The 72,089-nt window shown below is 34.2% G+C and overlaps 2 protein-coding genes across 3 annotated transcripts; one reads left to right on the top strand and one right to left on the bottom strand.

Annotated features, from left to right (window-relative positions):
* The first annotated feature begins 25,574 nt into the window (after positions 1 to 25,574).
* Positions 25,575 to 28,662, top strand: LOC113062445 (transcription factor Sp8-like). The gene is made up of 2 exons (XM_026232296.1): positions 25,575 to 25,711; positions 26,415 to 28,662. The coding sequence occupies exons 1-2, from the start codon at positions 25,691 to 25,693 to the stop codon at positions 27,621 to 27,623; spliced, it is 1,230 nt and encodes a 409-aa protein (XP_026088081.1). The 5' UTR covers positions 25,575 to 25,690; the 3' UTR covers positions 27,624 to 28,662.
* Positions 28,663 to 31,805: 3,143 nt separating this feature from the next.
* On the bottom strand, positions 31,806 to 59,835 carry LOC113062444 (integrin beta-8). Of its 2 annotated transcripts, XM_026232295.1 has the most exons (15): positions 57,962 to 59,834; positions 57,074 to 57,159; positions 55,182 to 55,353; positions 54,825 to 55,071; positions 51,743 to 51,908; positions 48,193 to 48,351; positions 46,049 to 46,144; positions 44,540 to 44,629; positions 44,001 to 44,144; positions 41,493 to 41,850; positions 39,727 to 39,949; positions 37,755 to 37,861; positions 37,568 to 37,678; positions 33,719 to 33,879; positions 31,809 to 32,483 (listed from the first exon to the last, which is right to left on the bottom strand). In XM_026232295.1, the coding sequence occupies exons 1-15, from the start codon at positions 58,050 to 58,052 to the stop codon at positions 32,358 to 32,360; spliced, it is 2,337 nt and encodes a 778-aa protein (XP_026088080.1). In that variant the 5' UTR covers positions 58,053 to 59,834; the 3' UTR covers positions 31,809 to 32,357. The 2 variants fall into 2 exon arrangements, with proteins under 2 accessions (XP_026088079.1, XP_026088080.1); XM_026232294.1 differs by having other exon boundaries at positions 31,806 to 32,483; positions 57,074 to 59,835.
* Positions 59,836 to 72,089: the final 12,254 nt, after the last annotated feature.

Genomic DNA, 72,089 nt, shown 5'->3' with positions numbered 1-72,089 from the left:
AGGCTGGGTAATGAAGCTTTGTCACAATGAGTGACATCTGTGGCCACCTGTAGAATTAAGCCTGTGCAAAATATTGTGCTATGTTCAGAAATGTAACATTTGGCCTCTTTTTAGTTCAACTTAATTGGCCACACCCACTTTCCACATTTGTATGGATGGCATTTAAAATATAAGACACAAAATATATCTATATCCTAACTTAATTTTGTATTTTACGAATTCAAATAAACACAAATTCAAAAAAAGCATCTTAGTTCAGTTCTGAAACAGTGCACGACGCTGCAATTTCACTTTCAAAAAGAATAGAAAAAAATAAAAATAAAGTTTGGAGTCGGTATGAATCTCTTCTGCTCACCAAGGCTGCATTTATTTGATCAAAAATGAATTAAAAACAGTTAAATATTATTACAATTTAAAACAACTGTTTTCCATGTGAATATCTGTTCAAATGTAATTTATTTCTGTGATGCACAGCTGTATTTTCAGCATCATTCCTCCAGTCATCAGAGTCACATGATCTTCAGAAATCATTCTGATTTGCTGAAACATTTCTGATTATTATCAATGTTGAAAACAGTCAATATTTTTGTGGAAATCGTGATTCAATTAGTTTTTTTGGATACACAGATCTATAGAAAGTTCAAAAGAGCAGCATTTATTTGATATCATACAGTAAATGTCAGAAATGTAAGTGTGATGCTGATCTCCTGAATGTGAAGCGTTTGATTCAGATGAACACGTCTCTGTGTGTGAGTTGTGTTGGTGTTGGTCTGGTGTTGTGTTGTGGTGAAGGATGGACCATGACCTCCGCTCCAGTCTCTCATCTGTCTCTCATCCGCTCCGCTCCGGCTGATTTATCACGGGAGAAACGTTGCAGGCCAATGGGCTTTTGATGAAACTGTTGGAGGGATCCGGAGCGATAAATCCACATCTATACATGCAGGTCACCAGCGACTCTCCCATTCATTCTGCCATCAATAACCTCCACGACACAGAGAAAACCATAACCTCTGAGAAATACTGCAGAGAGACAGGACATGGATTTAAAGTCTTTTTCCACTTCCACCCAAGTTTGTATGAAATGTACATTTACATTTAATCATTTAGCAGACGCTTTTATCCAAAGCGACTTACAGATGAGAACAACAGAAGCAATCAGATCAACAAGAGAGCAACAACATGTTGTAGGATCACATGGATGCTCTGTAGTGAATGGGTGCCGTCAGAATGAGAGCTGATAAAAACATCACAATAATCCACAGCACTCCAGTCCATCAGTTCACATCTGGAGAAGACACAAGCTGTGTGTTGTAAGAAACACATCCATGAGTGGTGAGGATTTTTGTGATGTTTTTATCAGCTGTTTGGACTCTTATTCTGACGGCACCCATTCACTGCAGAGCATGTGATGCAATGCTGCATTTCTCCAAATCTGATGAAGAAACAAACTCATCTACGTAAATGAATAGTACTTTTTTTAGAATTTAGTTTCAAATATTGCATGCATCCGTGGAATTCTCAGATGACCTGCTACATTTTACAAAACGCTGCATGAAAAATTATGGAAAACTGTATCCCACAATGCAATGCAGCTAACTTTCCATTTCCATTGCAACAAATGAACCAGGATGAAAATCAGCTGGTTTCATGATTTGGTCAGACTGCTAAAAGTACATTAACCATAGGCTAAAATTAAAATTAAAAGTTTGGGGTTGGAGCAATTTTTTTAATGTGTCACTTTTGCAGAATATATATGTGGAATATATTTATATTTATTTTTACTTAAATTAAATAATTGTTACATTTTTTATTTATTTTTTTATATTTAATGCTTTACACATTGTCATTGTACTTTCTGTTCAATCCTGACATTTGATTTATTTTTAAATAAGGTTTTATTCTTTTTTAAATTGTTCTTAAGTTCTTTTTTTATATTCCCCAAGGCTGCATTTATTAGACCAGAAATGCAGTAAAAACAATAAAATTGTGAAATATTAGTACTATTCAAAATAACTATTTTCTGTACGGATATCTGTTAAACTGTAATTTATTTCTGTGATGCACAGCTGTATTTTCAGCATCATTCCTCCAGTCTTCAGTGTCACATGATCTTCAGAAATCAGTCTGGTAACTTGATTTGCTGCTCAAGAAACATTTCTGCTTAATTTCTGCATTTTTCTGCTTAATATTTTTATGGAAACTGTGATTCTATGACAATCAGAAAAATAAATCTAAAGAGCAGCATTCATTTGAAATGTAAGTTATCTGTGATATTATAAATGTCTTTACTGTCACCTTCTGACCACAAACTTTTGAACAGTAGTGCATCTTTAAATGTTTTGAATAAAGCAGATTGTCTATGCACAAAAGGAATTATGCATAAACACAATGCAGCACTCTGAGCAGCAAAAATGTTTAGTTTCTCCCGCTTGGCTTCCTTCCTGGGAGTGCACTGTAGATTCAGACACACAAAGCCTGCGGGCCCCCGGTGGGGCGGATCGGCTGTCATTAACCCCTCACAGCTGGCCTGACGGGGGGCTGCTGTCTCAGTGTGAGGACGGCACACAGCCACACAAATTTACACCATTGTGCTGGAGCGCTGGTGACAGAGCAAAGGCAGTCATGTCCTGCGCCTCATGCTGACATCTCAATCCAACACGCTAACTTCTCCAGGAACCACACACATCTTCTCTGTCCTTCACTACTCATACGCAGCATCTCTTCACCTGCTGCTAAACGAGGCCACAGTTTAGTGCACATGCATTTTTAAAGTCTGTAGGAAGCAGCATAAGAAGAGAATCGATCTAAAACTGAAATCTGCAAAAATAATGATTCTTACTTGATGCTTTCTGCAATCTATTAACAATTAGCCGACTTCTAATTAGCATAAAATCGCTGTAGCATTTTTCTGGTCCATTTAACAAATTTGCAGAGGCATCTATTAGCTCGAATCTATTTGAAAATGGGGTGCATCGGATGAAAACTCATGCATGGTTTGTAACAAGCTCTGAAAATAAAGAGAATTTTTATTAAGGACACTTTGGTTTTATTTTGAATTTGATTTGTGTAATCTATGTTGTTTAAGAGTGAAAATATCACTTGTAAATCTTAAGAGACACTGTAAATCAACAGGCTTTATACAGTAAACTATCATTCAAAAGCTGGAGGTTGGTTACACATTTATTTATTTTTTTCATGTTTTTAAAAGAAGACACATCTGCTCACCAATTGATTAAAAAATAAAGTAAAATTGTGACATATTATTACAATTCAAACTTCTGTTTTTCTATGTAAATATATGTTAAAATATAATTTATTTCTGTGATGCGCAGCTGTATTTCCAGCATCATTCCTCCAGTCTTCAGTGTCATTCAGAAATCATGAAAATATTCTGATTTGTTGTTCGAGAATCATTACAATCTTGATCAGTTTTTTTAATATCAGCATAAAATCTCTGTAAATACTGAAGCTAAATAGAGACCCGAACACCCGCGCAGATTACTTTTTGGATGTTACACAATTAACATCCAAACCTCTAGAGACAAAGCTCAAGCGTCATGAACAAGTACATTTGAAACACATCAACTGATAAGCAGCTAATACGTTCCTCAGAAAACCTGATTATATTCAGGACGACTGACAGACACGGTCTCTCACAGCTCTCTCTGCTGTTGATTAACATACATATCCATCTGAAGAGTCAGAGTGCTCTGAACAGCTGTCCTGTCCTGTCCTGTCTCAGAGCGTGCAGTGATAGACTCACATTAAACACACAGACACGGGGGGCCGGGGTGAGCACTGACCCCTACAAACACTTACAGGGTAACTACAGTTTCTGACAAAATACCATTCTTACTACAGTAAAATTAATTCATATGGGATTGATTTTAAATTGCCCTTCGGAAGTTTAGAGTCAGCAAGTGCATCAGAATTCCGTGAAGACATTTAGAATGTTACAAAAGATTCTATTTTAAATAAACGCTGTTCTTTTGAACATTCTATTCATCAAAGAATCCTGAAAAATAAAATGTATCATGGCTTCCACAAAAATATGAAGCAGCATGTGTTCAACATTGATAATAATCAGAAATGTTTCTTGTGCAGTAAATCAGAATATTTTCATGATTTCTGAAGATCATGTGACTCTGAAGACTGGAGGAATGATGCTGAAAATACAGCGGAGCATCACAGAAATAAATTACAGCTTAATAGATATTCATGCAGAAAACAGCTATTTTAAATTGTAATAATATTTCAGAATTTTCCTGTATTTTTAATTTTAATTAATATTTAACTCATCATTTGTTTGACGCATGAACTCACTTCTGTTCAGTTTTTCGAGACTTCACATCTCCACTTTGATTCTCAAGTAAATATCTCCTCTGTTTAGATATTTCTAAGTGAAAACAAGACAAAAATCATAAGTCATGGCATCATTTAATGCCATGACTTATGAGACTTTCTCCTCTGAAGTCCTTCTAATGAATGGAAAAGCGAATTCAGACCTGGAGCAAATGTAGAAGTTTATTCAACTATGATGACTTCCGCTTCTGAGAAACCCAGATTTTTGAAAAGCATTACAAGTCTCTTTCTAATCACCGAAGCACACTGGTGTCAAGTATCTTTAATGAACAAACATGAGGGCTGGGTTTTGGCGATAATCGGATTCGGTGGTTTGGTTTCAGCCCTTGTTCTGGCCCCTCACCCCCGTCGCTGGTGATGAATGGATGCACTCGGCACGAAGGAAAGATTTTCATTCATCGAATGCAGGAGATAAAGAGAGAAGAGTGATTGATAAATTCTCTTCCCTGGCTTCTTTTACAACAACCCCCTCCTTGGATTTATTGACCCCTTGAGGGCTTTTGACTCATTACTGCCCCTGAACAAAAGCCTCCATACGGCTCTAAACTCCAGCGTTTAGTCACACAGCGCAGGAACAATTTGTGCCCATTACGAGCTCTACGGTTCATTCAGGCTTCACCCTATGAGCCCAGCGCCGGCCGTTAGCGCTCCTTGGCTTCTCCGTCCCGTCCATCAATCCATCTGGCCTCCTCATAAACGGCGAAGCATCAAAACAACGTCCTAATCCTTCACAGTCCCTCCCTGCTGTCTTTGTGTCCATTTCCTACTCTTGTCTTTCAGTTTAAACCAGCACATCACTTCCTGTGCCGCACTGGCACGCATCACAGAGAGACTCTGATACGATGCAAAAGACAAATAAAGTGAGCTAGAGGAGAGGAGGTGACTTCTGGAGAGCCTTTGAAAGACACCAATGGAGGAAGGTGGTGTTTAAAGAGAAAAACCTTCAGATTGAAGAGAGAAGCTCACTCAATGAGCCGGTTTCCCAAGTTATTTGCCACGAGTGCCCCAGCAGCCTGACCCTCCAGCCATGGAAACTGCAGTGAGGTGGAACATTCACCGTCACGCCTCCCTCTCCACGAGCAAGAGCCTTCACCACCGCAAACCACTGAGAAACACATTCAAAAATGCATTCAAAAACTGATCAATGTCATTGCATTGAAAAAAAAAAGAAATCAAAAGCACACTTTAACAATAATATTTCAAAAACATTTAATAAAAACATATTTTACATTTATATTTTATGCATAATATATATAATATATAAAACATGTATATTTATGTATGTATATATATATATATATATATATATATATATATATATATATATATATATATATATATATATATATATATATATATATGTGTGTGTATATATGTGTGTGTGTGTGTGTGTGTGTCAAAATATTTTTTCAGTAATATTTCTGTTTTTGTAATAATATTTGTATTCATATTTATGTTATAATTACTATTTTAGAGAGTGTATACACTTTAAGCAAAAATATTAATGAAAATCTATATATATACACACACACACACAGACACATACATATATATATTTAAATAATTATTAATACAATTAAAATTATTTCTTTATTTCTTTATTTTTTTTATTATTTTACTATATATATATATATATATATATATATATATATATATATATATATATATATATATATATATATATATATATATATATATATATATATATATAAGATGCCACAAAAAGTCATTGCATTAGATAAAATATTAGGAAACCATAAATTGTATACACACACACACAAACAAACACACACACACACACACACATATAAATAAATATAATATATAGTATAGTATAGTATATAGTGTCTATACATAATATATATATATATATATATATATATATATATATATATATATATATATATATATATATATATATATATATATATATATATATATATATATATATATATATATACATTTTCATTAATATTTTTGCTTAAAGTGTATACACTCTCTAAGCATAAAATGGTAATTATAACAAATATGAATACTAATATTATTACAAAAACAGAAATATTAATGAAAAAATATTTTATACATATTTTAGCCAGATTCTAATGGGGATGCAGATTTAAATGCAGCTACATGCAATTACACAAAACACAACTAGTAGATAAAGGAAAGCTGCTGTCAGCAATTTTTCTGCAATACTACATAAAAACTGTCTGACAGCCGTCGGTGAAGTCAGAGCTAGTGTAGCATAGCATCATCTATCCTCTGCTAGTTCAGTGCTAGATGACTTCTTAGTGGACAGTCAAACACCTGCAAACTGCACAGTAACATTGACATCAGCATCATCTCTGAGCTTCGAACAATGCAGCACACTGATGGCTGAATTATGGGATGTCAGGTTGAATTTCTTTTCAGCTGACGTCACAAAGACCTCTTATTTTTTTAAAACTTCCCTAAACATTATGTCTAATCAATTCATAAGGGCAGAAATTACAAACAAATCAATATCAATACAATCATGTTTACATTTATCAGATGCTTTTATCCAAAAGTGACTTAATAACGAGGAACTTCTTGACTTTTGGAAAATAACTAGAAAACACAAAAAAGTAACTGAAAGATGTTTTTTTAGAATTTAGAATTTATAGAAAAATAGTCCAAATAACTAAAAACTCTTAAATCAAGATACACTGTAAAAAATAATTCAGTGGCTTAGTAAATTTCACAAAAATAAAGAGCTATATTAACTTAATAAAATCTTTTGAAATCATTTAAGTGATATTTTGAGTGGGTCAGATTAAAAAGAATAATTAAAAATCCAACAAATAATTTCTATAAAATTTACATATATTATTTAAGTTTATGTAATGAAAATAAATAAGTATTTAACTAACTAATTATATTTTTAATATACCTTCAATATTTCTGGTGAATTCTAATAGAAATATTTGATAATTATTTACTTGTACTGATCTGTTTTAGAAACTAAAATTATTAAGTATTTCCAACCAATTTTCCTAAATAAAGTTCCAGCTTAATAAATGACAGTTTAAATAAATTGAGTAAATTTCGCGGCTAAAGTGATCACGTGTGCAGCTCCGCAGGAAAAAAAAAATCTGCTTTCCTTAGCAGCGACGTCGACTGGCCATACACCTCACAGCTCCTGGTAAGTAAGGTTAGTCAGCTAATCCTACTTACGTTTGTAACACTTTATTAAAAAGTTAATAATTATTAAGCATTTTCTAACAATTGTCTTTGTATTTTACGTCATATTCAACAAGTTTCGTAGCTTAATCGAAGTCACCTGAAGGACGGCTTTCCTCAGCAACGGCAAGACCCGCACTCCTCTCATTTCGTGGTACGTTATGTAATTTAGCCAGCTAATACTAATTATGTTTGTAATGTTTAATTCAGAAGTTAATTATTAAGGATTTCCTAACAATTGTGTTTGTATTTTGCGTTATCTTAAGAAGTTTAACAAGTTTCGCGGCTCAAACAAGAGGCACCTGTCACTGAAGGACTGCTTTTCTCAGCAACGACGTGAACAGCATTACTCGAATTTCCTGTAAGTAACGTAGTCCTTTTATAACTATGTATATTTGCAAAAATGTTTTCAAAAGTTGATTAAACATTGACCGTGTGTACGTGTACATAACAGTGTAGTTTTCGAAGTTAGTGGGGCAGCCATATGTATGTTAGTTTTTTTTTGGAGTGGGTTAACGTTCGTACTATTTGGATCACCGTTTATTTCAACCGCCATTTGAAAGTATAACGATAAGTGTACTGTGGTCAAGCAACTGTAACTATACATGCCCAATGGAAAACGATTTTGTACAGGTTACCCTTTGGGGTCAGTGGCTTGTCAAAAGGGAACACTTCATTTATGAACTTTCAAATGACAAAAGCTGTCACGTTGTTGTAAAACATCATAATTACTACACGAACTCAAGTATGAGCTCTTAAATCACCACTACAAATACGCCATGCAAAAGTATTTAAAATGGCGTGGACATAACATAGACTGGTGCGTTTTAATCAGCTCCCACTATAGGGAGTCGGACAGTTTAAGACCTGCTCCATTGTAAAATCATTCTAGTGCACTGAAACCTAGATCACATACAATATCGGTCAAAAGTTTGAAAACCGTAAGCTTTTTAATGTAACAAATCCAGACCTGGTGGGTATTGAAGGACAGCGGAGGCTGGGGGAGGGGTACATTGTTTTAATTGAGTAAACTTACTAAATTTCTTAAGAGTGTGTTTAAATATATTCATTTTGATTTGAAATTATTTGTAATATTTTTGTTCCCTGAAACAGATCAGTTTAATTTTCCATCCTTAAATAAATTGATAGAAATTTCACAAATATATTATGTGTATTATAAATAAACAGTTTGTTAGTCTAATACTAAATTGTTTTAGTGGAAAAAATAAAATATAACTGTACATTTTAGATAAAATAAACTGTTGTATTTTTAGTCCGTTAATGTTTACATTTATGCATTTGGCAGACACTTTTAGCCAAAGTAACTTACATTGCATTTCAAGGTACACATTTACAATTTAATAAATTTTTGCTAGCGCCGACGCTCTACTGTTTGAGCTACAGGAAAGCCATCTTTTGTATAATCAAGTGAACTATATTCAGAGATTTTATTAAGTTAATAAAGTTAAATATTACTGTAATATTTACTAAGCCACAGAATTATTTAGAGGGTTAAGGGTTGAGTGTGAGGATTAATGCAATGCATATTTTTTTCAAGTAGTGCAATTAAACAAGCTTTTTTGTTTCAAAACCATTAGTCATTTTACTTAAATATTAAACATGTTTATAAGGAATTGGTTGAAATAATGCAGACCTCAATAAAAGCCTATAGCATTGATTTACAGCATAGAAGCTCGCAGTTGGTCTCTTTTCGTTTTTCTTTTAGGTTTATTGTTAAAAATAAATGTCCCTATGTAGAAAATTAACCTGTCCTCTTGTTAAGAAGAATGCTGTTAATTTTTGCAACTCCTCCCCCTAGTAAACTTTGTTTGAGATTTTACCTATCATACGGTCCAACAGAATGTTTGCTTCTTCAGGTGCTATTTGTTTTGTGTATTTGTCACTTTCTTGTAACATTCAGTTTTGAATGTTAGCTCTAACCAGTTATCTTTCAAATTTGCCTGTAGGGTTCCGCTGATCTACCCGTCTTCGTACAAGCAGAGTTGGCAGAGGAGGTCATAAAAATCTACATCCTTCGGGACAATGATGGGGCAGTCAGCGATGTAATCTTGGGAATCACAGCAGAGCCTGCTGCCATCTTTCAGGAGTCACATTGGATTTGAGATATCCCAAGACCCACAAATACAGGTCCTTCTCCAAAAATTAGCATATTGTGATAAAGTTCATTATTTTCCATAATGTAATGATAAAAATTAAACTTTCATATATTTTAGATTCATTGCACACCAACTGAAATATTTCAGGTCTTTTATTGTTTAAATACTGATGCTTTTGGCATACAGCTCATGAAAACCATAAATTCCTATCTCAAAAAAATAGCTTATTTCATCTGACCAATAAAAGTGTTTTTAATACAAAAAAGTCAACCTTCAAATAATTGTTCAGTTATGCACTCAATACTTGGTGGGGAATCCTTTTGCAGAAATGACTGCTTCAATGCGGCGTGGCATGGAGGCAATCAGCCTGTGGAGGCCCACGATGCTTCGATAGCGGCCTTAAGCTCATCCAGAGTGTTTTGTCTTGCGTCTCTTAACTTTCTCTTCACAATATCCCACAGATTCTCTATGGGGTTCAGGTCAGGAGAGTTGGTAGGCCAATTGAGCACAGTAATACCATGGTCAGTAAACCATTTACCAGTGTGAGCAGGTGCCAGGTCGTGCTGAAAAGTGAAATCTTCATCTCCATAAAGCTTTTCAACAGATGGAAACATGAAGTGCTCCCAAATCTCCTGATAACTAGCTGCATTGACCCCTGCCCTTGATAAAACACAGTGGACCAACACCAGCATCACTGACTGTGGGTACTTGACACTGGACTTCAGGCATTTTGGCATTTCCTTCTCCGCAGTCTTCCTCCAGACTCTGGCACCTTGATTTCCAAATGACATGCAAAATTAGCTTTCATCCGAAAAAAGTACTTTGGACCACTGAGCAACAGTCCAGTGCTGCTTCTCTGTAGCCCATTTCCTGCACACGCCTGTGCACGGTGGCTCTGGATGTTTCTACTCCAGACTCAGTCCACAATCTTCCTCAGGGTCTGGTCACCTCTTCTCGTTGTGAAGCGTTTTTTGCCACACTTTTTCCTTCCCACAGACTTCCCACTGAGGTGCCTTGATACAGCACTCTGGGAACAGCCTATTCGTTCAGAAATTTCTTTCTGTGTCTTACCCTCTCGCTTGAGGTTGTCAATGATGGCCTTCTGGACAGCAGTCAGGTCGGCAGTCTTACCCATGATTGTGGTTTTGAGTAATGAACCAGGCTGGGAGTTTTTAAAAGCCTCAGGAATCTTTTGCAGGTGTTTAGAGTTAATTAGTTGATTCAGATGATTAGGTTAATAGCTCGTTTAGAGAACCTTTTCATGATATGCTAATTTTTTGAGATAGGAATTTGGGGTTTTCATGAGCTGTATGCCAAAATCATCAGTATTAAAACAATAAAAACCTGAAATATTTCAGTTGGTGTGCAATGAATCTAGAATATATGAAAGTTAAATTTTTATCATTACATTACAGAAAATAATGAACTTCATCACAATATGCTAATATTTTGAGAAGGACCCTGTACTCACTTGAGTTGTTCCAAAAACTGTTTCTTGAGCTGGATCCTCCAAAACTCTGTTAATGTTCAGAGGTTAAAAAATTATCTTCTTGCATAGTAGTGGTTCATGATCATCCCACAGAATGGGTATTCCTGATGGAAGTGTTTCTGTTATCTGATTAATTCTGTTGAAGACATAGTTCACCCCAAAAGATGATGTTGTCATAATTTACTCTCCCTCAATTTGTCCCAAACCTGTACGAGTTTCTTTCTTCTGTTGAACACAAAAGATATTTTAAGTGAAGTGACGTGACATTCAGCCAAGTATTAAAGAGTGTTGGTTAACGCAGTTAAAGGTTGCAATTGACTTTGCATAGTATACTTTTTTTTTTTTTTTTTCCTATTATGGAAGTCAATGGCAACTTTCAACTATCTGTTAACCAACATTCATTAAAATATATTTTGTGTTCAACAGAAGAAAGAAATTCGTACAGATTTGGGACAACCCGGGGGGGCGAGTACATTATGACAACATCATCTTTTTGGGTGAACTATCCCTTTAATATTGATGTAAGTGTTGCTTTTATATTTTTTTATGGTTTAATGTTGAGTACGACTGCAAATGGCTGGTATGCACCAGGAACAAAGATGTCATTTCTCTTACGGCTATCGTATTTTACATGTAATCTACTTGAATACTAAGATGGATGAAATGTTTCATAAGGTTTAATCATTTCCCTTATGGCTACTTTACAGTTTTTAATTTTTGCAATCTACTGGAATATTAAAATGGATACAATGTTTCAAAGGTTGATTTTAGACTTTGTCTTATGTTTAATTGACAAATAAATTTTCAATAAAAAATGTGTTTCTTTCTTTATTTGGTTTTATTATATTAATTATAAAGGGTAAATGGTGTAAAAAAAAAAAAAGTGAATGCAGCATTTTGATAATTTATAGTCCAATATTAAGTTAAATTCACTTTTACATGTAGTAAACGTAGCAAATTTTTTTTGGTAAAATTTCATCCAATATTTCAATTATATCTACTCAATATTTTTTGTTTATTTTACATAGAATTACAGTTGTGGTGTTTTATAATTTTGATTATATCCAATTAATTTTATTTCTCATATAAAGTAATTCAGTTACTCAGATTTACTTAATTTTTTTACTGACAATTACTCAATTTAAACAGTATATTTCATTGATTTCACAGCTGTAAAATTTACTCAATTTTTTTGAGTGTAAAAATGTTTCACCAAAAAAATTGAGTAAATAATAGTTAAACTTTTTACAGTGTACATTTATATTAAGTATTGTTATAACATTGATATTAAGTCCTGTTTCGCTAGATTTTTCAGAAAACAAAACATAATATCTAATAGACCTAATATAGTCATCTTGATTTGATAATGCTTAGATATTTCTAACAGAAAACGAAATGATTTCTCACACGTGATTTTCCGTACACGTCCTTTGAACCATCTCGTCAAACACACTTTCTCATGAATGCTCTCTCTCGGTCTTTCTCTGGGAGCTCGCAGGGGTTCTTGTGCTTTCCTCCTGCACATAATGAACACAATTTCACACCACAGAGGCCGATTAGAGACATGACAGCCACCTGCCGGCACGCCTCCCAGAGAGAGACCAGGAGCCAGTTCACAAGCAGTTCCCCGGTCTGATTCAGTTCAGTCGGCTTTTAAACGGTTCGGCTCTCTGTCTCCCGTCAGGAACCGAACCACTGCGAACAGACAGGGAACACGAGGCACGTTTCCTTTCCATTGCATTCCGCATCTAAACATGCAGCTTCGGCCAAAATAAATGGCATCGCTCTCTTCACACACACACACACACACACACACACAAGTGCTCATGTAACAGATTTTGTGTTGTGACCTCTTGACCTGTATAGGTAATGTCATCAGTGCAGGGTTGATCCTCTTCTCGAGGGACGAGCGTGTGCCACTAATGATGCAGAACTACCTCGGGCTCAAGCGGCCAACTCAAGTATGGCAGAGATGAATGGTATTAAATTGGACGAACACACACACACACACACACACACACACATGCATAGCTGCACACAGTCGGTGTGCTCTGATGAAATCACATGTTGACAGACAGATAAAAACGAGCGTTTCTGAGGTTTGATTACTCTGAGCTGCTTTAAACCATCAATTCAGCTCCAACAACAACAACACACACACACACACACACACACACACACAGAAATTAACCAGATCAGTTGGGATCTGAGCTATTAGATCTGAACGTTTAGAAAAAGAAAGTTAATTCAATTCAGAATAAATATGCATAATACATTAATAAAAACTTTAAACATATCCAAATTACACCAAAATAACAAATCAAATGCTGAATTGCAATTCAGATTTAAAAGTAATTAAGGTTGTAAAGTTAAAATGAAGTGAAATTCAAGTACTACATGCTTTTATTCAGCAAAGATGCATTAAATCGATCACTGAAGACATTTATAATGCTACAGAAGATTTCTATTTCAAATAAATGCTGTACTTTTGAACTTTCCATTCTTCAAAGAATCCAGAAAAATAAAATGTATCACAGTTTCCACAAATATTGGACTGTTTTCAACACTGATAATAATCTGAAATGTTAAAAAATCAGAATATTATTCTGATTTCTGAAGATCATGTGACACTGAAGACTGGAGGAATGATGCTGGAAATACAGCTGTGCGTCACAGAAATAAATTACAGTTTAACAGATACTCATATAGAACAGAGCTATTTAAAATTGTAATAATATTTCCCAATTTTACTGTTTTTACTGTATTTTTAATCAAATAAATGCAGAATTGATGAGCAGAAAACACTTGATTCAAAAGCATAAAAAATTCTCACTGACCCCAAACTAAATATTCTGGGTTGTTTAATTAAAGAAAAACATTGAGACATTTTAGATATGTGCATATGCTGATAATAACGTCTGGTTCACACCAATCAGACTTTAAGTAAATGGCTGCACTACATGAAAAGCAACTCTCACTGTGCGTTTGATGACAATACAGAAATAGCATCCACACATGAAAAGACTAAATCTACCGGACAAAGGCAAAGCGGGTCCGGTAAGTGCTCTCTTGCTCTCATTATCACCACACAACGGAGAGCCGCTGACCAATTAGACCGTTCCAGAAGTTCTGCCGCTCCGGGAAGCTGGTCAGCTGCTCTTAATAGATTTGCAAGCAATTTACCTTTTCAACATGTTGGCAATCTGATGCAATTTGTGTGCAATTTGTCTGCTTTTAGACCCACGTGGAGTTGACTTCAGCACAGACCGAATGACACAGAGTTGAAAATATCAGTCCATGCTAGACACACACGGCCCTCAAATGTCACGGGGAGAAATCATCAGAAAGACAGACACCGAGAGAGACAGAGAAAGCAGGAAGAAGGCCGCTGGATCTGTGCAAATGGATGGATGTATGGATATGGACCGCTGAAATTACCCAGAATACCTTTGGTACTGAATGTATGGCAATTGCTCTGACATTTCCCACAGTTTGTAGTTTTGACGTCACTCAAAAAAAGCAAAATGACCATGATCAGAAGTTTCTCTGTGCCTCTTGACGCTCAACTTTTCTCTGTCTTCTTCTTTAACCTTTCAGTGGGTCAATACATGTCCGAATTGTGCATTAAAATAAAAAATAAGATCATAAACAAAGTTTACTTTAATTTTACAACTGACATTTTTAAGTAGTTTTAAATGCAATTCTCTTCATTCAATTTCATGCATTATTTATCAAGCTTAATGATTTAAATATAAAGGGGCAGTTCAACCGTATATGAAGATATGATGTTAATTTACTCACCCTCAGACCTTCCAGGATGTATATGAGCTTGTTTCTTCAATATAAATATTTACTTTGAGCTGAAACCAGTGATTCATAAAATGCAATTCAATGCATTTCCCTTTGCTGTAGGTCTCAAAACTACAAATAATCTGCATATGATTGAACAAATCAGGTGTGTCACTTTAAATATGCAAATTAGATTTGAGCGCAATAAGTACTTAAAATAGGTAATAGGCTTTTCACACTTAACTGTTTAGGAAACTGAGGGTTATTTACCACTCATTCTTCATATATCACCCTAGTAAGCACATTTGAAAAATGAAGAGTCAAATTGCAGAGTTAAAAGTGGCTTTATCTTGGGATTTAAAAAGTGTTAACCCATGCATAGGTAAGTATTAGCTAATCATAACAGAGGTCATTTGCATATAAATCATACATTAAGGTCAGAGATGGGGGGAAATCATCATGAGATGAAAATACAGCTATGTCCAACAAATCTTTGGTAAGTTATATCTGTTGAAGCGAGTGAGGAACAGATGTTTGTGTTTGTGAGTCCAATCCACTCGGCGTTAAAATAAAAAAGTGTGCCAAAGAGATTATACGCCTAATTTCACCATCTGAAAGAGCTGGAATACTTAGCGCGTTACAAGGTTCCTACAGCTGTTTTTCCTGAAAACACACACACACACACAGAGACAAACACACACACACATACACACACACACACGTCTCTTTTACCCTCTTGACATTTTTCTTCATGTTCCTAAAATGACATGTTTTATGTGATTCTATCAGAGTGTTTCTAATGCAATAATCACAGTGTGGAATCTGTCATGAATCTGCCAAAGTGTTTTTCTCCCGGAGACGAATTCAAAGAGCATCTTTTGCTGTACATCAGACACTAAAATCAGCACATATTAAACTTAATTTTTTTCTTGGCTTCTTATGTAAAGAACTGAACGCACACAAGTGTAATGGACATCTGTTGTCGAAAGTTATGAACTTGACATGAGCTTCCTCTGAATCAGAACAATGAAGTTAGAAACTGTGGATGCTCATCAGTAAATCAGTGCAAAATGAATAGAAATTACTCTTTTGTCTAAGCTACGTGTTTTAAAACAAAAACCCACTAGTGTAAATGTAGCCTAAAAGATGTGGATTTTGAAAACTCTTTGATCTTTATTAAAACTGTTTAAAATGGATTTCAGGTAATTAGTACTGAAAAAGTATCATTCAGGAACTGATATCGAAGTCAAGGTATTGGTATCTAAATAACTTTTTTTGAATGATACCCATCTCTAATAATAGGATATAAATTGAAATAAATTATATAAATAAAAAAATAAATTGACCATATATATATTTTTATGTTTATATTTTATGTTTTCATTTAACCTTTTATTAAGGTTTATATACATGCATTGTTACTTCACTTAAAATTTAAATTAATAAAAATGAAAAGATAAAATACTAAATAAAACACATTGAAATAATAATGAAAATTTCAATAGTTTCTCCCAAATACAATTAAATTGGTTATATTCAAAAGGAACACAAATGTAGCTTTTTTTCTAGTAAGCAATAACATTTAACTGACTTTTTGAGCTTGATAAGGCATTTGTCTGAAAGACATCAACAATCACAGCAAAAATCATATTATTTTAATATCATTATAGTAAACGGCGTGATGGTTTTAGCATGGCTGAAAGGCTTCAGTGTGATCCGTCACATCTTATCTGCTTCCCCCCCTGTGTTTTTCTCTTCACGCTTTGATGCACACGTTCAGCTGCCAAATAGCACATAATAACAGTTTAGACACCTTTCAATTTTAACATTCCTGCTTGAAAAGTTGAGTGTTCCTCCAGGTGCCATGACAACCGCGCAGCGCAGCATCAGCACCGCGAGATTCCGCTGCCATGGCGATGGAGCAGCTGTCACTCACACGGCGACGTCCGCTTCTGCTGGTAAACTTGACATGCACACAGATTTCCAACAGCACCGTAAATCACGGTTAAATACAGTGGTCTGATGCGATCTATTTTACTACACTCCTAAAAATGTGAGAGCGACGAGTGCAATTGCTCTGCGAGATTGGACGGCATCATTTAATCTTTCGCTCTGTGATGGCTCTCTGATGTCGCTCTTTTTCTCCTCCATCAGAGAAGTGAACGTGGTTTTCATCTGATTTCTAATCTTTCGGAGAGTTTCCCGCTAAACAGCACACCCACAATAAGATGGAGCGACAGAGATGGAGGCAGACAGTTGATGAAATCGGAGCAGTTATCACCTTAACCATTACCTGTCAGCTTTCTCCGGCTGTGCTCTGATGGGGCAACGATTTTCTGAAGTGGAAGTCAAGGGCGCCAGTGTGGCACAGCGCGAGTAAATGTTAACAAAAGCGCTGCTGTCCACTGCTTTATTTATGAAGGGCATTGGTGAGCAGAGAGAGTCTCCATCATACTCACACAATCACTGCTAGAACAACTCCTGACCGAGCAGATTTACATTCACACTCCATCTAATGCTCCTCAATCCTGACACTCAGTGTTTGCACTTCATCTCTCATCTCTGTGTCTCATCTCTCCATCAACCTCACAGACAGAAAAACATAAATGCCTAGAAAAAAAAAAGTTCAAACACACACACACACACACACACACACACTTGGCACTTTTTAAACTTTGCTTGCTGGTTGAAAAATATACAGTTTCTGAATCTTGTTTGCCATTAAGTTTAAAATCAGGGACTGAACAGGGAATTCCCAATTCATTTCCAAAAGGCGTAAACCTTACTGTTTGAAGTATTCATTATTGCATGTACGTACAGATTCACCCATTATATTTCAAAGTTATACATAGCACTAATACTGTATTCCAAACACAGTCACTGTTCTGAACAACAATAGCCAAAAACGTCTAATAAAGATCAAATTAAAAAGTTTTAAGTGGATTGTTGCAATTGGGAAAAAAATGGGAAATACATGGAAAAATGCATGCATGCACGAGTAAACATTCACATGCATCGACTTACGAAGAAAATGAATTCAGGAGAAATGCACTGCGAAACACTGATGTCAACCCACGGCAGAAAATGTCACCTGAGAAGCCCGTCCGTTCCTCTCACACACACTTAGAGAGGATTAACCACAAAAGCGGCTAATATCAGGGTTTCAGATGACGCATTCTCTTCTTTAGTCTGAGAATCGCATCTATTCAAGAGCATTTCCTTTCATCGGCCTGAGCTGAATGAGGCTAACACCGAGGCCTTCACAAGCCACACCGGCAAAGAACATACGTGAAAAACCAAAGCTTTTCCCGGATTAACCCACTTATGTCATTTAACCCCTTTTGATAAACACAGCCGGGTGGGATAAACACTCGCCAGCGGACAGACGTTTAAACCCACATGCAAGCATCTTCATTTGGGTCTTTAATCAGAGACTTTAACCTCTTGGGGTTTGTCTTTAAAGACACCGCTGGGACAAAAGCTGCTAATTGCACCCCCCCCCCCTTCATTCTGCTGACAGATAATATTGCTTTATTGTCCAGAGGTCACTGGGGAAGAGGAGGAGAGTAGAGGCTGTATTAATGGGTTAAAAGATCCCAATGGGACCATTGTCCACTTACTGTCCACTGCTGTCCAAAACAGCGTCCTAACCCTCCCTGAGGTCAAATAAAGACACGTAAAAGGCTCCGGCTAATTAAGACGTGTTTAAGCGACCTCGTCTGCTGACCTCGGATGGAGTTTATTAGTTGAGGACCCTGTGATGTGTCTAGCGATGCATGAACCAGCCAGCACTGATGTTACTGTAAAACGAGGTGATGCATGTGACGGGAAGAACTGTTTCAATCAGCCTATTAATCCATCCTTTCATCGATCAGACCGTCCATAAATTCATCCTAGAACAAATCAAATAAAGCGCGACAGTCAGACACTGAAGACACCTTGTATCAGATCAATAAGATTCAATTCATCCTTTCAATCAGTTTTAATTAAGAGTGTGAGAAAACAAAAAGGCCTCCACTGTGAATCTGAAAGTGTTTGTTAGGCGTCAATGAGATGAGGTTTATTGCGATGTAAAAACACTGTCAACACAGAGGTTGAGATCTGCTTTGCACTGAGAGACGCACTGTATTTTGATGCATCAGCATTATGTACATTAATAGTGAATTCAGGTTGACTTTTTCCCAGTCATTTTAAAGAATACAATACTGTGTTGCTGCCTAAAAAGTAACTATATTATGTTACTTAGTTACTTTTTATGGAAGGTTTACATGCATGACGTCATTTTTGCATCACTTTTTAAATCTGGGCGTGTCTTTTTATATATGAAAAAATTGTTTTGGCAAATATAAAAGCCCTTTCACACCAAAATTTACACTGGTTTAAAAATGCTATTAAATTCAAAAAAGATATTAGTGTTATTTAACAAATTTTATTATTTCAGAAATGCATCATATTCTGAGAATACTGAATCAGTTTTTGTGTGAGTGAGATGAATAAATGCATGTTGACATTTACTCTAGATCTACACTAGCATCATGTTCACACAACGCCTCCTGATTAGCGTTACTTATTTGAAAATGTATCTCTGATATTTTTCTGGTGAATTAAAAAGTAATGCGTTACTTAACTAGTTACCTGAAAAAGTAATCTGATTACTTATACTGTTACTTGGGGCGGCAGTGGCTCAGTGGCAGCGGCAGTGAAAACCACGTTCACTTCTCTGATGGAGGAGAAAAAGAGCGACAGCGGCAGTGGCTCAGTGGTTCATGTAGGTTGTCTACAAACCGGAAGGTTGGTGGTTCAATCCCCGGCTCCACCTGACCAAGTGTCGAGGTGTCCTTGAGCAAGACACCTAACCCCAGCTGCTCCCGACGAGCTGGATGGCGCCTTGTATGGCAGACACCGCCGTCGGTGTGTGAATGGGTGAATGTGAGGCAAATTGTAAAGCGCTTTGGATGGCCATGTGGTCTGTTGAAAGCGCTATATAAATGCAGTCCATTTACCATTTACCATTTACTTATAATGCATTACCACCCAACACTGATTCTGACTGTTTATTAATTCTTATTAATTATCAATAATGTCACTGTTGATGACATCATTTCCTGCATCCACACAGAACTTATATACGTTCCATCAAGGAAGGAAAGCTACAAACTGTGACTTCTTTCTTGTCAGAACAGCAGATCTGACTGAGTTGTATCTTAGTTATAGTGTTGCTACCTTGTAGAAAGCCTGCCTGCCTGCTACAGGATATTTAGATGATAAGATGTGGTTTTGTGAGAGACATTTAAATGGCAAAAAAGATCTATTGCGTAGCCTATGAAGCATCTCACTTCAGCTGCATTTCCATTATCTTTCAAATTCTGCAAACTGAAACTGCAAATTGAAGTACACCCAATGAAAACATGACAATTTCTCTAAAAACTAGCATATTTCGCAAAAAAGTTGCATGAGGAAGTTTTTTTTTTTTTTTTTTTTTTGCATTTACAGGTCACATGGTGTACGTGAAACTCCCATAAGTGGCTCTCCATGCTGCTTCGCTAAAGATACACGCCTACATTTCCTTTGATTAAAAACAATAGCTAGTGCAGAGGCTGTGATATACTGTACGTAAAACTACCAGCATCCATCGCCATGACTTATCACAAGAGGAAAAAAGTATGTTTTAGTAACATTGGTTAATGGAAATGCCTTCATTTCGAATTGACATTTATAAAACATTGCAAAGGTTTTGCACAAGTCACTTTAAAACTACTACAGTCAGCTTCAAATCACACACATACCCATAAAAATAAACTTCCACAAGCCACACAGTTAAGCGTCAAAGTGGTATCAGGGCTCCTGATTTAGATGATCATGTTATGAAGGGGGATGTGATTGTGCACGCTGACCCATAATTCAACCTGTCATCACTACGACTCCCTGCAGATCTGTCTTTCTCTCTCTTAGATTCACTCAGGATTTACAACAGAGCACTATTTAGATACTTAGGTGTTACACACACACACACACACACACACAGTGCACACAACATCCGACCCCACTGACATTCAAAGCAATCTGTAATCATGCAATCTCAAGTGTACAAATGCTTACATATACATTAATAAACTTACACAATTAGAGTCTAGACCTTTCCGCCACAACTAATTACATTACCCAGAATTCACCTGGGAAGACACAAGATGATGACACTTGACCTCTGTGACCTCAAGGACTCCGGAATGCTCTCAAAATCCGTCTGCGTCTTTTCTATCGATCGGGCATAAATGATCACGTCTGCTGATGGACAACAGGTTGATTAAAGACAATGCAGAGAGTGTTTAGGCTACGACAAATCAACCTAATAGAGAGAGAGAGAGAGAGAGAGCGAGAGAGAGAGAGAGCGTCTGTGGCTCTCTGGAGGATGTTGAGAGTGAGACATACAGAAAGAAGACGGGACAGTTTTCGTCTGATCTAATGAAAGTGACACTTCAGACTGTACCAGGGTTTTAATAGTTAACGAAAACTAAAAATGTTCAGTATTTGAAATAAAATATTTTAGAAATTAAACTTTCAGCTGCTTGCCAACACAACGTTTCTCATTTTCATTTAGTTGAACTAAAAATGTAATTAAATAATAATACAAACCACATCAAGACATTTAACATGTTGTTTAAAAAGCAAACTGAAAATAAAAATAAAAATGAATAGTATCTAAACAATACCAAAATAACACTGGACTGTTATTAAAGTGTTCATTTAGACAAATATTGAAATCCTGTCATCATTTACTCAAATTTTAGTTAAATTTTAGACATCTGCTCTGTTCCACAAAGGAAAGTGAATGAGGACAGATGCTACCAAGCTCTAAAAGCACCAAACGCATGTCATAAAAGTCTTCTAATGTTAAAAAAAAGGCTTTGTGTGAGGAAATCCTCTTGGATATCATGTGTCTTGAATATTTATCATATGGAAAAGAGCAGAGTAAATATCCAGGCTCCTTTTGGACACTTATGTTATGTTTACATTATAAATCAGAGTTTGTTGCTACTGCAACACTTTTCTGTCATCTCAAAAACTTGACACGCACACACACACACATACACACAAACAGACACACACACAGACACACACACACACACACACTTGTTCTCTTGTGATAACAGTGAATAACTTCCACCAGTATGTCCTCAGGACGAGACACTCCCTCTCAAGAGGATAATAAGAGGAAGCTGTCAATCCTGTTCAGATACTGCAAACACACACACACACACACACACACACACACACAATCAATCTCTCTCTCACTCTCTCTCTCTCACACACACACACACACACACAGACACACACAGACACACACACACACAGACACAATCTCTCTCTCTCTCTCTTTCTCTCTCACACACACACACACAGACACAATCTCTCTCTCTCTCTCTCTCACACACACACACGCGCGCACACGCACACACACACACACACACACACACACACACACACACAGACACCTTCTAACTGAAGACATACCTGCCACTGTTTTCATATAAAGTTAATCATAAACACTACAGACGAACTCAAACCCTATCCCTGGAAGACTTTCTCAATAATACTATATTCAAATAACACTTAGAAGTTTTTTTTTAAAGGTATTTATTTTTCATTTTGTCCAAATAAGGACATCATCAAACTCGAGATCAAAAGACAGATCTAAGGTTGAGATAAAGATGCATGGCTACAATATGCAAACTCATGTTTGTGTGAGTAGATACACAACATCACACAGCTGTCGAACCTGTTCAACAATCCACACACAATCACTGACTGACAGACACGAGTGTCAGAAAACTGCCTCCAACATATCTCTGATCTCAACAGTGAGGATGAGATAAACCTCTTGAAACAGGGTTATAGAGAGAGAGAGATTATATTAAATATTATATATGTTACTAGTTACTATAATGATGCATTCTGATAAGAAGTGATTTCAATTTACTATAAAATCAAGTTTATAAGGAGAAAAAAACTGCCTTAAAATAAAATATAGACCTATACTCAAACTGAACTTTTATGGAATCGTAAGTAGATTACTTTATTCATCACTTCTTGACCGTAATCAGGTTCGACCCCTTATTGATTAAACAATTAACAGTGTTTTTACAAAGACACACACTGTATAGAGGTCCTAGATTGTGTTTAATGTAGCTTTTGTCTGCCGAACATAACACATCTCAGCACTGTACATCTGTAAACAACATATCAAACCTAACGTAGCAAACCTTTTAGCATTTTTTCTGCCTATATTTTATAACTATTGTTGTTATTATTTATTGTATATTCTCTTTATAAGTAGTGTTTTTATTACCTTAAATCATATGCATGTCTGCTCTGTACTTTCTGCACCCAGACAAATTCATTGTGTGTGAAAACACAAGCTCTTTCTGATTCTGATGAGAAAGTAAATATGATGCTAGACCTCAAACTAACTCTGGCCCTCGAGATCCGTACGAGGTTTATATTAAGCATTAGATCAAGGGCTTGAGATCCACTTTCCTGCAGAGTTTAGCTCGGACCCTGGTCAAACACATCTGATCAACACTTCAGGAAAGTGGATCTCAACCACTGATCTATGCATGCCTAATATACACCTCATATAAAGCATTTAATATGCATTTTTTTGTTTTAAGATGTTCATGTTTAATTGCTATTATTTAATCTGTTTAGTTTTAAACTAAGCAGCCTATATCTGATCACAAACTGCAAAATATGTTTGTTTGTTTTTTGGTTTCCACTGAACATATTTGATTCCTCGTGATTGGTTTTAATCGTCATAATTGCAGGATATTAAACGGGCTCTCTGTGCATATTTTAGGTTTTCTAAAAAAACCAACAAGCAGACCATTAAAGCCCCCCTCTCTCTCTTTCTCTCTGTCGCTCGGTGCGTTTTGTCGGTGCTCGGTGGTGCGTGTTAACGCGCTTATTATGAGAACAGGTTCCTCACGAGATTTCTGCACATATACTGTGGGAAAGAAAGAGACACACACACAGAGAGAGAGACATCTGTTCAACACACACATATGTGCAGGTCTACTGTATCGTGACCTCTGAACTCTGGTTAACTTCTCCAACACTGGTCGACTGCGAAATGATCGCACAGATATTTTAATTAAATTAAATTTATATTGAAAATCGATCAGTTTAAACGGCTGATATATTTTGACTGGTTTTACTGTATTTGGAAAAAAAGGAGAAAAGAGAAAATAGTGAAAACATGTTTTCATTTGGCTATTAATCCAGTGTTTCCAAAACTAAACGAGGGTACATTAAATATAAAGAATATATATACAATATATATGAAATATTGAATAACAAGACGCATTTTTAATTTAAAAACAACTTTTACTAAAATATAAATATATATATAATATATCTCATTTATAGGTCACGTTTCCTGAAATAAAAAAAATGTAGAGAGAAATAAACAAAAAAAAAATTAACATTTTACGAATAATGCTTGCCAAAATAAGATAATATTTTTGCGTGATGATATATGCAATCAAATGATCATGTGATGCTTTTGAGCGAGTCTCGCGTTCTGATTCATTTTCTATAATTGTGCATGATCCTAAAACTGCATTGATCACGCGCATGATTTTAATTAACTTTTCCCGCTGCCCTGTTGTGATCGAACATAAATGCCAAACAAATAAAATAGTATATGACCAAAGCTCACCCCTTTATTACATTTGAAAGTCAAATTAAACGCATGGTGTCCACGTGCACGGTATGTTGATGCGCGCGCGTGTGAAACGCTGTTAGATCACTTGCGTGCATTTGTTTTCCTGGTCAAAAAAATCGACGTGGAAATAGAAAGTTTTAGGGAGAAAAAAATTATAATTAAACCTTTTAAAAAACATTTTTGTACGGATGGATATGTTTTCTTGCATCCTGATGTTCAAAATGCATTCTGTGACCTTCTCAAATCATGCTGAGAATCTCGAATATTCTTACACTAAAATTAAATTATCTGCAATGAATTCATTACAATTAGAAAAGAATACGTATAGAAAAGCATTACTGGAAATCACTTCGCAATGCTTATGATTAACAATTAAAGTACTGAATATTTAAAATGATCTAATGATCATAACACAAGTAAATCAGATCAGAGCTGGAGCTCGCGACTGCCTGTGGATTAAGCACACATAAATCTGTGTTGTGAATGAGATGAAAGAGGAAAGAGCTCGTGGATGCAGTTCATCTCCTCTTGTTTGTGAAGCTGCACGCGCAACACCCCCTTGCACTCCCTCGAGTTTCCCGGCACGCCCTCCGAACAGAACTCAACATGCATGCTCAAAATAATTAAAAATAAACGATGCACTGTTATTTTTTTCATATTCAGATTATGAAAATTAGTGATGAATTTTGCGCAGCAGGGGAAAAAAATCAAGAAATACCCACATGGATCTAATTAGCATAAAATATTAGTTATCTTTACATGGGTTTCCCCAACAATTAAAAAAAAAAGGCGAAAGGGTCACTCGCCTTCCCGCCCTTCTCACTCTACCGCGCAACGCGTCACCGAGAGTTCCGCCGATGACATCATCGCCGAACGCAGCGTTCCCGAGAGTTTCGGCCGATCTGATTGGTCGCGCGGGATCTGCCGCATCTTCAAAGCCCGAGCCGAGCGCATTTGTGCAGACTCCACAACAGCTGAGGGACTTATAAATGAGAAGAGCTTTCACAGGTGATGGCAACTTCACTTCTTGGGGTGAGTAAAGGTTCCGCTCTCGAGTGGATTTTCAGCTAAAAAAGTTGTTTAAAGTTGATTTGCTGTGTTAGGCTTCAAGCATGTTTGTGCGCAATACTGCGTAATGAATTCGGATTGCAGGAGCATATAGCAATCACAAAAATAAGTGTTCTTTAAAAATAATATTCGTTAAACATTCCTTTGAAGACCTTCACCAAATGAATCCTGTAATTAATAAAAGATCTGGAAAGTAAAAGGTTACTGCTGTTTGATTAGGTTCTTCAGATCGGTGTTTTGTTTTGGTTCCTGTGTTCTTTAAAAACACACAAAAACATAGCTTTTCCTATAGTTTAAGACTGTCAAACTCTTTCTGGCTCTAACGGGAAGCTTTATTTTTTATGAAAAGAGCATCTGATGGTATCACGGACTCTGAAAAGTTTAATGAAAGAGTTTTAGTACAATGGATTGAGTTTTTACTATTGCAACTCTTATGTAGAACTATACTTAAACTGTCGCAAAGCAAATCAATTAAATGCAAAAAGTTAATATGTGATTTAATTTCGATTGCATTATTCACAGGAGCGAATCGATTATCTCTAAAAAGTCCTTGAACGCGTATCTGCTTTGTGTTGTCGGATCTTTTGATCTGGTTTTGAAAGTCGCTTTGGATAAAGGCGCGTCTTCTAAAACATGAAAGTAAATGTAAATGTTTTTGTGGTCACAGGAGGAACCGAGGGTTGGATCCACTCCATTGGCCATGTTAGCAGCGACCTGTAACAAAATCGGGAGCTCGAGTCCCTCCTCGGACAGCGGCTCGTTTGGAAAGGGAGGTTTTCACCCGTGGAAACGCGCGTCGCCGAGCAGCTGTTCTCTCTCCCCGTACGGCGCGCAGCGCAACGACTCGTTCAGCGCCAACAGCTCGTTCTCATTAACGGGCACCAACGTCTCCACCAGTCCGTTTGGAAACGACTATCCTGTGTTTCAAACTTCAGTCGCCAACAGCTCTCAGGACGCGAGCGCGCAGTCGGTCTTCATCTCGAAAGTGGACACTCTGCAGGGGATTTACCCGAGGATGAGCGTCGCGCACCCGTATGAGACGTGGTTCAAATCCGCGCACGGTGGCATCTCCGCCGGGGACGTGAGCGCCGGTGGCGGGTCTTCCTGGTGGGATGTGGGCACCGGTTGGATTGATGTTCAAAGCGCGAACGGCGCCGCGCTCCAGACCTCTTTGCATTCACCCTTGGGCGGATACAACTCAGACTATTCCTCCCTGACTCACTCCGCGTTCAGCGCCAGTGCGTCTCCGCATCTTCTCACAGGTGGTCAGCACCTGATGGACGGATTCAAACCGGTCTTATCCGCCACTTACCCAGAAACCAGCCCAGGCGCTAACAGCGCAGTTTTAGCCGGGCCTCCAGTGGTGCCGCTCGCGGGATCTCCGCGCTCATCCTCCCGGCGGTACTCCGGCAGAGCGACCTGCGACTGCCCGAACTGTCACGAGGCGGAGCGCCTGGGGCCCGCGGGGGCCAGTCTGCGCAGAAAGGGGCTCCACAGTTGCCACATCCCGGGTTGCGGAAAAGTATACGGGAAGACATCGCACCTCAAAGCGCACTTGCGTTGGCACACCGGCGAGAGGCCGTTCGTCTGTAACTGGCTGTTCTGCGGGAAGCGCTTCACCAGGTCCGACGAGCTTCAGCGGCATTTACGCACACACACCGGGGAAAAGAGATTCGCCTGTCCGGTGTGCAACAAGCGCTTCATGCGCAGCGACCATCTCAGTAAACACGTGAAGACGCACAGCGCCGAAGAGCCCGGCTCCAACGGGGTTAAAAAGAGCAGCGACACCGACAGCGAACAGAGTGCACCGGGCAGCCCGGTCTGCCAGTCCCCCGGGATGATCCACAGCACAGAACCCGTCCAGAACGGCCTCTGAGAAGAGCAAGCGCACATGCACTCTTGAAGATAAAGCCTCTAAATAGAGCCCAAACTTGACTTTTTATTCTTAAATTCCTGGTACTTTAAAGCACGCAAAACACTGATCTGCAGAACCTGTACAATTCATCTAAAAAGAACACTCTTAAAGATAAACGTTCCAATTTTGGGTTCCTCAAAATACCCTTCAGCTTAAAGTTCTTAAAACATTTTTTTTGTTGTTTAAACAAAATTAAAAAAAAAAAAAATCTAATGAAGTCTTTTTCATTGTAAAGAATCGTTTGCGTAATGGGTGTTAGAAGTTTTTTAATGGAACCATTGATGCCAATAAAGAACTTTTATTTTTAAGAGTGTAGCAACTCGATAACTCTATACTCTATACAGAAAGTGTTTTTTGATCATTTCCGGTCTTCAAAGAACCAGGAGTGTTTATTTAAGAGCTTTTATTTTCAAGCGTGTTCAGATGTGAACGCACCAATTTTGATCATATTTGACTGTAAATCAGCATAAAGCCTCTCTCAGGTGTTCTTGCATATTTAAACTAGTCCTTTTTGGATACAGTGTCAGAAATAACCTCTTTATACAGATAAAGATGAAACAAACTGCTGAGCTTTCATATGTGCGCTGCATCTTCTCTATTCACTCATTTCCATCGAGGCACTTTATTACGTAAGAAAATCAAGCATTTTATTCCTCAACAGCTGCACAAATGTCTTATCCTTCTGTATTTGCCAACTGAACTGTTTTATTTCATGCTCCTTGATTTCGTGCAGTTGATATCTATCTTTGACAGTGAATCTGAACTCTTCTCAATGCAAAGTGAAATTGTACATATCGTCTTGAAACTCTATTTATCATCGAGTTTGATTTGTGCTTTGAAGTCTATCAGAGTCGCACTTTGAATCTATATTTATAATTTCAGGATCGAATGGACTCGACCAGTTTTGTTTATCTTTTCATTTATTATTATTTAATTGAGCATATGTGTTTGTATTTACTGACCGTTTACTTAAAGGTAATAAAGTCGCATTTGACTTGGCTATATGGACTGTTTTTGGGGCAAAGTATAGTCTGTGGGTTGATAATAATAATAATAATAATAATAATAATAATAATAATAATAAACACAAAAATAGCGCATGCGCAATCTGTATGAAATTCTGTGTCATTAAAGACGGCTTCTTATGTATAAGTATAAATAGAATATTCTTCATTATAAATAGAAATTACCTAAAAATATCAGTTGGTTTTGAGGTGCGTTACAATGTATATTTTATTAAGACAAGTATATATATAATTAATATTATATTTATTCTATAATACTAAAAAGACTTACATTGTTTATTTATAATGACGGTCTACTAAATCATCACTAAAATGACTTTTAAAGCAGGCTGGTACAAACTGTGTACCTGGAATTGACTTTATCTCAGAATAAACTCACTCTACAGTCATAACTCTAGTAATTTCTAACATAAAACCAATTCCTAAGAAGATCAAGGTTTTAGTTTCCATTGTTTATCTGCGCTATTGTGAGTATTTGGCGCCACTATGAGGTCACACGTGGAACTGCAGCTTTAACACGTGATCCTGCTGCTGACCCTCTGCTTCACCAGAACACTAATATAAACTGTAAAAAAGCAATATTAAGAGACATTATTCATCTTATCACCCAACCTTATTTCACAACACAGAAGTATATAGATGCTATAGATGGATAACTGTCAATAACATGCACAGTAAACGATCAAACTAAAGAATACATTCAAATAATATAAGAAACAGGACTTTTGCAAAAAAAAAAGTCAAGCAGCACAACAGACTGTTTTTGGACTGGTAAAATAACATACATAGCACAAGTAAAAAATGCTTAAATAAATAAATCAATAAATAAATGAGGTGGCATTGCCACAGTCAACTAATTCATTATAATCTAATCAAATCATTCTTGAATATAATTTTGCAGTTGTTTTATTTGTGCACCGGCGGGGTGTTGATTAAGTTAAAGTTGCTGTGTAAAGATAAAGACTAGCAAATGAGAAGGAAAAAAGTAACAGGTTACAACCGTGTTCTGGTTAACTATTACAATACATCTGAACTACAGAATATTAATCATAAACAAGATGGAAATGTAATATCTTCACTGAAAGACTGGGGCCAGTTGCGTAACTTTTATGCAACTGACTTTGTGTGTGTGTGTGTGTGACAAAGAGAGGGTGAGAAAGAAGGAAATTAGTCCAAATTAGACCTAAAACTGGAGAAATACCTGACTAAAGGTGTTTTTTATTAATCCATAAAACTACAATTTTATTATTGGCAAGCTTTTATGTCAAATAAGTGATTAGGGCCAGCATTTTGGGACGGTTGCAACAACACAGCATGATAAAACCTCACACAATATCTTTGACACATGTCTGTTAGAAACGAAGAAAACACCACAGGTGTAAAGCATTTGAGTAAATGTAATTAATTACTGTACTTGAGTATCTTTTTGGATACTCTGTAGCTTTGCTGAGTATCAAAGATATTAGAAATGTTGCTACATCTTTTTACTCCTGTTTGTGCATTGACTTTTTTGCATGCATTCAACTTGGTTTATCTCTTTATTTACTGTTAAAGTTCAATAAACAAAGCAAAAATAAATAATAAAATCAACAGGATTTTAAAAACAATAAAAATCTCAGTATTCCTTTAGGATACAACAACACGCCAAAGTCAAACTGCATGCATTTAAAACAATTTCATATATAATCTAAATATGCTTTAATAAATTCACAAAATCTTAAATTATGACACGACTTAGCCGAGGGAACTGTGTTATTATGATATTTATTTATTTGATGAAACTGGCTACAAAGCATAACCAGAATGGCTGGTGAGAGGATGTTTTTGATTGAAACAAGTATTATTCACATAATCAGACGAACAATTTTGCTCTGTACAAGATCGGTTCACACTATACAAAAAAAAGGAGAAAAATAATTTCATAAAAGCATCCATTTCTAAGAAAAGAGAACCCCTTCCCCCCCAAAATAAATATAATTTGATGTTTTTCCCAATGTAGCTAAAACTAGATTCATTAGAGCCACAGGAGTACACTAAAAGGACCCTCAGTAGTACACGACAGCAGATATAAATACTGACCAGCAGGTAAATAATTAACACACAACTCTGCACATACAGTAAACTAGAGGAGGAAGAGACTTCCAGTCGTATCAGGGAATCATTTGAGCTGTTCTGAGATCTCTGCTTAAATATTAACACATGTAATAAACCTGAATGCTGTGTTCATAATCTATTAAAATAGCAGTGTTATAGCGCGAGATGAACACTAGGGGGCAGACTAATCCTAGTCAGCACTAACACGATGTTCAGAAGCACACTGGCATCATTAGAAGAGGAATATGTGGGATTTACAGTGTCATTCACTTCCAGTTATTTTAGCTGTATCAGATTATTGTAATGCATTACAGTAATCATAAACACAGCACACAGTCACAGAAAATAAATAACTACTGTGTCGCAAAATATTGTAGATACTGTGACTTTTGTTTAAAAAATTTTTATTTAATAATAACCAACTGATCAACTATAATTTTAGAGCTTAAAGTACTAAAAATGACAAAACTAATATAATAATATAGCAATTTTACAATAATCAACTGCTCAGATTATCATTTTAGAATTAAAAAATACTAAAATTGACAAAACTAATATAATAATATAGCAAAATTATAATAATCAACTGCTCAAATTATAATTTTAGAGTTCAAAAATACTAAAATTGACAAAACTAATATAATTATATAGCAATATATTAATAATCAACTGCTCAAATTATCATTTTAGAGTTTAAAAATACAAAAATCGCCAAAATTAATATAATAATATACCAATATAATAATAATCAACTGCTCAAATTATAATTTTAGAGTTTAAAAATACAAAAATTGACAAAACTAATATAATAATATACCAATATTATAATAATCAACTGCTCAAATGATCATTTTAGAGTTAAAAAATACAAAAATTGACAAAAATAATATAATAATATATCAATAAAATAATAATCAACTGCTCAAATTATCATTTTAGAGTTTAAAAATACAAAAATTGACAAAAATAATATAATAATATATCAATAAAATAATAATCAACTGCTCAAATTATCATTTTAGATTTTAAAATACTAAAATTGACAAAACTAAGACTGAAAAAAATCATATATATATTTTAAAAAGGTCAAATGTCTTAATATTATATATATTAAATATTTGTCTTTTAATTATTGATGATATAAATAATTGATAATAAAAGTATTAATTCTGAATGTTGCATCACTGTACTGGAAGCATCAAGCCCATTGCATTGTGGGACAGTGGTGTTTTGGTAAACTGTGTATTTTCTGCAGAAATAGTGTGCACAGTATGCTCTTCTGAACACAGCCGGAGTCTGTAGTGTATTGACGACTAAAATACAACAGGTAAAACTATAAAAACACACTCTCACACACATAAACGAACGGTAACTGAGCAGAAAACTGGTCCGTTGAGGGGAACATGGTAAGAGTTTAACAGACATTCAGGACCAGAGATTTAATGCCATCCGAAATGAGAGAGACACCCTCAGAAACACCACTCAGGCTATTGCTCTCGTGAAGTAAGTGCTTAAAGAGAAAGACTGTGTTTTCATTCTGGTAGTGCTTCGTTTTTAGAGTGACCTTTGACCCTCGTCACTGCCAGGCGTCGCTCAGGGTTATCTTGGGGATGTGTGAGTGCATCTCCACCGGACGGTTCGGGAGACGGTCCCTTCTGTACGTGATCGTCTTCTCGTTGGTCGTGGGGATGTATGATAAATCCTGCGGTCAGAAAGAAGGACGCATTAAAGTGAGCAAAAGTGACGTGAGGAGATTTATAAAGTGTTCAAATAAATGCTGTCCTTATGCACTTTTTATTCATCTGTGAATCCTGAAAAATTAGATGCATCACAGTTTCCTCAAATATATGAAGCAGCACAACATTTTTCAATATTGATAATAATCAGAAATGTTTCTTGAGCTGTAAATCATCATATTATACTGATTTCTGAAGATCATGTGACACTGAAGACTGAAGGAATGATGCTGAAAATACAGCGGAGCATCACAGAAATAAATTACAGTTTAACAGAGATTCACATAGAAAACAGCAATTTTGAATCACAATAATATTTCACAATTTTACTGGTTTTACTGTATTTCTACTGAATTTTGTGTATTTTTATGAATTTTATGAAATAAAATACAAATATTACATGAAAAGCCTTAATGAAAATGGGAATTGTTTAGATGGCAGTACTAAAGAACTAAAAATAATACAACTTAGATAAATATAAATACATTAAAGCTATATAAATAGTATAGAAATGCGATATAAATGTTACATAAAAAATGAAATTGAAATTTAAGAAATTACTAAAACGAACCGAAATAAAAATAAAGCTAAATAGAATATAACAGAGATAAAATAAATTACAAAAAAATTAAATTTGAAATTAACTGTATAATATAAGAAAAAAAATAAAAATAAAGCACACACACTAAAATAACATTGATTTGGAATGACATGAAGTTTAGGATTAGATTAACATGAATATTATATATATATATATATATATATATATATATATATATATATATATATATATATATATATATATATATATACAAATTTATTTACCGTATTTTCCAGACTATAAGTCACACTTTTTTCATAATCTGGCTGGTCCTGCGATTTATAGTCAGGTGCGACTTATTTATCAAAATTAATTTGACATGAACCAATAGAAAACATTACCGTCTCCAGCCGCCAGAGGGCGCTCTATGCTGCTCAGTTCTCCTGTAGTCTACACTGAAGACATAGAGCGCCCTCTCGCGGCTGGAGACGGTAATGTTTTCTCTTGGTTCTTGGTTCTAAATAAATGCGACTTATAGTCCAGTGCGACTTATATATGTTTTTTTCCTCATCATGACGTATTTTTGGGCTGATGCGACTTATACTCAGGTGCGATTTATAGTCTGAATAATATGGTAAATGCAGATCTCCGCTGCATTACCTTAGGGCTGCGCTCGAACTGTTGCTCAGAGCCGGACGACCACCAGCAGTGTCTGGCTCTCAGCAGCTGTCTGACAGCGGTCAGCAGGCCGATGCCCAGCGTGACGGTCAGGAGGAAGACGCTGAGGAACGTCTTAAAGTACCGCCGACTCCACACACACACTGTTACACAGCAGAGAGCACAGAAACAACTAGAACAACACAAGACCCCACAGGAAACACTTAGACAGTTAGAAATTAATGTGGAGCAGATCAGATTATTTCATGAGCAATGCTTGACTTCATATTGGGGTTATTAGCATTAACTAAAATTAAAACCATAAAATAACTTATTTTGTTTCAGCTGTAGTTGCCAAAGGAACATTTCTCATTTTCATTTCAGTTAAAGTTGAAGTACTAAAACAAAACGAAATAAACAAAATAAAATAAAACTTAAATAAACAAACGCCTACAAAAATGAAAATCAAATGTTTTGAAAATGTTATGATTTTTTTTTTTTTTGCAAAGTACTAAAAATAATACAGTTGAAATAAAGTTACATATATATAGAAAGAACAAAAAATTGAAATAAAAATGTTTTTTAATATAAGGCAGTACAAAAAAGAACTAAAACTAATAGAAGTAAAATTAAAAAATATAAAAATAGAGGTAATTAGAAACCTAGACTAAAACATTTTATAAAAACTATAAAGACGTTTGAAAAAAAGACAAAAACACGCAATGACTAAAACTTTAAATAAAATAAAATAAAAATGAAAACAAAATGTAAAAAAAAAAAATCTAATTCTGAATATTAACCAAAACTACAACGATCAGTGATTGAAATGAAAAATGTTTTTGTGGCAGTACAGAAGTTACTAAAAGGACTAAAATTAATAAAATTAGAATAGAAATAAAATATAAATATGAAACTTTAAAACTATTGAAAGTTAATAATGCATCTCGGCAAAATCTGAGAACAGTTTGAGACTTTGGGACAAAAAGTTAGGAAAGAAAAGAATTGGAAACACATTTAATTTAGTGGAAACATTTGGTACAACACCGAAGTGAAATCTTCCTGAAATCTCATCTTTTGTGTCATCGACCTCAAATGTGACACACAACTTGTTTAGATTCATGGCTTTGGTTTTTTCAAGGTTTAGAATGAAACATGTTTTGGAAAAAAATGATTTCATATAAAACTTGAAAACAGAAGCCTTTAAAAAGAACTGCTTAATGGAAACAGCATGAGCCATTGTGTGTGTATGTGTGTGTGTGTGTGTGTGTGTGTGTGTGTGTGTGTGTGAGAGAGTGTGTGTGTGAGAGTGTGTGTGTGAGAATGTCTGTGTCTGTGTCTCTGTGTGTGTGTGTGTGTCTGTGTGTGTGTGAGTGTGTGTGTGTGAGAGTGTGTGTGTGAGAGTGTCTGTGTCTCTGTGTGTGTGTGTGAGAGTGTGTGTGTGAGAGTGTGTGTGTGAGAGTGTCTGTGTCTGTGTCTCTGTGTCTGTGTCTCTGTGTGTGTGTGTGTGAGAGTGTGTGTGTGAGAATGTCTGTGTCTGTGTCTCTGTGTGTGTGTGTCTGTGTGTGTGTGAGTGTGTGTGTGAGAGTGTGTGTGAGAGTGTGTGTGTGAGAGTGTGTGTGTGAGAATGTCTGTGTCTGTGTCTCTGTGTGTGTGTGTGTGTCTGTGTGTGTGTGAGTGTGTGTGTGTGAGAGTGTGTGTGTGAGAGTGTCTGTGTCTCTGTGTGTGTGTGTGAGAGTGTGTGTGTGAGAGTGTGTGTGTGAGAGTGTCTGTGTCTGTGTCTCTGTGTCTGTGTCTCTGTGTGTGTGTGTGTGAGAGTGTGTGTGTGAGAATGTCTGTGTCTGTGTCTCTGTGTGTGTGTGTCTGTGTGTGTGTGAGTGTGTGTGTGAGAGTGTGTGTGAGAGTGTGTGTGTGAGAGTGTGTGTGTGAGTGTCTGTGTCTGTGTCTCTGTGTGTGTGAGAGTGTGTGTGTGAGAGTGTCTGTGTCTGTGTCTCTGTGTGTGTGTGTGTGAGAGAGTCTGTGTGTGTGTGTGTGTGTGTGTGTGTGTGTGTGTCTCTGTGTGTGTGTGAGAGTGTCTGTGTCTGTGTCTCTGTGTGTGTGTGTGTGAGTCTGTGTGTTTGTGTGTGTGAGTGTGTGTGTGAGAGTGTGTGTGTCTGTGTGTGTTTGGTGTGTGTGTGTGTGTGTGTGTGTGTGTGTGTGAGTGTGTGTGTGAGAGTGTGTGTGTCTGTGTCTGTGTCTGTGTGTGTGTGTCTGTGTGTGTTTGGTGTGTGTGAGTGTGTGTGTCTGTGTCTGTGTCTGTGTGTGTGAGAGTGTGTGTGTCTGTGTCTGTGTGTGTGTGTGTCTGTGTGTGTTTGGTGTGTGTGTGTGTGTGTGTGTGAGAATGTGTGTGAGTGTGCGATTGTCTGTGTGTAAGTGTGTATGTGAGTCTGTGTGTGTGTGAGTGTGTGTCTGTGTCTGTGTCTGTGTGTGTGAGAGTGTGTGTGTCTGTGTGTGTTTGGTGTGTGTGTGTGTGTGTGTGTGTGTGTGTGTGTGTGTGTTCGGACCGGACTGGATCTGTGATGGCGTGAGGCCTGAGGGAGCTTCTTCTCCAGCTGTTGCTGATGTTTTAGCAGAAACATCTGGATGCTGTTTAGGTTATGAAGGAATTACTGGATTCTGTCCTAAACAAACCCTTTCCCTGAACTTCTTCATCAGCTTGACACAATCCAACCAGCACATTTACGGCTTCTAAAGTGATTAGGGCTTTTAAATGCATGAAAGTCACTTTACCAAGGAGATATATGCAACGCTTTCAGTGAGAAAAGACCCAGAAAACAGATTCAGCAGAGTCTCAAACTGTTCTCAGGTTTGCCAAGATACCAAAGCCTGCAATCAAAGACCTAAATATGAATATACTGATATGAGTTATTGCATCACAGCTTGTGACTTGAGTTAATGAACATGTATTTTTATTCCTCCTTAGGAATTTAAAGAGGAACATCTGACACCTATATATTCACAAAGAGAAATAAAACATCCTTTTGGAAAAAAAATCAGCACAGAAAAGAGTGGATCTCCTGAAATCTGTAAATATCAAGGTCATATTTCATATAACTAACTTAATAAATAAATACAAATATATTATATAATTAATAAATAAATAACCAACAAATAAATGAAAATATAGTAAAATAATAATAAATGATAAAAAATAATAAATAGCTTACAATTCACCATAAAATAAACTAAATAAAAATAAATAATATAACCTATTTAAAAAAAGGACTAATCCATAACAAAACTGCATTACTGCAATGCAAAAAAACCTCCCATTACTGTAATGTAGAAAATAATGCTTGTGAAAAATTTAGATATTAACATAAAACTGTAAAGTAGTTATAAATCATGATTAATCAGCATTTGTCGAACTGCATATAATTTATGCATTTTAAATGGTTTAAATGTTATTTAAAGGGACAGTTCATCCAAAACTGTTCCCTTTACTCGTGTTGTTCAAAACCTGTCTGATTTCTCGTCTTCTGTTGAACACAAAAGAAGATATTTGGAGGAATGTTGGTAAGCATCCAAAAACAGTGTCTGGACTTCCATAGCATGAAAAAAAAGTTTGCCTACTTACAGAAGAAAGAAATTCGTACAGGCTTTGAGAGCACATGTTCATATTTGGATGAGCTATCCCTTTCAATTGAAGTTTATATGATTAAAATTGTATATAAATGAAAAAACAACAAGACTGTTTTACAGCAGCTCATACAGAATCAGAAACACCCTGAAGACAATGTCCTAAAATATGCTTCATTCTCTATAAACAAGATTTCTCATTCGAGGTCGAAGAAGAGAAAGAATTGGTTTCCTCACCAGGATGCCGACTAATGTGCAGCTGAGGTCGCTCTGAAGCCAAGTCCATGAGAAAGCGGTGCTGACACTTCTCAGTGCTGGGATACAGGCAGTATTTCCCCCGGACCAGCTCTGAACATCAGCACAGTTCATTCACAACAGCTCTGAGGTCACAGCACGCTTTAAAGCTGAAGGTTTGGGGCTGTACCTGTGATGTCGTCCACATACTCCACCGATGAAGCTGCGCAGCTGTGATTACAACGCTGCTTGGCGTCCGATCCGAGTCCGTTAGACAGGTGACAGTTCACACAGCTCCTGATGGGTCACATGATCACGATCGTTAGAACGGATACTGAAGGACAAGAGGACGTCAACATCACAGATCGAACTCTTAGTCTACAACTAAAACGACAAGTGGCTCATATGCATTTATAAAATAATAATTATAATATTATTTTATATTTATTTTAATTATTTTAATAACCTTATTAAATTGATAAATACTAAATAAACGATTATAATTGATTGCATAAATCAAATAAAGCCGTTACTTGAAAATAATAAACGTTAACTGAAATAAAAAATAAATAATAATAATTACGTTTTTTAAATTTAGTTTTACATGATGTACCAAGAAAACTATATATGATATAAAAATTCATAAAAATTAAATAGACATTCAAATAGAATTAATAAATTAATGAATTGCTTACAATTCACCACAAAAACAAATGAAGAAATAAAATATACATAAATACTACATAATACTATATATACAAATTATAGATTTTTAAAAATATATTTATATACCTTATAATTTAGATAAAATGTATGTACTTAAATAACTAAAACTAAAATAAAAACGATATAAACTAATATATATATATATATATATATATATATATATATATATATATATATATATATATATATACACACACACATATATATTTTTTTAAATTTAATTTAATTTTAATATATATAACTATTAAAATTCACAACAATAAACAACTAAATTACTAAAACTTTAACTTAATGTCCACAAGAAAATATTAAAATAAAAACTGATTCAAAATATTATCAAAAACTAAAACCGTATCTCAATAATGCCAAAACAACACTGAATTAAATATAATTAATTATAACTAATTTAATTAAATCATTTTAGGAATTGAAATAAATTAATTTACTAATAAAATATAATAGTATGAATATAAAAAGAGACTCTGGAATATGACATAATTTTCCATTTGCCCATAATCTTTGTACAAATAATTTAACACATTTAAGTTCTACATTTAGGCAATGTCACTGGCATAACCTACTACTTGTACTATTTCTACTTCATATAAAACCACAGCACACTGCATTCATTCAATACTGCATCCCACAATGCAATGCAGTTGATCTGATCTTCCATTTCCAGTGTGAGGAATGAACTGGAAATGCTATCAATATCTTGACTCATTCATTTGGTTGCAGTACAAAGAGTTGAGACACAAAATTATTGTATACTTAAAACAAATATTGCATGCTTTAAGTATGCAAAATGACTTCAGAACTGAAATTACACATGCAGTGTGATGAGGTTGTGCAGCATACTACTTTATTGCTGAATACTGCTACTGTTTCACATACAGTTCAACTTGTAAAACTAGAATACAGTATATTCTGTGCAGTATGCATTAAACAATATGCTTGTATTCTTCAAGTATTCAAAATTACTGTATACTAAAAAAAAGATTGCATGCTTCAATCGTATGCAAAATTGCAAGTATGCAATATTTCAGAACTGGAATTACACGTGCAATGTGTTGGGATTGTGTTACTTTATTGTTGAATAGTGCATTATTTTACATGCAACTCCTAAAAAATAGCATATAGTATAAACTGTGCAGGATACAGTACGCTTGTTTTCCATTGAGAACATAACCTAAAGTATCAGTCTCACGAAACTTAGTATATAAAATCATTTTGTACAAAAGAATAAGGGCAACAGGATATGGTCATGTTTTATTAAATAGACAAAGTGTAGTGTGTAGCCCCTTTAGAAAGGTATAAAACTCCCTTGCAGCTTCAGTGAGTGTTTAATTGTGTGATTGACAGCTATTCTAACCAATCAGTGCGAGTGGTTACCAGTGTGATTGACAGCTATTCTAACCAATCAGAGCGAGTGTTACCAGTGTGATTGACAGGAGCTGTCGCAGATGGGGCATTTCTCACAGAGGGCTCCAGAGCGCCGGCTGTCGTCACACACACACTTGCCACACACACACTTTCCCCAGCCGCCGCAAATCAAGCCGTCGTCTGACACGCAGCTCTCGGTGGACACAGGACAGTCACACGTCTCACCCGTCCAGCCAGGAAGACACACACATTCACCTGAAACACACTGGCCGTGTCCTGAAACGGGAAAAAAACAATGGTACATATCAGGATAAACGTGTCCATTCCAGAGATGTTCTATATTGTTTAAAGCAATACACACTATTTATAATGAATAAAATGAGATTGGCTATCCTACATTTGTATGCTATTTATTTTTAGGATTATCCAAACAATAGGTATTATGAAAAAAATGTGTTGTTTATTATGTTGTATTATTTATTATTAAAAATAATATAAAATAATATTAATACATAATTTTATAAAAATTTTAGGAAAAACTGATAGCCTGAATGCACTGTAAGTCGCTTTGGATAAAAGCGTCTGCTGAATGCATAAATTTAATACAATTTTTAATTTTAATTTTAATTTAATTTTGATTTTATTTAATTTAAAATTTAATTATGAATGATTAATATAAAGTTACCATTAAAAAAGAACCTTTATATTGTATTATATAAAAAAAACAAATATTTGTTATAAATTTTCTATTTTATCCCAAAACACAAATGATCAAATTAATGAAAAATTTCATATTAATTACTCAAATATTTATACAAATAAAAATTGTGTATTTCAAAAAAGTTTTATTTTTTAACATTAAAACTTAAAATACAAAAAAATTATACTTCATTCAAAATAATTATCAAATAAATATTTATAGGTTTTTTATTCAATATATACACATTTAGTGTATTAATGTTAAAATACAAAAATGTTAAATTATATATATATCTTTAAAAAAACATTATTATTAATGTATTAATTATATATAAATATTTTATTTTTACGTGTATATATATATAATTATATATATAATTTTATAAATTTTCTTTCAATTTATATACACACACACACACACACACACAAATAACAGCAAAACACAGCACAATCATAAGTATCAAAAACAGTTCATCTGCGGATAAAGAAAAGAACCTGCCAAAAGAACCTTGAACTCATTTAAGGATGGAATTTTTAGATTCTGCAGATTATTCCAAACAACAGAAGCTTTATATTTAAAATCTGTTTTCCCAGCTCTGTTCAGACCTGAGGAACATTGACACACACACACACACACACACACAGACAGGAACACACAGACACACACACACAGACACACAGACACACACACACACACACACACACACAGACACACACAGAGACACACAGAGACACACACACAGACACACAGACACACACACACAGACACACAGACACACACACACACACACACACACATGTTTGTTTTTGTGTAAAGTGTTTTCATCCCATAGGTGTAATGGTTTTTATACTGTAGAAACTGTATATTCTATCGCCCTTCACCAACCCTACCCCTAAACCTAACCCTCACAGGAAACTTTGTGCATTTTTACTTTCTCAAAAAAACTCATTCTGTATGATTTATAAGTGTTTTGAAAAATGGGGACATGGGTTATGTCCTCATAAGTCACCCTCTCCTTGTAATACCTGTGTCATACCCATGTCATTATACAGAGTTGTGTCCTGATATGACACAAAAACATGCCCACAGACACACACACACACACACACACACACTCACCTCCACACACCAGGCCCTTCACATACGGACAGGAGAAGTCGTCCATCTCACAGAACTTCCCGTAGATGTTTCCCAATCTGCTGGAGTCACACACACACGTCCCACATCGACACACTCCTCTCCCGCTGCAGACGGGTTCACTGCGGTCCGCTCTACAGACGGCCGTCTCCGCGGGACAGGGCGAGGGATCGGGGTCATCACGACAGCGGCCCGTCTCCGTGCAGACACACCCACAGTCCTGACGGATCCGTACGGTAACGGACTCGTTAAATCCCACCGGCCTGACGCTCATCAGAACGTCCCGATCCGTGCCCTCGGCCGGACAGCAGCTCATCCCCACAGTCACCCTGAAGAAAACCTTGAGACCACACAAACACACACTTCAGAAAACATCTCATCTTTAAGCTAACCATGTGCTACTGTGTTTTGTTTCATATTTTGGGGTCAGGAAGATTTTTTTATGTTTTCGATTTAAGTCTCTTCTGCTCACCGAGGCTGCATTTATTGGATAAAAAATACAGTAAAAACAATAAAAATGTGGAATATTATTAAAATAAAAAATAACCATTTTTAATTGTAATATATTGTAAAATGTAATTTATTTCTGTTGTGCATAGCAACAAAATTCCTCCATTACTTTTACTGTGTATAGTATTTATTCATATTTTAAATGAGCATTTATTTTAACATTTTCAGTTTTCATTTTAGTAATTTTATGTTTTTGTTATTTTCTTTTTATTCATTTTATTTAAAAAAAAATTCATATACATGTACGTTTTATTTTATTTCATTTTTTTCTGTTCTATTATATTCAGCTTTATTTCTTTATTTTTATTTTGCCTTGTTTTATAACATTTCTAATTTTCAGATACATTCTGTAAGGTTTTTATTGTAATATTTAATTTATTTGTTTTCCATTTATTTAGCTTTAATTTATTTATATTCCAGTTTCAGTTTTATTAAAGTTCTTTGGTACTGGAAGGTTTAGAGTATTCCCTCTATTATTAAAAGTATTGTATTTCACTTTTTTAATGTTTTGAAAAAATGTTTGCAACATCATAAATGCATTTACTGTCACATTTGTTCAATCTAATACATCCTTGTTGAATAAAAGCATTAATTTAATTAAAAAACAAACAAAACCTTCGAGTAGTATTGTATATAAAACTACTTTTTTTCCTGAAGAATATGTGATTTTTTTGTTTTTAGTGCAAAATCTGCCACCGTGAAGCAAGGGAAATACCAAATCCTAGCTCTAGCTGTGGTGCAACAGTGTTATATTTGGACGTGCGGTCTCTCTGCTATGTGACACAGGTCACGTGATCAAATAAAACAGCTTATAAATGTGTGGCATTATAAACAGTGCAGCACAGAGTAATTACTTCCATCAGCTTGTAGTGTTTTCTCATGGGGACGTTGCTGCGAAACAAACAAACAAAACAAAAATACAGTAAACCTTTACTTTACACTACAAATCTCCAAGGCATGCTATAAAGATTATTATATCATCATATGCACACCCTTATATCATCAATTTCACCATCATCCACTTTTTCTTTGACACACAAAATGATATGCGTAAAAGAAAGCTGTTGGTCTCCATGCAACAAATGCACAGTAAGTGTGCTGTCAAGCTCCAAAAATAGTACAAAACAGTAAAAAAAAAATACGGTAAAATCTTTAAAACTGTGAAATAATATTACAATTTATAATAGCTGTTCTCTATGTGAGTATCTGTTAAAGTGTAATTTATTCCTGTGATGCTCCGCTGTATTTTCAGCATCATTCCTCCAGTCTTCAGAGTCACATGATCTTCAGAAATCATGAAAATATTCTGGTTTGCTGCTCAAGAAACATTTCTGATTATTATCGATGTTGAACACTGTTGTGCTGCACAATATTTTTGAGGGAAACTGTGATGCATTTGATTTTCCAGGATTCTCTGATAAATATAAGAGAGTTCAAAAGAACAGCGTTTATTTGAAATGGAATATTTTGTAATATTATAATGTCTTTTGTTAAGTGTAATGCATCGCTGATGAATTAAAGCATTGATTTATTTAATGCAATGCAATAACAAAATACAGTAGTGCGTGTACTACTTTTTTGGCTTTGCTAGCCGTTATTCACCATGATGTTTTATTGCATAAAATAAAATAATGTACTACTTTAATATTACTTTGAACAATGAACAATGAACGTGCATTGACTAAAATAAAAAATGCATGGTCACCTTGAACGTTCACTGCGTGCAAAACCTCCTTTTAAATGAGAGAAAATTAAAATCATATGGCTTTGCTTAACACGAAGGTGAGGAAATAATATTTTTGGCTGGAACTATTTTTGAGCTGAACTGGATGATGACATCACCGAGCATCCTCTTGCATTGCTGTTTTCCGGTTTAAAGCTGCTTTGACACAATCAGTATTGCATAAATAAAGGTGACTTGACATCAAACGCAGCATCTCTGTTCACCGTACAGACGGATCAACATAAAGGCTTTCGTACTGTTTGTTTGGGCTGAACGCTGGAACATTTGGTGCTTCCAGAAGCAGTGGATCCGTCGGGACACAAGGCCGTGACGTTCACCCGGAAGCGAGGAGCTTGTGCGTCCTCCAGCTCGATCTGCAGCTCCACATCCGACAGCAGCTTCTGCGGGAGAAACGCACAGAGAGAAACAGAAATCAAGAAAGGAGAGACGCTTAGAAAGAGCCCATTGTCTGGAGCTAAGACGGCTCTTGTATAAGCAGGTTCACGGGGGAAAAGGCCGTGGTAAAAATAGCAGAACTTGCATTTTTGGCTCAAGCATCCGAGGCCGTTCATAATGCAGGCTTCTGTTAGTGGATTTTAATGAGGACAATGCATTGTTGTGCTTGCGTCGAGATTATTCCTCTCCTTTAACGCAGATCCTGGCATTACAGCCCGTGTTTTTCCCCGTTAAACCGAAAGCAAGCGTTCTGAAATGTTTGGGACCTTCTGCACTTCTAATCTAATTGCCCTCGAGTGGATGGAGAGAGCAGAGTGAAAGAGAAACTAAAGCTGTTTACCTTGTAGGCTTGCACTACTAAGTCTTTCAGATTAGATGCTTTGGGGAACAGACGGCCCACATAACTCCCAGGAATCAGGTCCAGGAGATCCTGTTCAGAGAAAAAGACCAAGCATCTTAAAATGACTAGTTCAGTTATGTTGAAAGCAATAATGCGTTTACAGTAATTGCGAGCGTTAGCCCCGCCCACTTTTTCAGCGCTGGTGTTCTGGAAGTAATTTTTCTAATACTTTTTCCCAAAGGGATTGTAAAAAATGTCTTTGTTAAAGCGTAATGAGTCATGAAGCAAACTAACCAACTTAGAGGAAAATCACAACATTATGAAGTTTTATTTGAAGCCAAAAAGAGACGACAAGACTACAATCCCATAAAGCATTACAAACAACATAACTGAATTTAACACGGTTGTGAAATATTAAACTATTAAATTAAAGTTGTCTTTCATATAAAAAATATTTTAGCATTTTGAGATCATATTGAGATGGACTTTGCGCAATGTTCCCTGCCCAGCTCTGATTGGTGGAATTTTCCTGTACAGCATCATGTGAAATTTAATAAAATAAAATAAAATAAAATAAAATAAAATAAAATAAAATAAAATAAAATAAAAAAATAAAATACTTACTGCATTTGATTGTATTAAAATTACACTACTAGTAATTACATTTTTTTATGTATTAATGTATATGTATTTATTTTAGACAGAAGTAACTGATCAACATGAATTTTCATTGTTTAAAAATGAATAAATAAATGGATAAATAAAATAAAAAATACTCCACTACTACTTTTATGGTTTTATTTAATTAATTGTATTTTAGTTTTTTTTTTGACAGCCACTGGTCACCCTGAACTTTAATAAAAAAATTAATTATAAAAAAAAAAAAAAAAAAAAAAAATTATATATATATATATATATATATATATATATATATATATATATATATATATATATATATATATATATATATATATATATATATATATATATAATGTAATATAAATAAAAATTAAATAAAAATACACTTCTACTTTTATTTATTTATTTATTCGTTTTTTTTTTGTTTGTTTGTTTGTTTGTTTGTTTGTTTTTTGACATCTACTGGTCACCATAAACTTTCATTGTATGAAAATATCGCTATTTATAAGAAAAACAAAGCATTAATGTAAATGTATGGACACCGACTCGATTACATCATTTGCAGTGTTCCTTGGTCCGAACTCTGATTGGTGGAATTCGCTGCATAGCATCATGGGTAATGTAGTTTTCCACCACATATTCAGCTTTTAAACAAGAAAATGTTTTTTTCTGTGCTTTTTTTAACACAGAAGTTGCATTTAATCCAGAATAGTAAGTTAAGTCAATCTTTTTTCATGCACATATTTGTTAAACCAGCACTACAATCACTAATTGAACAAGTCACGGTTTGTGTTCCCATAAATCACTGCCTGTGTTGCGTAACGGATTGATTTCTGTAGGAGGACACATCCAAACTCATGGTGAAATTACCTCATACCACTGATATTGCACCTGGTCCACCGCAAAGATGGAGTAAACGCTGTTCTCCAATAGTTTCTCAGCCAGTTGAGCGATTGTTGGGTGCTCCTAAAACAACAACAACACAATCTGCTGTTGAGACTGCAGTGCTGAGATAAACATGTGCAACTTTCCATTGATAAATCATCATGACAAACATAAATGCAAATGCAGGATATTATGAAACAAAAAAAAAAAAAAAATATGACCATGCTTTTGGACATGCTTCCATGGTCCTAGACATTTTTATCTAAAGTACTATGAATGAAAATCATTCATTATGGTATTTATATTTTTTTATCCATGTCCATTCTATGGTATATAATAACAATAACATACTGTGGCTGCATTAACTTAAACAAAAACTATAATAACTGTTTTTGTAAATTAAAATAAAGCTACAATAAAAGGAATCTTAATATTAGATTAAAAACTCAAATCTCAAGTCAACATTAATTTAAGTTGAAGTACCAAAATTACTAAAACTGACAAAATAAAATCGATCTAAATAGAAACATAGAAAATAAATAATAATAAATAAAACGTAATAATAATAATACTAAATTTTACAAAAGCACATAACAAAGTGACCAAATCTTAAATAAAAAAAATCTTAAATCTTAAATATAAAAATAAAAGCTTATTGCAAAAATTTGTAAATAATCTAATAGTACAGAAATAATACTATAGTATTAATATTAATATTCAATATAACAAAATTGCATTGCTAACTAACTGAAATAAGTTTAAGCTGAATAATTAAATGATTTAAATGGAAAACAGAAATATAAAAAAATATATAAAATGACAAAAGCGTATATAATTACTACAACTTAAACTAAAATCAAATGAGTATGAATAAATACTATAAGTACGTATAAAAATAACACTATATTATCAATATTAGCATTAGTGATAACAATATTAGATTTAAGAAATACTCACATTAACTAACTGAAAAAAAGTTTATTGATTTACTAAAATTACCAAAACTGAAATAAAAATTAAAGTTAAATAGAAATATTAAAAAAAAAAATGACAAAAGCAAATAAAATGACTAAAACTTAAACTAAAGTGAAAATGGAAAATATAAAAAAGCTCATTTCAAATATTAATACTATAATAGTCCATAAATAAAACTGTATTATTAATATTAAATATTAGATGGAATATTTGACTTGGCAATCTAACTGAAATAATTTCTAATTTACTAAAATAAAAAAGTTTCATAGTAACATTTTAAAATAAAAAGTATTAACCGCAATGATGAAAGCACATAATGATTCGTTTTTCAGTTTTTTTCAATTTTTCAGAGTTCAGTTTTCAATATTACTGCAAATGGCTACATTTTCATATACATTTTATATCAAATTTATTTGGTTCAAAATTAACTTTATCTATTTTTTAAACAATTACTTATTTAAAATAAGTGTTCAAGTCTCTGAAAGTGACAATAGTTGAGGATTTTTCTTTTTTTCCTCAAAAAAGAGCGTCTAATGTATTATGTCTCAAGTCAACGAACGTATTTACTTGTGACAAAAGCTGAATCGGCTTTATTAAAATGTGTGCATGATCACATTAAACAAATAGTCTAAATAAGTTGTTCAGATGAACAAAGCATGAGGTTTTCTTGCATAATTAACACTTTAATTTTTTGGTTAGACAGTTCATATATAATATATTCACATTAATAAATCGCGGATTAAACGTGGAGTTATGTTCTGTATGCTAAATATGAAAACAAGCGCATGTGCACAATAGCTTTAACTGCGCGTTGAATCTGCTGATTGCTGATTGAGATTTACATGCTTGGCTCACTGACCCTGATACTCTCTTTAATGCATCGATTTCATAAAAAAGTATCTGGAAATGCACGTGCATTTAACCTTCAGAGCTTCAGGACAACAAACAGAAAGTGCACGTGAAAGTCTGTCAGTGCACGAGCTTCATGCATCTAATAGTAATGCATGGCAGAAATTAAAGCATATCTAATGTAAAACAGTCAAGCAATGTGCACGTGTCTCACAGCGCAAATTCTGTGCAATGAACCCCAGTGCATCTCTAGCTTGGCATCGGAGGTTGTGTGTGTGTTAAGTGCTTGGTTTGGTTAATGTTACCATAGTCGTAGTTTGAGAGTAGATGTTATCCTCTAGATGGCAGCGGCCGTCGTGAGGAACCACGATCCCAGCCAGTTTACTGTCCAGAGCCAGATGAGACGGCTGGTCTGTCATAACCAGCAGCAGACGCTTCGCTTCGGGACGCCATCCGATGTCTTTCTGCAGAGAGGAAGCAAGATGCTGCATGAGAGTGTGTTTAGTTTACAGCTCACTCAGCAGTTGGATCATTTCTTCATAGTGTGCATCTGTAGTGTGTTACTAATAACTGCTGAAGCGTTCAGCTGCCAGGATGAGGAACGTTTGATCATGTCTTGAGAAGAAGAGAGCTGTGACTTTGTGACTCTTCCTCCACAGATGTCTTTTATATATATATATATACATATATATATATATATATATATATATATATATATATATATATATATATATACATATATATATATATATATATGTATATATATATATATATATATATATGTATATATATATAAAAGACATACTGAAAATGAAACAAAGAAACAATAAAAAATAAATTAAAACTACTAAATCAAAATAAATAAACTGTAATATTATAATAGACTCTATGCTTGACAGATGAAAATAAATACAAAAAATACAAACAATAAATTCAACAATAAAATAAACAAATTGATGAATAAAAGAATATAAGTAAACAGTAAAAAAATTAAATACTACAAATAAAATGAAATAAAACAATTGAAAAAATAAAACAAAATAATAAATGAACAGAACAAAACAAATAAATACAAAACAATTAAACATTCAAAAATGCATACATGTAAATAAATAAAAATAAATGTAATAATTTTAAATTAAACGTAAATTATTTAATAATAATTTAATTATTAATTTAAATTATTTGTAAATTTAATTCAAATATTTTTTTTAATCATAACTCAACATACAAGATAAAACAAATAATTTAAAATAAACAAATTCTAAAAACACAATAAAAAAGGCAGTAAAAATTATAAATGAAAATAACAAATAAAAAACTTAAAATAAATAAATAGTAAAAATAAGTAAATATATAAATAAAACAAAAAATAAGAATAAATAAATAAAATTAAATAACTAATACAAGAAAAAAAAGCATTTTTATTTTCTTAATGAATCATTACTTAAACCATGTCTTAATGAAAGGGTGTTTTGCATATTTACATTTTTGCCTCACAGATAATAAATAAATAAACAAATACTAATCAAATCAGAATATTAAACACTAAAAGTAGAACAAAAAATAAATAAGTCACTAATCCTAGTCTTTTGCCATGAGCCTGTTACTAGTTGAACACAAACTGCACGAGTCGAGTGTTTCCAGCTGCCAGGAGTAATGAGTAACGTTTGGCTGAAAAACCCAGCGCAGATGCACACAGGAACTACCAGCGCTAGTTAAACAACAGTCTGTGTAACTCATGTGAGGGATAGTAAACGTAAATCTGGAGGTGCCAGAGAAAAACACCTCCTCACGCCGCCTCGTTTCACTTTCTGACTCTCAGGAGGCATGGAGAGAAATAATGAAGACTGAAGCTCACTTTCCAGAGCACAACCTTTCATGCATACAGCTCAGAAAGCAACAAGCCGCAGAAATTCAAGGGAAAAGTCCCAGCGGCCGGATAAAGAGGCTTTGTTGCTGTAAAGCCCCTCGTCCCAGCTCTCACGCTTTCACTGCGAAGGACTGTGAAGGCTGAGAAACTCGCCTCTCTCATGACTGAGCAATGACATCATGCTCCACAAACAGCGGCGAGCTGCGGCTGATTCAGCGCTTCGTGCTTCATGAATGCGCTGTTTTCTCTCGCTTCAGGAATCTCTCCCATTCCCAGACCTGAGAGCGACCGCAAGAGAGATATGTGCTGATGACACAGGAACAGTCATGCTAACGGACCGGGTTTCTGAGCTTTAGGAAAATCTTTCCTGACGACCATATTTGCACAAACATCGAGGGATCTGATAACACTGAGTGTCACACATTAGTGTGGAAAATATAAATAATAACTCTGCACTGATTAATTAAACACTCTTGAAGAGGAGGGTGCTGTTACTTTGCTGATTTATAATTAATAAAAAAAATAAAAATAAAAAAATACAATAAAATATATTGCTTAAAGTAAAACAAAATAAATTAACAAATTAACAAACTATAATATATTATCATTTACATTTTTGAGTGATTTGAGCCAGTAAGAATCCACCTAAAAATGTTTAAAAAAAATTATACAAATAATTACAAATAGATTATTAAAAGAGACAAATAAGTAAATAAATTAGCAAATAAACAAACTATAATATCATATTGTCATTAAGATTTAAAGGTGATTTGAGCCGGTAAGAAACCACCTAAAATAAAATAAAATATTAGGGTTAGTTTAACAAATTAGCAAACAAACTATAATATCATATTTTCATTTAGATGTAAGGGTGATTTGAGCCGGTAAGAAACCACCTAACAAAATAAAAATAAAAATAAAAATAGAAATAAAAATAAAAATAAATTTAAATTACAAATGAAAAAAACTGTAATATCACATCATTACAACAATAATAAAAACAAATATATTATTAATTATTCTATATATATAAATATATTATTAATAATTTTTCTTAAAATAAATACTAAATTAATTAATACATACTACTAATAAAAACACATAATAAAGAAATACATAACAAAATTACTAACGTAACAATAATAAAATTAATAAATAAATACCACAAAACAAACTCATAATACTAAAAATAACTGAAGAATAAATACCAATATAAAATGTAATGTAAATATAACATAATATAATATATAAAAATAATACAACTATAATATCACTAAAACTAATACGAGCATTTTTACTTGAGCCAGTAAGGAATGACCTAGAAATCACCCTTCACAAAAAAGATAAAAATAGATACATAATCAATTAAATAAATAAACAATAATAATATAATCACTCATAAAAGTGAACTGTAATATTATAATAATGTAATATAATACTATATTTGTACTGTTTACGGATGTTGTCAACTAAAAGTAAACCTTGTGATATAATTCAACTTCGTTGTGTATAATTCATAGTCATAAGCTTGTTCAGAAATGGTGGCAAAAACTTGATTATTAAAAAAATAACAGCTTTCTCTTTAAATAAAAGAGAAAGTAATAATCGCCTTGTAATTATCAGGTTCTATCTGACATTTTTGTCAAAATTATTCACATATTCGTATTCTGTGTCAGCGTATTTAATTTATGTGATAGATTTTTTAAATGTTGTGTACATTATGGGATGTTTTATTTAAAAAAAAGTTTTTATTTTTAAATAAAACATCTAAGGAATTACAAGGTTCTATCTACACAGTCAAATGGAACACTAGAACTTTGAAGCTCAATATCTCAAAACTACTCGGAATGCAGATAGAACCTTAGAATTCCAAGGGGATGATGCAGTATTTCTTAAACACTGAATGACCATCTCTCATCAGTGTGGAGGTGATTGTTTGCAGGTGTGTTCATAAATGCAGTGCATTACTCGGCTGTGTTTACCTGACAAACAGCGGCCTGCAGCATGGCATCGAAGCCTCCCTCCGGTGTGTCCATGTTCCCAGAGATCCTCTGCTCCTGAATGACCCGTGTGAACTCGGTCATGTTGTGTGTGATGGGGAGGACGTGTATGAAGCCGTGAGCCGGCCTGCAGTGCACCTCATAATCACTGAGACAGAGAAACAGAGAGATTTACAGCATGACATCCACTGCAGATTCCCACACGAGTCACAGTGAGATCACCGCCCAATGAAGGATACCCTGGACGGTGTTCCCCTCCTGGGACACGCTGCCAGATTCCCATAGGAAAAAGACTAATCACACATCAGATCGCTGGAATATCTCATCTGTTTCTGCTGAACAGAGAGAAAGCTGTTTTTGTGTCCCGCTTCTGATCTAGAGTTACAGGAGAAATCTGTCAGACTTGATATTGTTAACTAGAACGGTTAAAAATCATTGAAATAAAATGTAACGTCAATATATGATGAAAAACTTAAACTTAATAAAGGCTAAAAAGCATTAGATGCATTGCCTTGGGAACTCTCTGAAGTAAAATGAGCTGAAGCAATATAATTACTAAAACTGAAACTGAAATAAAAAAAATGAGTGCTACAGAGAAATATTTACAGATAAGAATGACCATAGCACAACAAAATAACAAACGAAAATTAAATAAATAATGACAATACGTACTAAAATTACTAAAACAAAAACTGAAATTAAATAAAACTTTAAATACTAAAAATATGGTATATAACACAAATTAGTAAAGAATTTATTAAAATATAAATATAATTACAAAAAATAAATAAAGTAAATTATAATATGATTTTTTTTATTATTTTTTTTAAATTTTTTGAATATATTTTTATTTTAGTCATTCTTTTTTAGTAATTGTAATATTTATTATTATTATTACTATTATTATTAATAAACTGCTTAACTGACTTAAACATAAAAGCAAAGAAAAACAAAATAAAAACCAATATAATAATAATAATAATATTATTAATAAGGAAATAAGTTACTAAAATAAATTACTAAAATAAGAAATGTAATTACTAAAAATAAGTTAATAATAATAATATGAATAACATTTATTTTTTATAATTATCTATTTAATTATGATTAGTATTTATTTTTATTTTAGTCATTATTTTGTTTTAGTAATTGCAATATTTATTATTATTATTATTATTATTATTATTATTATTATTAAACTGCTTAACTGACTTAAACATAATTAGTAATTGCAATATTTATTATTATTATTATTATTATTATTATTATTATTATTAAACTGCTTAACTGACTTAAACATAAAAACAAACAAAAACGTAAAACCTTAATAATACCAATAATCAAATAAGCTACTAAAACAAATTACTAAAATAAAAATATAATTACTAAAAATAAGTAAATTATAATATGAATAACATTTATTTTTCTTTTTATTATTATTTATTTAATTATGATTATTATTTATTTTTATTTTAGTCATTATTTTGTTTTAGTAATTGTAATATTTATTATTATTAGTATTATTATTATTAAACAATAAAATAATCAAATAAGTTACTAAAATAAAAAACTAAAATAAACATATAAATACTACATAATATTAATAATAAAAAAATAGTATTTATATTATTTACTTATTTTTTAGTAATTATTATTTTAGTAATTTTAGTACTTAAATGTGCTTTCCATATATTTAAATAAAAACAGTAAACGTAACAATGATTAATAAATACTATAACTGCATATAAATGAGACTGAAATAACACTGTGATCAATTGAGCACAACATTTATTCAATTTTGTCTTAGCTGATGAATTCGTCTGTTTATTTTCTAAAGAATTTTAATAGAAACATTTGAGACAAAGTAAATACTCAACTGAAGCTCAAATGCATGTTTTGTTTATACCAGTTTATTCAAAATAGAAAGTGAAATATATAGTTTAAATATTTTGGATGTCTCTGGTGGCGGTGTCACTTTAGCGAGTTGTTTTTAAAGTCAAGAACTTCCAGGGAACAAAGATATAAAAATGATGTCCTTTCTAAAAAGGCAACAAAAGGTTTCACAAGAGATGCAATCTGAACAATTTTCTCATACAAAAAACGGAGCTGTGTGATTCTGCGCCAAGCTCAGTTCAGAAGCATTGAGTGCACAACGATACTCAGTAAAAATATTTACAAAAGAACTCAAGGTCTCAAGTATCAACTCACATGCTTCTCCTAAAATCCCTTCCCAAAAAAATAAAAAGTAGATGCATACGAGTCAAATATATATATAGCTTTAAAATTACTGAGAGTTTAGATCATTTGTTATGAAATATTTGACTTTAACCTGTTTACTGTCACACACATTTTTGAACAAAGACTTAGAAGTGCATGATCCAAACCTAAATGTTTATAATTCATGACTGAAAACATTTTTTGTGACATCATTTTGATGTACAATTTTTCATGATAAAGCAATTTTTGAATTTAAAATGGGTTTCAAAGAATGCATTTTGAGATTTTAAGTTTTCAAGTGATATATAATTTCTGATGATTTCTAAAGTGTGATAAAGAAAAAGGCTTTTTTTGACAAAGGTCAGAACTCTTTTTATGATATGGTAAATTATAAATATTTTATGATAAATTAATCTATTACTTTACATAATTTTTAACAAAAAAGATTGGTAAAATATCTATTTAGGAGTCTTAGACCTTTCCAAATATATTTATATATAGTTTTTCATGATTAGATTAGGATTTAATTGTAATATAGTGAAGGGGCCCACCGAGGGGCCATGTGGCAGTTAACAGGTTAAATAGCATTCTAGTCAGGAGAAATGACTGAATTAATTATTAAAAATTATTAAAAAAATACTTAAAATATTAAAGTAAATACATTTGTTATTTATAAATTTATTATTATTTAATAACTTAACTATTTTATATAATAATGTGTAATTATTATTTTATTTTATTGTTTAAATGTCTCATTATGAGAACAGATTCGAAGCACTAAAGAGTTATTTGCATTTGTTCTCTGCTATGGGCTGCTGTGCTGCAGTTTTGTTTCGGGTGTGTTCACCTGCAGGGGTTCAGCAGTTTGGAAGGGTGCACGTCGATGTACGGAGACACCGGTTTATCCACGAACGAGCCGAAGCCGACTCTGAAGTCGCTGGAGTGTTCCTTCATCAGATGAGACAGAGCCAGGCCCGCCGTCTTCAGCCGGTCCAGATTATCCTGCATAGATGCCGACACGTCCACTAGATAGTACAGATCCACAGGATAGCGCTCCAGCTGATGCACTTCCACCACGAACGACACCTCGCCGCCTGACACAGGAAGTGACATCATCACAACACTAGATCCAGAATTGCTAAGGTATTGCTAAAGTGTTCTTGGTGGATGCTAAACCGTCTGTGTATCAGTTTAGTGATGTTACCCGCTCGTAGATGGATGTTAATCTCTCTCGGTGACACCTGTGTGCTGCTGATAGAGGCGTTTACTTCCACTTTCACATTTGGGTTCTCGATGAAGGCCTCGTCACAGCCCCGGACTCGCAGGTCAGACACAGATCCGCATCGCTGACTTGCATGAGCCCCGTCCAGAAACCTCTGTCAGGGTAAACAAACCATCAGAAAGGTCAAAGGTCACCGCAAGCACTGGCTGTTTAAAGAAACAAGGCGACTGCTGTGTAGGGTGGCCTGATTTAAAGTACACAGAGCGAGCTAAAGCTCTTGAGCTCAGAGATTATTGCTGAGATGTTGTTCAGAGATTAGTCTGACCGGTGCAGAGCGAACACAACACTGACTTAATCAACTTATTTCCTTAACCAGGATATAATTCTTAAATTCTTAAAGCCCAGGAATATGCATGACCTTCTTTACAAAGAAAGCATTTAGATGAATCGTTCGTCCCAAGAAAATAAACACATCAGTGATAGAGAAAAAGTTAAAACTCTATAAACTGACCAAACACAAATTCTTTTTATTTTATTTTTTATTTTTTAAAGAACTGACTTTTGATTTGTAGTTTGAAAATTGTATTATTATTATTGTTATTATTATTATTATTATTATTATTATATTATTGTTTATTAATATTTAGAATTAGCTTTAAATTTTATCTTTTCAGTTTTAATTTTTTTTTAAATTATTTTTATTATATTTGATTTACTCATTTTCGGATGGACTGCCTTTTGGTTTATAATATAAAAATAATGTCAAACACAAAGGAATGTGTTTAACAATCTTTAAAATATTTCTTAAATACTTACCTCCGTATTTAGTGTTATTTTAGTATTATTTACGTACTATTGTAGTATTTATTAATATTTTCAATTAGCTATTAATTTATCTTTTCAGTTTTCACATTAATATTTTGTAATTTTTGATTTTACCATTATCATTTATATTTTTTTATATTTATATTTAGCTTAATTTTATTAGAATTTCCGTTCTGTTTTTTTACATACTTTTATAGTATTAATACATTTTTTTAAATTAGCTTTTATTTCTATATTTTTATTTTCCATATTTATATTTTTATATTCATTTCTATATATATATATATATATATATATATACTTATACTTATTAATGTCAAATAGAAATGTATATAAAAATATAAATATGGAAAATAAAAATATAGAAATAAAAGCTAATTAAAAAAATATATATATATATATTTTTATTATTATTATTATTAATAGTACCTAAACTTATTTCAGTTAATTGTCAACTTTAAAAATTGTTTAAAGTTTAATTAATTTTTTTTCCCTGTTATTTATTTATTTTATTTGTTTAACAACACTAATAATAACATTATTAATGACATCTCAAAAGACTAAATGCAGTTTCATTTAAACATGAACTTGGTCTCAGATGTTTATGAAATAAAAATAATAGGCGCAATTTAACAATAGTTGAACCTCACTGGTATCTAACTGAGATATTACATAATTAGATTTCATGTGCAGTTTGTCTTTCCTACACATTCAGAAAAAAAGGTACAAAATTGTCACTTTCAAAAAGTACTCTATGTACACTTTAGTTACTAAAATGTACTTTCAGTGTATTAATATGTAACCTTCAGGGGTAAAAATATGCATATTTAGCTTTTGTACCTTTTTCCGGGAGTGTATGGCATATCAGAAGTTTCCGCATTTCTATTTTATGGCTTCCCACGATCACTGATGCATTCTGGGGATTAGGGCTTCAGTGATTTATCACTAACAGACTAATCACGAGCACTTCACACACTTACAAACCTTGAGCAGTGTGCCGGGGTACAACAATAGCTGCTCACACACACACACACACACACACACATTACCTCCTGAGAGCACCATGCACATTCAGGGCCGCGTCTCAGACAGTCTTCACACGTGGAGACGAGGGAAGACAAGCATCTGTTTTCCGCTGAACACAGAAACAGAGATTTACACATGAATGAGCGAGCGTTCACATCTTCAGCGGGTTTGTGTTCAACACAGACCCTGTTCGGAAAGAAACTGTCTCTGAAAGATGAACAAATCATGACAAGATTGGCTGGTTTCAGCTGGTTTTTGAGGGGTTTGGACCAATTCTTCAGCTGCCAAGGCTGGGAAACCAGATGATCAATCCACTTAAACCAGCTTTGTCTATTTTAAGCCATTTTTTTTTCTTCTTCTTCCTTTTTTTTCAGCAGGTAAAACCCATTGCAGTCACAATACAGTACGGGGCAAGTTGTCACAATAGAAACCTGCTGGTTACACTGATTTCAGTAAAATACCAGTGTTTTAATTCTACTAAATACTAACACAAACATCATCGTCAACATACATGTATTTAAAAAGTATTATAAGATAATGAATGCTTTTCAGCTAATGGGGAAAAAAGACAACAATATAAAAGCCATCAATGAAAACTGTTAAAAAAAGACGTTTATGAAAAATTACAGTTTTTTTGGGATAGTATTTCTCTTAAAATATAGCCTACTTTTAATGTATAGCGTACAAGTGTTGTTTAAATGTTCACTTGTTACCAAACCAAACTACCCGAAATGATACCAACATAAAAACCTCTCTGTGGGTGAACAGAGTTTTGACCCGAAACCTTGTTTTCATTGAGCCATAAACCGCGTGACAACTTGCCCCGTGTGTAAACACCGACTTTCCATTCATTCGGGAAAAACACTGAAACGCGCTGTGAAAGGGTTTTTACGATCCACAGCCAAACTCACCCGAACCGGACCTCGCGAGCACGAGCACGAGCACGAGCAGCAGCACGCGAAGAGCAACCAGATCACAGTATGGACTCGCGCAGGAAGTCATAGCAGCATCGAGAGCGCGCGTGTGTGTGTCTCCAGCGTTTGAACAGCGACTGAAAGTCCCCCCGGGAACACGTCAGACCCTCATCCACGCGCGAACAAAGGAGGGCGATTCGCTTCACCCAGCAACCTCCTAATCCAAATGTCCAGAGTCAGACGAAGCGCGGCGGAACCGCAGTGCGCGCTTTTTGTGATCATCGCGCGCTTTTACGCATCGGACGCACAGGTGACGCTCCGTGTCTTCCACCCGCGGTCTCCTTGTACCGTCGCGCGAAGGTCACCGTCCGCGCGTCATCACTTAAAGGTGCACGGCGACGTAAGAAACAACCAGTCATTGCTGTTCATTGCAGTGATTTTGAAAGTGGAGCTGATGAACGCCCACCGGCGCGAGCCTGGACTGAGTCAGAGCGCGCGATGATCTGGGATCAGCCTTGTGCACCAGAGGAGGAGCACGAGTTTTATTGCTACCCTTGAGCTATTCTTCTGCTTAAGAATGATGGGCTGTCGGGTAAAAACCTGGCAGGGCTTGAATTAAACTTCTCTGCTCCAGGGAGGATTTTAAACAGTGACGAGTGCTTTTTTTTCTCCCAATTCTGAGAATTATGTTCCAGTTCGAGCTTCACACCTCGCAATTTGAACTTCATAACTAGCAATTACAAGTTATAAAGTCAGAATTGCATGATATAAACTCGCAATTACGTTGGTTTCTTTTTTTTTTAAATATATATATTTAGAAATATGCTTCCATACTAAGGAAGGGAATAGTTCACTCAGAAATAAATATTCTGTCATTTAATAGCAAACCTGTTTGACCTTTTTTCTTCCAAATAGATGTTTAGCCTAAATTTCACACTGCTGTTTTTTATACAATCAGAGTCCCTTCAAGGCTGAATTTATTTGATTTAAAAATTGCAATAAAAGGAGTAATATTGTGAAATGTTATTACAATTTAAAATAATTTCTTTTTGAATACTTTATTATTCTAATAGACTGATTTCAAAAACAGTCGCTTCATGTTTTTGTGGATTCTTATGATGAATGTTCAAGGTCATAAGTTGTATGATTCACTTTTAGGGTGTATTTTGTCCCTATTTGAGTTTAATGTCACTTGTCTTTATTAACTCTCATTTGTATTTCCATGGAAGAATGACAAATCATTTGGAATAACGAGTGGTGAAATGATGGCAGAATTAGTGTACTATAGCTTTAAGAAAAAGGCTTTTACTGAAGTCTCTCCAGATGTTGCACTGCATTAGATGCGATACGTTTCCAATTAGATGTGCCATTAAGAAAGCAGTTAAAAGGCATTTGATGTAGTCAAACGGATCAGATTTCATTTTGAGACATTTATTGAGCCCGGCCTCCATAGTTTATTTCAGTCATGCACACCAGCAAATAACAGGCCATCTCTCCAAGCTGAAATGAGTGTTTCATCATGGGTGGAGGAGAAGGACAATGGTGTCTCCTGTTCTCCAGACACAAGCTCAGTGGAAGCAGATTACGGGAGCGGGTCCAGTATTTAGGACGTGTCCCGGTGGAGGGACGTTGTGACTGTCACAGAGACGAACTGTGAGGAACAGAGGATGGTAACTGTCATTATACTGTACTGTAGGTCATGACAAGAGCTGACATTGTTTCTGTGACTTATTCAGAACAAGTGACACTTCCTCAAGATTAATTAACCTTTGTGATAAACTGTAACAGACAGCCATGTATGATTTTATATATATATAATTGTTATATCACCCCACAAAAAAAGATTTTGTCATTATACACTTGCCATCTTGTTCTTCCAAAATGAATGTTCTTTTTATTCTCTCATTCCTTTTATTTATTTATTTGAAATAGAAATATTTTGTAACATTGTAAATGTCTTTACTGTCACTTTTGACCAGTTTAATGCATCCTTGCTGAACAAAATTAAAATAAAAATTATTTAATTATTTAAAGTAAAGTTTTAGTTGTGTTGTATTGTGTTTTTAAAATGTCTATATATTTTTTATTATTTTTTTCTTTCAGTTTAAGTTTTAGTTATTTAGTAGATGAAGAAATGTTGCATTTTTAAAAAACAATTCAGTTAACATTTATTTTGTAAAAAAAAATATATATATATTTTTTCAGTTTGAATTATAGTTATTTTCTTATATAATAAAACCCCAACATTTCTATAAACATATATAAGACTTTGATGCCATAAATCTTATAAATCAAGCTGTCGAAGCTCATTTTGATTAGCGTACAGGTTAAAAAATGATGCGTTTTGCTAGATTTGACATTGCTTTTCTGTTAAATAGAAACAGCAAATGGGTTCAAAACAACTTTTTTAAATGACTCTTTTTTATATATATATTTAAAAGCTACTTAAATGCTTGACAGTCGCTTTTATACTTCCAAAACTTGTTCTTTTTTAGTTTTGCTGACTTGTATTAGTCTTAAATGTGGACGTTGGTAATAATGAAGACTGGCAGGCCGTGTACTCGGTGTGATTGTGAGATCTCTGTGTGTTTCTCTTCCTCCCCCATCGTGTGCTCTTCTCTGGCCGGTGTTTTTCTTGCTGGTCGCTTGGGCTTGAGGCCACGCTGGTCTGGTTTAATCTTCCTGCCACAATACATCACGTTCCCCTGCTTGGACCGCGGGTCTCTCCGCTCGGGCTGCCCGCTGACCCAACGGGGCTTTTTGTCAAACTCCCAAACAAACACGTCTCTCTGGATAGCATCACAGTTATTTTCTCTGCCATGACATGTTTTGGTTAAAGCCTTAAAAGGTTAGTGACAACTTCAATATTTCACTTGCTTCACATGCTGTAAATCACTCATGATGAGTTCAGTAAATCAACTCACACACACTCCGTTCCAAAACTTCCAAAATCTTAAAGGTATCATAGCAACCATCAAGACTTTAGAATTCTAAAGCATTTTAGAATGCTTTCGATTTTTAGAATTCAAATGCATTTAGAATTTAGAACTCTCAACATTTACATCAACACTAAAATGGTTCAGTCTAATTAAAAGTAGACTATTTTACCCAATATTTGTGTGATTTTATTTGAGTTTTATCAACATGCTCAAGTCCAACACTCTTAAGTTTTGAAATGGACAAAGGGAAGAATGTTCTACATAAAGGTCAAAGGTCACTCTACCGCGGGGTGCCATTCCTCACTCTCCGGCTCCTGGACTCATCAATCAGTGCTCACAGGTCAAAGGTTAACGGCATAAACACTTGCTAAGAAGCACCAGCCGTTTCCATGGGCTTCTCGCAGGTTTGCACAGTGTTTAAAAGCTTTTAAAGCTAAATGTTAAGAGCAAAAAGACCATAATTCAAGTGGTTTTTACAATGTTACTATATGCATTTGATAGGGTGTTTAAGTTCTCAATTCTGTTCCTGTTACGTTGATATAAAGTAAATATTAAAATAGTAATTAATTTAATATAAACTGTCATATTTAAAAATGCTGAAACTGAGTGCTAAATGTCTGTTACAGTGTTATTTTAGTATCACTGAGATACCATTATATTTTATACATTTTTATCATTATTTAACTAATAGTTTGAATTCATTTTTATTTTTCTATTTTCAATTTTTTTATTTTCATTTAAATTTTAAAGTAAAGTTTTAGATTTGTTGTGTTGTGTTTTTAAAATGTCTATATATTTTTTTATAAATTTTTCTTTCAGTTTAAGTTTTAGTTATTTAGTTCATGAAGGCATTTTTAAAAAACAATTCAGTTAACATTTATTTTGAAAAAAAATAAATAAATAAATAATAATATATATATATATATATATATATATATATATATATATATATATATATATATATATAATTTTTTCAGTTGGAATTTTAGTTATTTTAGTACATCAAGTTACATTAAAATAAGAAAAACTTTTTATTTTTATTTAAGTTAGTATTTACTTTATTTCAAGTAACACATTTTCCAAGGTTTTAATTTTAGTTTTAGTTAACTATAATATATTAAATGTTTTCTTTTATAAAACATACATCTAATATAACAAAATATATACAATACATGAAAATAAACATCATTTGCATATATTAGATGTGTATTTTATTAATGTAACCAAGTGACATTTATTTTCATATTTAATATCACACCAGATATTTATTACTCGTTTATCACTTTTAAACATGACAATTTACACACAGATCTTTCCACTTTACCATTAGAAAGGGGAAGATGTACCGAAATCCCCTTTTAGATTCTTCTGTGTTTATCGTCCTGTGAAACACCCACACACGAATTCTTCATTAGCGATTGATCAAAGCTTCGTCACATGGTCTAAACAATTATGCATATAGACTTAGAGCAACATATGTCATATTTCACCCCAAAATCAAATGAACTTATATTTTGCATTGAGAAAACAAATCCTATTAAATAATGCATATCTAATAAATAAAACAAAGCATGTATAACATTTTATTGTATTATAATATAATAATCTTTGTTTGACTCTCTAACTCTAGTACTCTCTTGTTTTCTTTTTATTTATTATACAGCTGACAAATGCAAAAAAGGCCTCTAACACTAGCTTGCTCTATTCCTTTTCCTATTCTGTTTTATTTTTATTTATTATATGATTAAAAAAAAAAAAAAACCGTGCTATGTGTAAAGCTAACTGAGACTTGTTATAGCACTTTTATATCATTGCTCTCTTGATGATTTTGATTGTTTGTATTGTCCTCATTTGTAAGTCACTTTGGATAAAAGCGTCTGCTAAATGAATAAATCTAAATCTAAATGTAAGAAAAGTCTGTAAAGTGTTATTATGAAGGATTTTTTTCTTGCACATGTATTGTACCTTTGTTTTGAATTAAGCATTGCATTGTGTTTTAGGATTAAAAGAAATGTGTGATAATGTCCTGACAAACAATTACGGATTTGACTACAAATTTTTCCTTACAGCGTGCATCTGAAGATTTTATTTTATTTTATTTTATTTTATTTTATTTTATTTTAAATAATTAACTTTTTGATTATATTACACTGTATTGCAGTAAAAAATACTTTAGCAAAATTACTTTTATATTTTTATTTTAACATTATACAAACAAAATATAATTGTTTTTGCAGTAAGTAATGGGAAATATATTTTTCAATTTATGTCAAGAATAAGTAAGATTTTTTTTTTAAATGCATCACAAAAAATGCTAAAAATAGGCTTTAAATCAAACATTTTAAGAAATTATCTTCAATATAAATAAAATATGATATAAATATAAATTCTTATTTGATTTTGTGGAAATAAAACCTGGACATTGTGAATAGAATAAAATATAAGAATATGTTCTTTAGACTTTGGTTTTGCTTAAAAATCTCAACTATCACAGCACATGAAAATATTTTTAAAATACACCTTTGGATTGTTTTTCATATTTGATGTGTCTATGTCATGCTATAATCTAATGTCACAGAAAGTCAAGTCAAATCACCTTTATTTGTATAGCATTTTGTGTCAAAGCAGCTTCACAGAGACAAACAGGGAAGACATGTGCTGATATTGCAAGAGGACAATAGAAAACAGTCATTTTTCCAGCAAAAGTCAGTTGATTGTTGATTCAGTGATGTCATCATTCAGTTCAGTTCTCTTCTGATAGTGTCCGTGCAATCAGTCAAGTGTCTCCAACTGAGAAAACCAAAGGTGACAAGGAACCAAAACTCAATCTTTGGGAGAAACCAGGCTCAGTCAGGTGCCAGTGACTCTGGATTTCCATAGTTAAACCAAGAAGTCTTGTCTATAGTCGACTGACAGTCAAATTGTGTTTCACACAGAAAACAGAAACAACTTTTTAATTAAGTGACCAAAACTGGCTGTCAAGTGAATGACGAAACTGACAAGCCTAACCTGATTTTACCAAGTGAGACATGTTCCTGGGACAACATCGTTGTTGACCCTGGAACAACATTGTGATTAACCAATCAGATTTGAAGAACCAGTTTATAGATTTTGTGAAGTTTACGCTTAAAATCAGTGTTTGGTGCTAGTACATCAGTGTCATTCATCTATCATTTCCTCTGATTTTAGGGATTACTCATGGTTAAGGTTAGGTTTAGGTGTAGGGATATGGTTAAGAATATATTTTTGGAGTAAAATGTTGTTCCAGGGTCAACAAAATATGTTGACCTAGGAACACATCGGACTTGGCAAAATCAGGACGTGCAAACTGACAATGCCTTTTGATCTTTTTAAAGTTGAAATTAAAGGCAATTTGGATTCATAACATTCATAAAACACTCCTGAAACAATTTTAAAAAGCCATGATGTAGAGAATGTCACATAAAGATATTGAAGAAAATGTATATTTGGATCAATAAACCTAAAAAAGAACAAATAAATAACTGCGGAATTTGCATTTCACATGCTGGCAAATCAAATGAAATCGGCTAAATTGCCTGAGCAGCACAAAAAAAATGAAATTAGGACAAAATATTCCTAATTTCTACATTCCTACGTGGAATCGTTGTGATTTCATCATCTTACGGCCATAACTGAGGAACACGTCGCAACACTGTGATGTATAAACCCGTGGGTTTAGCTTCAGGATTGAGGTTGTCTTCAGAGGTGGAGGTTTTTGTGCTGATGTGAGCTCGTGTGGTATATAGTCTAGTGCACCACAGAGAGATGAGTCCCAGACTGACCACACGACAGACCACAGCAAGTGAATGAGAAGATGAACTGAGTCAGACGCGTAGGCTTTTACTGACAGAAATCCCCTGAACTAATTAAACACACGTCTGAGGACATAATGAAGACTCAGTGACTTTGACTTACCAGAAAGACTTAGAATCAAAAACACTTGTTAAAAGAGAAATTTTTTTCTGTCATTTATGATGGTTTGGTGGCAATAACTGAGGCATGAGAGACAGTCATTGTGTGGCTTTCAATGCTTTCTATTAGACTGTAAGATGACAGGGTGATGAGGTCAGTTTGAGGACTGCTTGTCTTTGCAAACACAAAGTAAATTTGGGTGCTTGAATGCTATGTAATGAGATTTGTGTTGTGAAGCAAACACCAGTTGCTGTGCTTTCATCTGTAAACTTGCATTAGCTTCATTAGGTGAAGTCTGTCTTTTTTATAAAGCATTCAAATATAGTTTTCTCTTTTTTTTTGAAGAAATTAATACTTTTATTCATCAAGGATGCATTAAATTGATCAAAAGTGTCATTTATAATTTTATGAAACATTTATATTTCTAACAAATGCTGTTCATTTGAACATTTCATTCATTCAAGAATCCTGAAAAATAAAATAGATCACAGTTTACACAAAAATATGAAACAGCAAAACTGTTTTAAAGCATTAATAATCAGAAATGTTTCTTCAGTGTCAAATCAGAATATCAAAATGATTTCTGAAGATCATGTGACACTGGCTACATTTACATCATGCACCCAAATATTCTGTTTGTAATCGTATTGACGCTCATATAAATATGAGTATCACAGACCAGTGGTTTATAAGTATATTTATCCATAAATGGGTGAATATTAATTCTGCTGGTAAAAACAAATAAAGAAACCATGTAGGAGAGTGATTATTATGTGCAAACAGTGAGAAACTCTATATTATATAAATGTCACTTTCACTTTCACTATTTGAGAAGTGTGTGCATGTCAAAAAATATATATTCTGATTTGAAGCTTGTGACATATTAATACGCACATCCACCCGATCACTTTATAAAGCATTCATTTAAACACTACAATAAGATTCATCAATCGTAATGAATTCAGGCCGAGTGTGCATGTAAACGTAGAAGACTGGAGGAATGATGCTGAAAATTCAGCTGTGCATCACAGAAATACATTTCAGTTTAACAGATATTCACATAGAAAACAGCTTTTTAAAATTTTAATAATATTTCACAATATTACTGCTTTTCAGGGGCGGATCTACACCTGATCTACCCCTGCTGCCACCCCAGTTGGTAGCAATTTGAAAATTTACGAGTGTGAATCTTTCTTGATTCGTGATCTCGCTCCTAACTCCCGAACTGACTCAAATGATTCGCTATACCTCTCCGAACTCCCGAACTAACTCAAATGATTCGCGAACCCGGTACGAACTGTACGAACTGATTCAACTGATATGCGATCCCCAAACTGACTCAAATGATTCGCGAACCCGCTTTGAACTCCCGAACTAACTCAAATGATTCGCGAACCCGGTACGAACTCCCGAACTGATTCAAATGATTCGCGATCCCCAAACTGACTCAAATCATTCGCGAACCCGCTTTGAACTCCCGAACTAACTCAAATGATTCGCGAACCCGGTACGAACTCCCGAACTGATTCAAATGATTCGCGATCCCCAAACTGACTCAAATGATTCGCGAACCCGCTTTGAACTCCCGAACTTATTCAAATGATTCGCGAACCCGGTACGAACTCCCGAACTGATTCAAATGATTCGCGATCCCGCTACGAACTCCTGAACTGATTCAAATGATTCGCGATCCCGCTACGAACTCCTGAACTGATTCTAATGATTCGCGATCCCGCTACGAACTCCCGAACTGATTCTAATGATTCGCGATCCCCAAACTGACTCAAATGATTCGCGATCCCGCTACGAACTCCCGAACTGATTCTAATGATTCGCGATCCCCAAACTGACTCAAATGATTCGCGATCCCGCTCCGAACTCCCGAACTGACTCGATCTGGGGCACCAACTCCCAGAGGGGGCACCATCCCAGTTGCTCCAAAAAAAAAAAAAAAAAAAAACTTCCTCCATTTTCCCATCCCCGCTCGCACCTCATGTTTGCGGCTAATGTTCATAATTGATGGATGAATCCAATCCAGCGAAGAGAAAAGAAAACTAAAAGTAAAAAAAAAAAACAGACATAAAGAAGGCTTGACGTTGGACGTTGGACGAGTCTCAAATTTAGGGACCGTCTCTAAAGTTACATGCGATATTGGTACACACTTTTCTAACGGTCAGTAGCATTTGAGGAGAATGACTTGTAGTCATAAAAACAACTGTAATTGTTCCTTTAGGTGTCAGCTATAAAGCACAATTAAATTGAATGTTTGATATTTATTAAAATAATCTGTAAATCATATGTAAATTATGCTACTCTTTCACATGGGCTCAAACGCAAATTTGAAGCTCAATAGCATTTGAGGAGAAAGACTTGCAGTCATAAAACAATTGTAATGTGTTCATTTAGGTGTCAGCTACAATGCACACCTTATACATTTTATATATATATTAAAATAAAGTATAAATAATTAAGGTAAAAATGAGGCACGTTTATCACTTTCAGGCACATTCCTGTGAAAGTTTTTTTTTTTCAGGTTCCCTTACGAAAATTACCCATGGTTTTAACAATAACACCAAAAATCATTGTTTTTGTAGCCATGGTAACTGCAAATGAACCATGGTTTTGATACTTCAAATAATAATTTACAAAGCATTAATATACTGTAATTTTATTTTTTGTTGTTGTTGCTATAAAAACAGACCTAAGCCATCAATAGCCTTTAAAATGGCTTAAAATGCATTATATAAAAAAATAATGAGGCAATGATTGGTTAATAATAACACTGTTAAAATACATAATGTAGGCAAATACAAAATAAACAGTTTATGTACGTTATATTACAAATGCCATGTGATTGCTGCTGTGACACTTACAGGACAATCAAATCCTTGTTTAGGCTACTGACCAAACATTTCATTCAAATATTCACTTAATATTTAATTTTTGGACACCTTTTTGCTATAGATGACACAGACTTTATAATTTATTCAACAAAAACATGCATATCACAACCCTTACAAAAATAAATCATGTTTTATCATAGTAAAACTGCTTAATTTCCCTTTGCATGATTTCTGAATGATTGAGACTATAAAATAAATTAGAGTCATAATAAAGTTATAGCCACAGGTAAATGTCGAGAGCTACAAATGTGATTTGTAAATAATACAGTTTATTCATTTATTTTTTTATTTGATTAAATATATTTTTTCACCCCTATGGTAGCTGTTTTTTTCATCATCATATTTGAGGAAGGGGGGCACAACAAAACAATCCTGCTTATGGGAACCCTTAAGGTGTTGTTATACACGTCTCTGGGAATGTGTGCTCTACTACACACACACACACACACACACACACACACACACACACTGAAGCACGCGTGGTGTTTTCAGCTCTTCACTATATTAACACATGATGTATGCTACACATGTGCACTTCAGTACGCTGAGAGGATTTCACCATTTCATTTGATAAAACTATCATCATTCATTCGTATCGTCTACACAGACTGACAGAAACGGCAATGTCTTTATGGCAACCTGTCAAAATAAAATGAAGTATTAATTAACTTGAAGTAACTCAAACAGAAATATAGTACTATTGCACAGAAGAGTATGCTATACGTCAAGTAGGCCTAATAGCTAATAATAATAGTTTATTAATGAACACAGAAACTCTGTCTACAACTCACAAAAATAAAAGTTTGGTCTAACTCAAAGAAATTATGTAAGAAATTGCTTAGTAAAATATACTTAAAAAAGATATACTAAAGCATCATTTTAAAGGAATATCACACAAGTTTTCATAGAATTTTTAATTTAATCTTGCCAAAACAATAACACCATATTTTTCAAAAACAATTTCTAAAAGTACATTTGTATTTGTGCCTATAATGTTTATTTATTTATTATTATTGTCAGCTAATAAAACCTATGCTTCAGGGACCATATTCATATAACATCTAAGGCTAAATGTAGCTCTTGACTGGTTGAGTTAGATGATGATTAACACTAAACAATAGAAAATCAGTTGAGTCTCTCCAGCTGGAAATGTCATTGGCTGTTAAAGTCTTGTGTTTCTTATAATAAACTGACATGTTAATAATACTTAATCTTTTATAACGCTCTTAATTACATGTTGATGCATACTGTAGAGTGTGTGGTGCTTATGGGGTATGGTCACTTATTCCTTATATGAACTGTTTCAAATGCAAGACATTGATTGCATGAGATTAAGTTCGTAAATGATAGTGCCCTTTTGTAGTGTGCACATATATTTATCATCAATCTGTAATAACTGTGACTAAATTCAGTATATATACGTCTGCCATATGTTGCCACCCCTCAAAAACTCCTGCCCCCTTCTCGCCACCCCATCAATATTTTTCTAGATCCGCCCCTGCTGCTTTTACTGTATTTTGGATCACATAAATGCAGCCTTTGTGAGGAGAAGAGACTTCATTCAAAAACGTTTAAAAAATTGTTTTTTCCTTCTCATGGCATAGAACATATTGACTCTATGATTGCATCGTGGCAGTAAGTCCTGTCTGGACACGCACCACACTCATTTTCATCAGAAGTCCCGGTGATTTTGTCACTGATGGTGCAGAAATTACACACTGTAGCTTTAAATAGCTGCTGACTTCATAGCAAGGCCTCTGTGTGATACGATTTAGCTTGAAAGCAAAAGCGATACAGTTTGATACTTGTACAAAGGGTGCAAATCATATATCATGCAAGATTGTATTAACAGCAGTGAATTTGACCTCCGAGACAAAACCAACAACTAGGTGTGTGGGCCGATCTGGGACTGCTGTAATGTACCTTTTTCTTAGAAAACCTGTGACTCTGAATCAAAACCTGGGAATTGACAGTCACCGCAGTATTCTGCTGCTGCACAGGTTTTCTAAGAAAAAGGGACATTACAGATCGGCCCACACACCTAGTTGTTAGCTTTGTCTCAGAGGTCAACAGGGAAATATTTAGAAAACAATTCACTGCTGTTAATACAACCTTGCATGATATATGATTTGCAACCTTTATCAGTACAAGTATTATACTGTATCGCTTTTGCTTTCAAACTAAATCGTATCACACAGAGGCCTTGCTATGAAGTCAGTAGCTATTTAAAGCTACAGTGTGTAATTTCTGCACCATCAGTGATGAAAATGAGTGTGGTGCGTGTCCAGACAGGACTTACTGCCACGATGCAATCATAGAGTCAATATATTCTATGCCATGAGAAGGAATAAACATATTATGAACATTTATGTTTTTGAATGAAGTCTCTTCTGCTCACAAAGGCTGCATTTATGAGATCAAAAATACGGTAAAAGCAGTAATATTGTGAAATATTTTTTAAATTTAAAAAAGCAGTTTTCTATGTGAATATCTGTTAAACTGTAATTTATTTCTGTGATGCACAGCTTTATTTTCAGCATCATTCCTCCAGTCTTCTACGTTTACATGCACACTCGGCCTGAATTCATTACGATTGACGAATCTTATTGTAGTGTTTAAATGAATGCTTTATAAAGTGATCGGGTTGATACGCGTTTTTCTCAACATTGAGCAAAATAACATCATGTGGATGATCTGAGATTGATGTTTTAAGAATGCTTTCTCTCTATGTTACCAGCAAGTGTATAAACTATTAATAAAGTTGTAATAACATCCCTTAAACAGTACTTTAAGAACGTCCTACCTTTCACAAAACTAAAACAAAACAACAACATTATAGTGTATGGTTCCTGTTTGCTGGAAATCTGCAGCAAATGTCTTTCTTCAGAGCCAGAAATAAATGTTGTGGTTTTTCATTAGTGCGTGAGCTCTCTTATCTCCATGTGTTTTGCTCTGGGTTTTCTGTGACTTCTACGCAGGAGTCTGAGGGACTTTCCTCTGAAAAAGAGAAAGAAAGGCACAGTAGACGATTCCCGATAGCACCTTTATTTAATGATTTCTGATCTCCTGTGAATGTTTGAGGAGCGAGCAGTGGTGCATGAAGCTCTGACCACTACAGGTCTTTCATTATGACACATGCATGGAAAGGGGAATTACAACTTGCACTCTGCAATGAGACGACAGAACACTGCTGGCATTTCATGAACTTTAACGCTAATGACATTATAGAGTCAAAGGTCTGTCAAATTCCACTGTGCATAAAAAAAACTCCAGTAAATCTTCCCTGCATCAGACTGATCTCAGAATAGATTATAAGTACTATGTATTTTTATAATAACTTTATAATCTATAATTAACTGTAGGCCTATATAAAAAATAACTGAAGTAACATACTGCTGGATGTTATTTCTGAGAGGAAAAATGGCATTTTTGATTAAGAGTGTTATGAGCGCCATCATGTGGAGAAAACGTGTTATGCTCTTTTATGAGGATAGTTGTCACTCTTTTGCTCTACTTTCCTCTAAATGTAAAAGTTTGAAATGTGCTTTGTTTACAGCTGTTACCAAAATAATGAATTTGCATTATCATTAAGTCCACCTGATTTACGCAGCAAACATATTTTTTTTGTTATTAAAAAATATCTTGGCTGTTGTTATTGATTCTATTTGGAAGTGTACCGGAAGTTAAGTTAGCGCCACAAAAGCGCGCATGCGTTGTAACGTTTGTTTATGTTGTTGCCGTTGAAACCGTCTATATTATATTCTAATTAGTGTTTGCATGTGTAAATAAAATTTTTGGAACATATTTATCGCCAAAATATTCTTGCCTATTTTTTATAATTATTATTATTTTTTTTTAGCATTATTACCTATTTTTCAAACACACTGACAAACTTCAGTATGTCTTTTCTATAACTGGCCTCTATTTTGTTCAATTTCTGTCATCAGAGTTTCTGCGTAGTTAAATAGGCCACAGACTTCTTCAGGGCTCTCAAGTTTTGAACTGAGTTCAGAGTGAGATTTTGCCCGCGGTCGCGATGTCGGCAGGGGTTTGATGGGGACGGGTGTCTGATCTCATAAATGACACATATTCTTACAAATAAAATAATATTTATTTAATTCAGCATTTATTTGTGTGTGTGTGTGAGAGAGAGAGAGAGAAAAAATGGTCAGTGCTGTTTATAGTAGGTGTTGGTAGCTGGTTTTGAGGCCAGGGGTTGGTGGCTCCCATTTGAATCACTGTGGTTCCAGGCCAGCCATTTTTCACAGTTCCATCAAGTGCTAAACTGTTCCTGGTTTTGGTCTTGTTTAATCCCACCATGGAGAAAACCCTCTCAGCATAGGTATTTGA

Source organism: Carassius auratus, chromosome 44 (assembly GCF_003368295.1).
Source record: "Carassius auratus strain Wakin chromosome 44, ASM336829v1, whole genome shotgun sequence".
Lineage (NCBI taxonomy): Eukaryota > Metazoa > Chordata > Actinopteri > Cypriniformes > Cyprinidae > Carassius > Carassius auratus.
This window is presented reverse-complemented; position numbering and strand designations above follow the sequence as displayed.

Bases quoted from the DNA above. Each gene is read 5' to 3' on its own strand.
- LOC113062445 (XM_026232296.1), top strand. From the start codon at position 25,691: ATGGCAACTTCACTTCTTGGG. The intron at 25,712-26,414 runs GTGAGTAAAGGT...TTGTGGTCACAG, and splicing joins TGGCAACTTCACTTCTTGGG to GAGGAACCGAGGGTTGGATC.
- LOC113062444 (XM_026232294.1), bottom strand. From the start codon at position 57,277: ATGATTTGTTCATCTTTCAGAGACAGTTTCTTTCCGAACAGGGTCTGT. The intron at 48,352-51,742 runs GTAAACACAGCC...TCCTCTCTGCAG, and splicing joins TGCAGGCCGCTGTTTGTCAG to AAAGACATCGGATGGCGTCC. The intron at 44,145-44,539 runs GTAAACAGCTTT...TTTCTCCCGCAG, and splicing joins TAGTAGTGCAAGCCTACAAG to AAGCTGCTGTCGGATGTGGA.